The sequence below is a fragment of the Nansenia antarctica genome (genome assembly GCF_963989245.1).
Source record: "Nansenia antarctica genome assembly, chromosome: 7".
In the NCBI taxonomy this organism is placed as follows: Eukaryota; Metazoa; Chordata; class Actinopteri; order Argentiniformes; family Microstomatidae; genus Nansenia; species Nansenia antarctica.
This window is the reverse complement of record NC_137677.1, coordinates 438,086-509,761: the sequence shown is the minus strand read 5'-3', so window position 1 is coordinate 509,761 and position 71,676 is coordinate 438,086. Positions and strand designations below refer to the sequence as shown.

The following is a 71,676-nucleotide window of genomic DNA, read 5'->3' as shown; positions in this document are numbered from 1 at the left end:
TGGCCGTGTGCGTGTGTGAAGGCCTGGAGGCTCGTCAGAGGCCCAGTGCTCATCAGTGCAAACGTCTGCAGGTGTCAAAATAAAAGCAGTGGTGCTTCAGCCGGAGGGTGGCTGTCCTCCGCTGGTGAAACACTACTGTGGCCACGAGTCGTCACTTGTCCCGCAGCAGATAGAACACCATGGTCTTCAGGTAGTGTCCACAGGCGCAGGCCGCAGACACCAGCCAATGAGAGCGGAAGCTGGGATCAGTGTTCACCACACATTTAGTGATGTCAGCCTGTGAGGGAGGAGCGGAGGAGAGGAGAGGAGAGGAGGAGAGGAGGAGAGGAAGAGCGGAGGAGAGGAGAGGCAGCGTTTAGCGTTTAGAGACAACTTCAATTGAACTGACATGAACAGAGATCAATGTTTCAAATGTATTTGAGAGACATAAGGAGCCAATTGTTTCTCAAGTGAGAAATGACTGTGAGTCCCTCAAAATGAAGTCATTTTAAATTCAAGTGGAGATAGTTAACAACTTCAGTTTAGGAGCAGAAGGTGATGGGTGGTCAAACACAGAAGAGGAGATGCTGCCAGTGTTAGGTTGGTGTGTTGGGTCAGGTTGGGTTAGGTTGGGATGTTAGGGTCAGGTTGGGTTAGGTTGGGTCAGGTTGGTGTGTTAGGGTTAGGTTGGGTTAGGTTGGTATGTTAGGGTTAGGTTGGGTTAGGGTTAGGTTGGGTCAGGTTGGTGTGTTAGGGTTAGGTTGGGTTAGGTTGGGTTAGGTTGGTGTGTTAGGGTTAGGTTGGGTTAGGTTGGGTTAGGTTGGTGTGTTAGGGTCAGGTTGGGATGTTAGGGTTAGGTTGGGATGTTAGGGTTAGGTTGGGATGTTAGGGTTAGGTTTGCACTTACATCTACACCAATACACCACTTCTAACAATATAGGTCAAAGGTTTTAGAGACAATACAATCACAGTAAGTATATAGACATGACAACACTTTTGAATGATAAGGAAATTCAAAATAATACATTTATCAAGATCAAAAATAGACATGACTGTCGTAATAACGTTTATATTAAAATTAAGTATACTGGTATCTGATAGTTCAGCATTTCCCTCTCAGTGTTGTAGTAGTACATCTCTCTATCAGTGTTGTTGTAGTACATTTCTTTATCAGCTGCAAATTCCACATCAACATCTTGACCTTCATTTAAAGTAGGCTAGTAGGCTAATCCTCATGGTGATGGACTCTGGTCTGTAGCCTAACGTACTGTAACACAAATTCAAGTAAAATAAATAAATAAAAACAAATAGAAAGTAAAAAAAAGATTGAAATTGCAATAAATAATAACTAGGCCATTTGTTCCCTGAGGCTGGTTATACAATCATTGTCTCCCAGTTTGTGACGCCCCACTAATCTGGAAGAGCAAACTGACTTGGGAACGCTGGCAGCAACACAGGGAGGGAGGAGGAGGAGGAGGAGGCATAGTTATCTTTAATGATGTTCATATTCCTTCATATTGGCCGTTTGGGCCTTAGAGGAGAGGAGCTTTGTTCACTTTAAGCGTTGCCAGCAGAGCAGAACAGATCTAGACAGAGGCACCTCGCCAGGCCTCAAGCACCAATTCAGCACCACCAGGCTTTCAGCAGATTATTATCAGATGTTCCTTCACGAGACTATATAGAGACACATTCTTTTTACCCTTTTCCTCTTTGTGAAAGGGGCAATCTGGGATTCAAAAAATAAAGCTGTCTCTCCACCACTTATTTGGGTAAACAGCTAAGGGACGGGGCTGGAGAAATGTAACCACTCACATTCATAAACGCAGCTATAGATGCAACGACTGACAATGATCATTAAAAATTATCCCCTCCCCCCCAAACCACCATGATGGTATGATTCGGTTGTTAAGTCTGACGTCAAACGTGACGTTTAGCAATTTCCGGGTCCAAACCAGAAATTCCCAGAGTACCAGTGTACTACAGCGGTAGAATGACAGTTCAATCGTTTTTTAGACTGGGATCTATTCATACAACAAGGGACGCAGCACCTTCCCGTTTTCCCCATATTGTCAGGGTCTTTGAGCCTCGGAAAAGCGCTATACAAATATAATGAATTATTATTATTACTGCGGCATTTCGAAGAGAGCGCCTCAGCCAACGTTGGACCCGGAAACACGTCACGACTTAACAACCGAATAGAGTAGTGTTCCTCTTACCCAACCCCCTCTCCTCTTCAGCCAGGACACCAGGCTCTTCCGTACGAACTCCCCCATGCAGTCCACGATGGTGTGCACCATGGCTGGATGACCATGTCTCACGCAGTCCACCGCCAGAGCCCCCGCCACCGCGTACAGGGACACCACCTTCCCCCACGTCACACCTGGGGAGAGACAGAGAGAAGCTAAAGATGGCACGGGTACTATGGCCTGGTACGGCACGGGTACTATGGCCTGGTACGGCTCGGTGGGCAGTGGAGAAAGGAAAAAGAACCGGGTCGGCCCGGTAGTGGGAAAGCGCCATAACACTACAGCCACTCCTCCACCACAGCACACATACTGTAGCTTTACACACAAAGTATGAATGAATGAATGGACTTTATTGTCATTGCTACAGTACAGGTACCAAACAACGACATTTAGGAGGGGTGGCTCCCCTGGTGTTAGGAAGAAAAAAAAAATCACAAGAAGGGAAGGAGCTGGTTTACATAAATAAAGGCTATGTACACTATCCACTGTACTATACTGTACAGATAGTCGACTAGGGTTGTCATATTGCACAATAGTATTGTTTCACGTTATTTAAAGTGTCACAGTTTGCAGGCTTGAAATGTACATGTTTGTGCCTCAGCACTACACCTGATTTTTTCAGTCCAGCAGCTGCCATACAATATCTTACAGTGCAATATAGAAATGATATAGACATCATAATTTCCCAATCTAATCCTGCAGAGCTATTCATTACATAACAATCTACACGGGATTCTCAAGCAGGAGTGTGAATACAACTGCAAGTGTCTCGTGGTCCATTTTTGTAGTGAGTCTTTTGTAGTTTCTGTAATATGAATGTTTTTATTTCTAGCGTATTGTGTCTCATAACTTGAAATTAGTAATTATAATTAAGTAGTTAATAATTTAATTAAGTAGTGCATCTTTTCTTTGCACATTATGGCAATATTGTAATCTGTTTTTATTAAATGCACTTACGTACACTTACTGTGTATTCTGTATTTTGATCCTTTTGCAACTTGTAATTGATTGAAACATCCTGTATCTTACTTTTACTTGTTATGTTACTTGCTATGTTACTTCATTTATTGTTGTAAGCTTTTCTCTGACGACCTCCAAGCCTAATATAACGCTACAGCAAGGAGGCAAAATCACAAACACAGAAATAAGCTTAAGTCTCCAATGTGACTTAACACAAAGACATTGCTAAATGCAGTAAATACATGTCCATGTCCAATGGGCTCCAACTATTGACAGATTTCCACCAGTTGAACGGTGCCAAATAATTAAATTTTGCCATTTAGCAGACGCCTATAATCCAAAGCGATTTACAATTACAAATTACAGGGACATTCCCCCTGGAGTAACTGAGGGCTAAGTGCCTTACTCAAGGGCACACTAGTAGTGGTGTGGTTTCAGGCGGGATTTGAACTTAACAAACTTCAGATCACGTCCAACTCACTATCCACTAGACCACCACTACCCCCAAATGTGCCCCTAACCTCTTTCAATCTTTCAGAATCATTAATTTATAGCAAAGTCAGACTGGATAGCGTGTGCCAACGGAGACGTGCGTGACAAAGCCTACTAAGTGGAGCTCTGTGTGTCTGTGGGATCGGAGGGCTGGAGGGTCTGTATCTCCGTGTCAGCAGCTCATTTAAAGGGGAGCAGAGAGACAGAAGTTATATAACTGCAGAAGCAGCAGCCAGACATTCGGCGGCCGACATGCCTATCTGCCCACGAACAAGAACACACAGATACATCTGAAACAAGGCTGGCTCCAAAAGTGTTGCAATACTCCTTATTAGCTCAGACAGCAGTCATTTATCAAACTACAGTAAATATTCTTGTTTTAAGTACAAGGCCTTTATGTACCCTACCATGTATGGTCAGGTGTTCAGAGTCTAACCCACACTGAGACCCAATGGCCTCATTCCCAGTTGGCCTGTAGAAATATAAATATAAGCTTTATAGAAATATAAGCTTATACAACTGATATGTCATGTAGAAATATAAGCTTTATAGAACTGATATGTCATGGAAATGGTTGGACTGCGTCCAATGAAACTGTCAACTGTCATTCCCATAATACTATACTAGGGCCGTCTTAATATAGCTAGACTATGGTATGGTCACTCCTGTTCCACCTAAAAACAAAGAGATGCTTCAAGATTGAGGTCCCACATATCTTACTGTATACCTGCTTACATAAGGTTAAATAACCCTAACCCTTACTGTCTACCTGGTTACATAAGAGGTGGAGGAAACTCATAGCTAATGGGGACATGGTGAATGGGTGAGAGATCCCAGTAGAGCTGGACTCTTCATACCTTGTGGTTTTATTAAATAATAATAATAATAACTTTGATTTCTATAGCGCCTTTCAAAAACCCAAGGACGCTTTACAATTCTAAAGGGGAATGGTCAGACAGACAAAACAGAAAACAAACAAAGCAAAACAGAAACAGTGACTAGGGGCCAAATGGTAAACTACTGTTGCCCACTACTTCCTCTTCAAAACGCTGGGCAGAGTTACAGGTCTGTGTAACGTATATGATGTCTACCTCTGGTTTGCTCAGCTGTGAATCTCATTTTCTCCCTCAATCAAGTGATGAATATTCAACTGCGCTGAGACAAACACAGATCGTATTGAGACTTGTGCTGATGTAACGGGGTAATGGTCCAGTTCTGATTAACTGTTTCTGCTGAACTTGACGTCCACTTATGTCTACCACAAGGGAGAGTAAAGGAAGGCTTGTCTAAGAGAGAAAGCCCTCTGCTCTGCCTCTCTGCCAGCTAACAGGATGCCCAGATATGATCTTCTTTCACCATCCTGTTCTGGCCGCTGTTAAACTACAGTTAGGCTAGTTTACGGCGAAACAGTATAGACATTTCAGACAACCCTTAGGCCTGGTGTTTGCAATTGCCACTCCTTAATTGCCCTCGCTGTAGGATTGAGAACTGCTCTGCTGTTCCCTGAGGAGAAAGCCTGTTAAAGTTACTGGGTGAACTCCCTGGGTGGGGCCTTTCTTTAGAACCGTTTACAATCAACTCTCACATGGGGACGTTCTAGCCCAATATGGGTCATGAGAACTGGCCTCTACCGGTCCTGTTCTGAACGGTGTCCAGAGCCGCAGGAACCTAAAGGTAAAGGTCTTCACTCTGCTCCTGGATGTCCAGTGTGTTTACATTATAAACAAGTCCCTTATCTCTCTAAGATCAAGACCTCTCTCTCTCTCTCTCTCTCTCTCTCTCTCTCTCTCTCTCTCTCTCTCTCTCTCTCTCTCTCTCTCTCTCTCTCTCTCTCTCTCTCTCTCTCTCTCTCTCTCTCTCTCTCTCTCTCTCTCTCTCTCTCTCTCTCTCTCTCTCTCTCTCTCTCTCTCTCTCTCTCTCTCTCTCTCTCTCTAATCAGTTACACTTCTCCTCAAGTTTAAGTACTTTCATTGTGTTTGCCTAATGTTATGTCATGTAGTTCCTCCTTTTTAAAACACACCTGAAACGACAGAAATGAAAAGGCTACCCTGTTTGCTGCTACCTTGGTTCTCCATTTAACATCTCCACTCATATTTCCCAGAATAGAACTGTACAAATACTGCATCAACAAATTACCAAAATCACACGACAACCAATGTACGGTATTGTAACCATGGTAATTGTTCTTCAACATTGACCTACCAGTGGAGAATATCTCTGCAGCTACAGCCAGGAAGGCGTCGGACACCACGCTCTCAGACGCCACGGTGATGTTCAGCTGACGAGCGACATTACGGTAAATGTTGGGCCGTAGGTACTCCAACTCATCACCTACAGGAAACACAAAACAATTAATGATTTCACTTGTGGTCAGGTGCACAACTTAGACCTTGGCACACGGCACACGGTAGATGAGAGACATGTCTTCATAAAGTAGTGGACCTGTTCAATGTTCCTTAACCCTAACTGGAGATCCCTTATCAAAACATGTAACATTAGGGTAAAAACTGCATACAGTTGTAGTGAACAGATTGAAGAGTGAACAGTCAAACTGTAAGAAGACACTGTTGTTCTCCCACAGGTTACAGTACAGATCCCCCGTGTTAGGACTGGGCAGGACCTAACCCTGCACACTCTGATGTCGGATATTATAAGAGAAGAGCAGTCATGTATTCTACCCCTGCAGACACATTCAGACACTCTACTGTTGAAGTAGTGAATAACACACAACACCACCCTACTGGGAGTGTAGGCTAGAATGCAGACTCAAATAGACTCAAATAGTCTCAATAAATGCCTCCCTTACCTAACCAGAGGAGGACGGAGGACACCTCTCCCAGCGTGCCCCCTGATGCAGCCAGTCCGTGTTCGGGTTTGGACCAGCCTATCCCGGCCCGGTTCAGTCTGGAGTGGATGTAGTCTCTGCACAGCGCCTTGGCCTGGGACACCAGCTCCTTGTCGGTGGGCGAGCGGTCGAACACCTCCATCACCTCCGCTGCGAAGACTGAAGAGCGGCGCAGCATCTCCATCCTATCCTCTCTCTCCTCATAGGAGACCAGCCGAACCCAGGCAGCACCGTGTATGGGTGTCTGAACGCCCCCTGGTAGCACCGTGTATGGGTGTATGGGGTCTGACAGGTCTGACAGCTCAGCTAGGCTCCCCCCTCCTCCCTCCTCCCTCTGGGGGCGGTGCAGATGCAGAAAGGATTTCCCTGTTAAAAAGACAAACATCTCTTTAATTTCTCCTCGTCATGCAACTCCAAGTACAAATCCTCTCAATCCTCACATGGCTCTCTGGTTATTAATGTCAATGTTTTCAGAAGGGAAAATGTGCAATGATGCGCGTGCATGTGTGTGTGCATCCTTCCCTCTCGTGCATCCAGACTCTCCCAGGTCTGCAGAACCACAGAGAGACACACACACACACACACACACACACACACACACACACACACACACACACACACACACACACACACACAGACAGTCTATCAGCCTGGGTTAGTTACCGTGTCAAAACGCTCGAACGCAAATGAATGAATGAGAACGAAACGAAAGTGCGATGACAGTTGGTTTACGATATGCAATATGCATGAAATCAAATCATCATCAATCACAATTAAACACTGTGTCATAAGATAGATAGGAGATCCTCTACGAACCTGTGTGAAGCTCAACGACTCAGATCTCTCAGAAGCAGAAGCTCAGACACTTGCAGGATTCTCAGTTGGTTAACTTGCGCGCTGATGGTTTCCTAATTAATTGCATCAGGCGACTTCTAGATATGTAACTGCAAACCCATCAGTGTCCTCCGATAATAAATGACTGTACTAAATGTTTCCAGGCTCATGTATCTGTATGAATAAACTTGGAACTTGCAGTTCCTCGATAGCAAAAGGCGCAATCGCTCCCTTGATCAGTGAATGATGTGGAGTTGGCTGTTAGTCACGCTCAGAAACGCACCGAGCAAAGTCTCAAAGTCTCAGACCTTCTAAGGAAAGACTCTGGTTCTGTTTGGACCAAACGGCGCAGAGAGAATAACATTGGATCACCGTAAGCCCCGCCTCCTCTCAGAAACCACATTCTCTTAAAGCATGTATCCACATTCTCTCTCTGTCTCTCTGTTCTTTCCAAGGGGTTCCCTCCCTTCCTTCACTAACGGGATAAGGTGATGATCAATGGGTGAAATCTACCAGCTGTGAATTGTGCAATCACTCACCACACCTTGTCTGTCAACAAACAGCAGAAGAAATGGCCTAATCCTAATAATTAACTTAATTATTGCAGCTGGTGCCATGCTATTGTTATGAAACATTACATATTTTGGAGTGCATGGAGCATTTACTGACTAAATACACATCCCTTTCTCAACTATGCATGAGTGAGAAGTGTAGGATAGCCTACAGTAGGCTACTTACATCCACACTGGTAGATATTAGCTACAAAACTGGGATGCATTTCCAGAGAAATCCATGTGCAACTCAATACCAGCTCTTCCAAGAAACTCCTACTGGAAACCCATGTGCCTACAGTCCCCTGCCAAGACATGTCTGATAATTATATCAGAGCGTTGCTTAATGAAAAACAGTCCACTCTGTTTATCTTTATTAGACAATGTCTCTCAATGATAACATTGTGTTTGTATTCAAGTGTTCTCAGTCCCTGCAAGCTGCTCAATGTCAGTAAGAAATTAAGAGGAACATTTAAGAATACATTTACATGTGAGGTCTTATGCTCTTATCCAGAGGGACCTTTCCTAAAGTAACAACTATAGCCTCCATCACAACCATCTCAAGTAAGCCTTTCTATAATAATCAGTGCTAGAAAACTATGACTATAATACTACTAACAAGACAACACAACGTTGAGAACAGGTCCAAAATGACTCTAAAATGTCCCCAGTAGCTTCTATCTGCAGCAGTGTCTCTCTCTAGCCTCAGATACCACCACTGCCTCTTGGTTCTCTCGCCTGAAACTGAATGTTATCTTTAAATAGGAAGCCTCTCTGGAGGCTGAACACTATAGATAGCCTTTGTGGGTTTATCAAATATCAACACACACACACACATAGAACGTTCATCCCTAGTGAGTCTATCAGAACTAATAATAGTAGGTATTTTGAGTTCATGAATTTACTGGAAATGGTAATAAAGATGGCCTTGACTTACCGGTAGGCGTGAGGATGAGACAGAGCGCTACGTAACCTGTAGACATGTAGCCTGTCTATGTAACCTGTCTATGTAACCTGCTCTAACCATGTGTCTCCTGTAGAAATCCGGGGGGGAATATCAATCAACCAAGCACCTCAAACCTTCTGGGAACATAACACAAACATGCAGCTTTGGAGAGGACATATTGTACAAGGTATAGTTGATAGAATATACAGTAGAATATACAGTGGCCTATCTATCTATATTTGTACATGAACAGCTCTGTTCCTGCCCACACTTCCTCCACTCCTTACAGAGTCATCTCTGTGTTTCTGTGGAATGACTCTGTTGTGTTTGGGCTTGCCCACAAGAGTTCCCTCCCTTAGGATCCTCCTTTGTTGATGATTGTTTATGTTCAGGCCTTCATAAGAGTGTGTGTAGTTCAGGGCAGAGAATGATTCCTAAAATAATTTTTATTTTGCGTACCAGTGATATAATGTTCCATCCAACAGCACTGACCAGACACTGAGGTCTGCAGGCCCTGAATGAGAAGGTCTGTTCCCTGTCCACCGCTGGCCAACAGGCAATGCTGCCACCTACTGAACACGAGGATAGGAGGAGGATAATGGTCACAAGATCATCAGTCTGAAGTGAAGTTTCAGTTTATTTGTTCTATGATCAGGGTTTAGTTGATGATGACCTATACAGAAACTCTTTAAGAGACTTTAAAACAGGTCTCTGAATGCATGGTGTCTCCCTCTGAAGCACAACGAACACAAGGCAAGATCGGACTCATCATTTGAGAGTAATTAAATATGAACAGGCTCGGCTACACCCAGTAGAACATGTCTGTAATCTGCTGCTCTGATGGACGGAATTACACATGACCTGGCCCGATAGTAACCTGTTGTCATAGTAACCTGCTGTTGTGATAGTAACCTGTTGTCATAGTAACCTGTTGTGATAGTAACCTGCTGTGATAGTAACCTGTAGTGATAGTAACCTGTTGTGATAGTAACCTGTTGTGATAGTAACCTGTTGTGATAGTAACATGTTGTGATAGTAACCTGTCGTGATAGTAACCTGTTGTGATAGTAACCTGTTGTCATAGTAACCTGTTGTGATAGTAACCTGTTGTGATAGTAACCTGTTGTGATAGTAACCTGTTGTCATAGTAACCTGTTGTGATAGTAACCTGTTGTGATAGTAACCTGTTGTGATTGATAGTAACCTGTTGTGATAGTAACCTGTTGTGATAGTAACCTGTTGTCATAGTAACCTGTCGTGATAGCAACCTGTTGTCATAGTAACCTGTTGTGATAGTAACCTGTTGTGGTAGTAACCTGTTGTGATAGTAACCTGTTGTGATAGTAACCTGTTGTCATAGTAACCTGTCGTGATAGTAACCTGTTGTGATAGTAACCTGTTGTGATAGTAACCTGTTGTGATAGTAACCTGTTGTGATAGTAACCTGTTGTGATAGTAACATGTTGTGATAGTAACCTGTCGTGATAGTAACCTGTTGTGATAGTAACCTGTTGTCATAGTAACCTGTTGTGATAGTAACCTGTTGTGATAGTAACCTGTTGTCATAGTAACCTGTTGTGATAGTAACCTGTTGTGATTGATAGTAACCTGTTGTGATTGATAGTAACCTGTTGTGATAGTAACCTGTTGTGATAGTAACCTGTTGTGATAGTAACCTGTTGTGATAGTAACCTGTTGTCATAGTAACCTGTCGTGATAGCAACCTGTTGTCATAGTAACCTGTTGTGATAGTAACCTGTTGTGGTAGTAACCTGTTGTGATAGTAACCTGTCGTGATAGTAACCTGTTGTGATAGTAACCTGTTGTCATAGTAACCTGTTGTGATAGTAACATGTTGTGATAGTAACCTGTCGTGATAGTAACCTGTCGTGATAGCTGAATGTTCAAATCGGCGACTAATCTCCCGTCCGCAGACATGACGACAGTGACAGGAGGTTGGGTATTTTAGAACAATTCCAACGAAATTCTGCAAGAGAGTTCTGCAGCTGTCTTCCTACGACCATCGAGATGCACATCAATGGAACTGGCAGAACCAGGTAAAGTGGATAACTGTGGTAACTATTGTTCCCAGTCTGGGAGCGCCGCACTCCAGAAACAAGGCCACCTCTCCTCTTTGATGTGTGTTTGAGGAGACGGTCACGTGTGTTCCAGAGGTGCACCGTGCGCGGGCTAGGTCTAGGCGGGTCTGCGGTCTAGGCGGGTCTGCGGTGTTCAACAACTACTCACAAGCACATTCAATAGCTAAGTAGACCACAGTTCAAACAGAGCTGTTTGTAGCTTATAGGGCAGATTTGTCAAGATAATCGAGCCTAGTGCCTTTAATTGGCACAGTTGTTAAAATATTCAATCATTCCTGGGGTTATAGTCCATGCAAAATATGTGGGAACACGAATTCCTTTTTACCACTATCATTTTCACAACACAGAATCCAGCCTTCATTATAACATGCTCTAGTCATACTCTCAGTGACAACAATGTTCCCTACTACCCAGGCAGGGAGGGGAGGGGCTACTATTAGAATTAGGATTTTAGCGTTCATAGCTCTCTTAGATACGCTTTTTTCCTCACCTTGGAAGTGGGGTGAACACTGCCTGGTGTCTGTAGGCCTGTTATGACCCTGGGTTGGGCTAGCTGCTGTCTGATTGTCTATCTTGTTATACACACGGTCAAAGTCCAGAACCTTCTCTAAGGGACACACCCAAGCCGGGAATTTCCTGTAAGTTTTTTCCTGTAAAATCTTCCTTAACAGTGACAGGTCATCTTCTCTGAGGGCCTCTGGAACAGAAGGAGTGACAACTGGGGCAACATCTATGACGTCACATCGGACCACAGAAATAGCTGATTATGGTGACCCACTTTATGAAGTGCTCAAGCATTCTGAAGTCCACACAGGGAGGGGCCGAGACCATAATGTTTACAGTCAACTGTACAAGGTGAAACTGCGCTTTTCTCTGTAATAAAAATACTCCCTGTTTCAGCATTAGTGTGGTGGAACTGTGCCGCTGTCATGCCAGAGTTAGACTAGTAACTGAGCTGTCATTAGACTAGTAACTGAGCTGTCGAACTTCCCCACATTATATTTACACAAAATATTTAGACTTATTTTTTGTCTTTATGTAATGATGAAAGTTTTCAAGAAAAGAATAACCAAATGCTTTGTAAACATACACTTTAATCATATGAAGCACAGTAGCTTAATACAACAGACTGCAGACGTTATAATGGAGAGGCTGTCTGATGCAGACGTTAAGAAAAGAACACCTGGACCACGCGGTTGTTTGTACCTGTTCGATTTTATTTGTTAACCTTTCAATTTGACAACAGAAGAAAGACTATATGCAGGGGACACCGGAGCAAGGCCCCAACGACATGCTACTAAATAAATATCGGCCAGTGGGGCTGCTGGTCGTACCTCTCTCACAGAGCCCTGCAGCTCAGAGACGGTTCACCCTTGAACGATCTGGTTTCATTAGTCAAAGAAGGGGAGGTTGACAGGACTGCTGTCCCCTAGGAAGTTCAGAAGAGATTCCAGTCCTCAGAAGAAATGTACAAAATAATGAGACCATGGGCCCACGTAGTGCACTCAGTAAGGCCAGGGTCCTTTGGCGACAATTAGCCAAGACAGGAAGTCAGATCTCCAGTAGTCGCCTTACTCTCACGGTCTAACAGTCCTACAACACAGCAACGCAGCGTTACCAACGTTACCAACGTACAATAATACCATACAGCTCATCTCCACTCTTCAGCCATTAGAAAGGATTCTCCTACTCTCAAGACGCATCATCTCTATGCAGAAGTCATCATCTCTATGTAAAATAACAAAAACAGAAACATGTTTTTAGTCATTAATGTTGTAAGCCCTGCCTGCAAACCACACACATATTTGAGAGTGAGTGAATGTACACAGTCAACAAAAAAACAACCAACCAAACATTGTAGACCTGGCCTTTGCTGAAAGATAAGTCAGGAAACCAAAATACTGCATATTTGACAGACAGCTGCTCCACTCAAAGAAATTAAATAATGACTTGGTCCGCCCCCAGTGCCGTCCAGAGAGAGGGATGAGGGTCAACAGTTCAAACTGACCCACATGCATCACAATGCCCAGGTCTCTATGGTAACCACTGTAGTAGAAACAGACATAGGCTACCAATGGTTCCGACAGAGGAGAGGCACATCTCTCATTGTCTCTCCCCTTCTGGGTGATGGACAGAGCCCTTGATGTTCAGGACATGAGGCTTTAACAATGACGAGGTTATTACAGTGTGACCTATTTGGACAGCATCTTGTACATACTGTACAACACCTTAATAGACAGTACAGAACAATGTATCAATAGGAAAATTAACTCTACTGCCCTGATCAAACAAGTATTGGGTGAAAAATGATATCAGGGGTACAAGAACAATTTTTACACTTCGAATGGAGAAAAGTACCCTATAGAATGTGCGTTTATACACTTTTAGAAAACCCAACGGCCCACCTCAGTGTGAACAGTGACGACAAAGCAAATAAGAACTGTCTGTCTGTCTGTGTCGGTGATGGAGAAATGTATCACTGTCAGAATGATTATATATTCCTGACAAAAGCAAGTTAATTTAGAGAAAATGTTGGACAGTTACACAACCTGGCAGTGGAAGAAGCCTTTTAGTTTTTGTATTTCAGGATATGAGCATTTAACACCCAGTTAGTGAACACTATCTGGTAGTTTTCATTATTCTCTTAACGCTTCATGTTCATAAACGTATAGAATAGTCTAAAGCCCTAAAAACAGTCAGCCAGAAGTGATGAAAAACATCAATCTAGACCCTCTAACAACAATACTTCAAATCAGAGTGAAAACGTTCTACACGAACGCCAACCTTTCATGTAAGTCCTCAGACTTACAGACCTCGTAGAAAATGGGATTGGCTGTGTGTACTAAAACACATCTCAACATACAACTAACCCTCTGCTTTCATTTGTTTCTGCAATAACTTCAAGGATGTCATTTAACGGATACTTTCCTACCCCTCCTACATACCTCCAGACCCTCTACAGGGGATGAAGGTTACAGGGTGAGTCATTGTATCGGCCCAGAAACTGAACCCTCCCTAACCCATCACTTTGTCATCCCCTCTCATCTCACCCGTATCCACTTTCCAGTTCACTTCTACACTGCTGCCTTAGTATGGACACAAACACTACTACTGTCCCAATTCAACCTGAAAATAATATGTTCTGTTAGAGGCGGAGGTTGGTCCCTTTTCAGTTCCCCATCTCAGCTGATCGTTACCAGCCCTATGTGGAACTACCTGCTACATCAAGAGAGTTTGCTTGTGATCAATCATACATTCCTCTCTTTTTCTCTCGTACCTCAACTCATTTACTAAAATAAAATGTTATTCTGTTCGCCATTGCTTGAAAAAAAAATCAAAAACATTTGACAGATCCTCCCGATAGAACCCAAAGGGAGGGAAATCAGAAATGTAATGAACGGAAAACCGATCTGCCAGTCTAATCCAGTCTTGAGGCGCCTCTGAGCCGAGATCTGCCAAACCCAAGTCACATTAAAAAAGTCACGATGATAGGAGCCGAAGAGAAGGGAAACAATACAGTAATGTGCCTTTCTGAGAGTCTGCGAGGCCCAGCCCCTAGCTCCAGAACCTCAGCTTCAGTTGCCGTTGATCTCCGCCGGGCCCTTGGGGATGAGCAGGCTCATACGGCCCGTAGCGCTGGCTGCACTCTTGATCACCTCCATCCATCTGCAGAGACGAGAGAGGAGGGAGCCGCTGTATAAACACACAGCATCACTTCATATCCGCAGAGCTGCTCTGTGAGGAGACTGTGTGTGAGGACGTTCTCCAGAAGATTGTATAATGGTATTATGAACGACTTATGAGATTTCGTGAGCTTAGAATGATACGGTTCTATCTCCGTTTAGAATGATAAGGTTCTATCTCCGTTTAGAATGAGAAGGTTCTATCTCCGTTTAGGGCAGTTCAGAGATATTGAGCGTCAAAGTTTTTACATTCCATTATGTTTTGTGAGATGGAACCTTTGTATTTTATTAATTACTAACTCGAAAATGTCAACATTTTAAAAATAACACCACACAGGCATTAATAAACACCTAATGGATCAGATTATGTAAAAAAAAAAAAATGGAGATAGAACCTTATAATTCTAACGTCACGGTTTGTTACGTTACCTCTCAAAGGTGTACTCGCTCTCGGCCCGGAAGAAGTAAACATGGGACTTGAACTGCAGCTTGAAGACGTACTCCTTGTGAATGCTGTCAGACTCCCCCGGGGTGCTGACCGTGTAGCCTAGCAACGGCAGACTGGCTAGAGGGAAGTCATCCTGCACATAGACAGAGGTGGGACAACCAGCTTAGAGGCCTTGATGATGAACTGGCTGGATTATTCAGGATATTAGTATTCATAACAGTTTCTAAGTCTGTATTGCGAGAGCAAGCTTACAATAATTAGGCTGCTTCTGCTGTGCATATTTTGGAACAAGAAAACTCACACCACATCCTGACAGAATGTGACTGAACTGTGCGCCTGCTAACAGGTGAGGCAGGTACCCTACCTGGTGGGTCTTGTAGAAGAACAAGCAGAAGTTGGTGAAGACCACCCAGAGCTTCTGCCAGCCGTTGCTGTTCTTAAACTTCCTAAGGAGGTACCCTGAGAGCTGGTTCTGTGGAGGGGAGGAAGGGGAAACAAGAGTAAAATGTTGTTGGTGGATGTTGAACATCATGAAGCATGAATCATAATAGAAAATGGTTCAAGATGAGTCAGTGAGAAGATATATGTTTTTTTGTTTTTTTAAATTTCTGAGTGGGGCAGTCCCACTCATATTTATTTTTTCATTTTATTGGACAGATATAGTGAAGACAGACAGGAAAGTAAGGAGAAGAAGGGAGAGAGGGCATGTCAGCAGGGCATGGGCCGGATTCTAACCCATGCCGACATGGGCATATGTGTGTAACTGTAGACCACGGTGCTAGACCACTGGACCACCCCAGGCCACAAGATATGATATGTTTATGATATGTCTGTGAGACTCCATGTCTGTGAGTTGGTCAACTGAGTGTTCTAAGTTCTAAGAACTAAGTTCTCTGCCTGACGCTCCTGTCTGTTGGGAATGTGCTACATGACCTGGCCTCTCCCTGTGGCCCTGGGCCGTGGCTCTGGTACCTGGTTCATGTGCAGGTAATCAGTGAGAGAGAGGTTCTGGTTGCGGTACCAGCACACGTGTGTGATGGTGTTGGGTCTCTGGCCCTGACCCAGGAGGTACCGGGGGAGGAGCTCCGGGGACACGGCGGGAGAGCCCAACACTGAGGAGGCGCGGGCAGAGAGGCAGCGGAGAGGTGGAGGAGAAGAGAAGAGAAAGATACATAGAGAGGAGGGGAGAGGATAAGTTAGCATGTTAGCACCCAGTGGAAGAACGAAAGGGAAAGAGCATTTAGAAGAAGGAAGTCCCCGGGGCTGTGGAGGGGAGATGTTAGTGAGAGTGAAGATCATCAGAGATTAGCTCATGCTTCTGATAACGGTCTTACTGCAACTGCAGAAACACAGATCAGATTGAAGTTCTCACCAAAGCCAGACAGACACCAAGAGAATAGAACAGTAAAACGTTGAAGTGAAACACAAAAGACAGAATCACACGAGGGAGAGAGGAGAAGGTTAACCAGGGGAGAGAGTGGGACAGGGAAGTGTGGGTGAAGAAGGACTGGGAGAGGGGAAGGAAACACTGTGAGCGTCAGAGGCACGTTGCTTCATACTGCCGGTGGTAAAGTGGCACTGGCAGACTGTTGGCCAACCCAAGCCTGAGGGCTGGAGCACTGGCAGGCTGTTGGCCAACCCAACCCCGAGGGCTGGAGCAGGTAAACGCTACCAGGGCACCAGGAAAGAAGACAAACTGCCTCAACCATCTGATGGTTAACCCCTGAGTGTCTGTGAGTGTGTGTGTGTGAGTGTGAGTGAGAGTGTGTGTGAGTGTCTGTGAGTGTGAGAGTGTGTGTGTGTGTGTGAGAGTGTGTGTGTGTGAGAGTGTGTGTGTGTATGTGTGTGTGTGTGTGTGAGAGTGTGTGTGTGTGAGAGTGAGAGTGTCTGTGAGTGTGTGTGAGTGTGTGTGAGAGTGAGAGTGTCTGTGAGTGTGTGTGAGTGTGTGTGAGAGTGTGTGTGTGTGTGTGTGTGTGTGTGAGAGTGTGTGTGTGTGTGTGAGTGTGAGAGTGTGAGTGTGAGTGTGTGTGAGTGTGTGTGTGAGTGTGTGTGAGTGTGTGTGAGAGTGTGTGTGAGTGTGTGTGTGTGTGTGTGTGAGTGCGTGTGTGTGAGTGTGTGTGAGTGCGTGTGTGTGAGTGTGTGAGAGTGTGTGAGTGTGTGAGTGTGTGAGTGTGTGAGTGTGTGTGAGAGTGAGAGTGTGTGTGTGTGTGTGTGTGTGTGAGTGTGTGTGTGTGAGTGTCTGTGTGTGTGTGTGCGCGGCCGCTCTCTCCAGGTCATCAGGGGAGGAGGAGGAGGAGGAGGAGGAGGAGGGGTACCTCCACCGCCAGGCTGTGGTCAGACATGGACACGCTGGTGTTGCGGTGCCAGCACACATGCATGGTGGTGTTGGCCCGGTGGTGCGTCTGCTTGTCCAGGGAGCTACGGGAGGAGGTCAGGTCGTCCTCAGACTCCTGCTCCAGAGAAACCTCGTCTGACGACCCTGGGGGAGGGGGGGAGGAGGAGGAGGAGGAGGAGGAGGAGGAGGAGGAGGCGAGGGGGTTTGGTTGGAGAGGTGGGGAGGCTTTAGCTGCAGGTTTGACAGGGGATGGGTGTTTCTAAGGCAAGATCAAGCCACTCAGGCCTAGGCTACACGACGATAAACGATATCAGATCATCGCCGTTTCAGCCAAATCCGGTGCCGTGTAGCCTAGGCCTGAGAGAATCCTCTGGGACATCTCCATGACAACATCAGATCCACACATGAACAAAACAACAGCAAACATCACTGTGGTTTCACACCAATCTCAGTCCTATGGGATTTCACAATACAGCAAATCACAAGGCTGGTAACCACACAGACATTGAGAACTCAGTTAAATGTTAAAAACACAACTGGCATGAAGAACAGTGAAGCAGCAGTAAGTCCTAGTCACATTGAGGGTGTCAAGCTCTTACTGTTGGAGTGATCACAGAGTCCAGGGTCCAGGAAGATGTCTGATTTCTCCTGTGACTTCTTGGCCAAGTCGATCGCCATGTTCAGATCGTCAATCCACTTGGCCATCTCCACTTTGGAGCTGAAACCACAGGATGTGAACTTTACTGGTAAATGGGTTAGAAAAGTGTCTGTGAGAGAGAGAGAGAGAGAGAGAGAGAGAGGAGAGAGAGACAGAGACAGAGAGAGAGAGAGAGAGAGAGAGAGAGAGAGAGAGAGAGAGAGACAGAGAGACAGAGACAGAGACAGACAGAGAGAGAGACAGAGAGAGAGAGAGACAGAGAGAGAGAGAGAGAGAGAGACACACAGAGAGAGAGAGAGAGAGAGACAGAGAGAGAGAGAGAGAGAGAGACAGAGACAGAGAGAAAAAGAGGAACACAAGAGGAACATCTCTCTGCGTACCTGGCCGCCACCACTATGGTCCTCTGAGCAGAGTAGATGGTGAAGCAGTGAGGCACAGACCACTCGTTCTCACTCTCCTCCACCTGGGGACAGAGAGCATAGACACAGTAAGACGGGTTATGAACACAGTAAGACGGGTTATGAACACAGCAGCCGCCTCCCTCTGGCCAGGCCTCCTTCCCTCCACACAGCCAACGCTACGCAGGGAGCCACCTAAGGTTTACTCCTCCTGGGGATGAACAAGAACAAAAGGAGGACAGGAGAGTGAGACAGAACAGATCACAGGACGGCCTGCCAACAGCCTCTACTGGGGCATCTAGATCATCTGACACTATAAACCAACAAGGGGCTTCTTTCCCATCCACAGGCTCTCAAACTATCCTCTCTTGCCAATGCCCACATGTAAGCACTGTTTTGTCTACACAAGCAGAGGAGGGAGGAGGAGTAGAGTGGGGGTTGGGCGTTCCAAGTCGACCCAGCTCAGAGTACTCACCGGTGCGTCCAGCACTATGAGCTGCAGTCAGGAACCAAGCAGAGACACACAGGTTAGGACACCCAGGCAACCCTGAGGTTGTCTCTCTGTCTGCCAGAACCTCAGACAAGACAACCCCCTCACTTCACTCCTTACGCTACTGACTCTTTCTGCACCTAGTTTAACATTAGAACACCCTCATTTCGTGACGTTAGAATTATAAGGTTCTATCTCAATTTTTGTCAAAATTGAGTTGTTTTTTTTACATAATCTGATCCATTAGGTGTTTATAAATGCCTGTGTGGTGTTACTTTTAAAATGTTGCCATTTTTGAGTTAGTAATTAATAAAATACAAAGGTTCCATCTCACAGAACATAATGGAATGTAAAAACTTTGACGCTCAATATCTCTGAACTGCCCTAAACGGAGATAGAACCTTATCATTCTAAACGGAGATAGAACCTTATCATTCTAAGATCACGATTTACCAGAAAATGCCACAATGAGGAGCAGTCTTAGAGACAGAGGATGTCAGCAGGTCAACTGATACCAAACGTAGCTTCTACTTACAATCATGCCGTGCAGAGGCAACTGGCCGTGGACTTTGAACTGGTTGGTGGCTGTGACACCTTTGCTTGTGTATAACAGCATGTCTGAGAACTGAAAAAGAAGAGAGTGTAGGGCGTGAGTTACAAATGGACAAACTACCAGTGTGTGAGGCAGTTTCAGATAGGAGATTTTACACACTCGCCTGAAACATCACTCACCAGGAAAAACATTCTTTGCTGCAGTCCTTTTTTCGTAAGCTTGTATAAACAGCCTTCTCGGATGAACTCCTGAGAAACAGAGAGTTCACATTAGACACAAATCAAACCTTTACATCTGAAACGGTTTCACAGCGCCCCCTGTCAGCCAGCCTAGGGTACTGCGCTCACCCTGCCTGGTGTGGTCAGGTTCTCTATCCCGATCAGGTCCCTCTGCAGCTCTGTGAGCTTCTGGAAGTTCTCCAGCCGGATCAGGCTGCTCTGCAGCTGGGTGGCGATCTCAGCCACCTCCCTCAGAGCCTCTGTAGGGGCGCACACACATCGTGACGTTAGAATTATAAGGTTCTATCTCCATTTGTGTCAAAATTGAGTTTTTTACATAATCTGATCCATTAGGTGTTTATTAATGCCTGTGTGGTGTTATTTTTAAAATATATATATATATGTTAGTAATTCATAAAATACAAAGGTTCCATCTCACAAAACATAATGGAATGTAAAGACTTTGACGCTCAATATCTCTGAACTGCCCTAAACGGAGATAGAACCTTATGATTCTAAACTCACAACATTACAAATGAGGTCCCTGGTCCTAGTCAACTGATCAGGGTAGTGGTCCCTCTAGTCATTCTGAATAGATGGTAATGATGTGTTCAGATTATTAATGGCATCCACAGATACAACAGAAGCTGCAGTGGTCCAATAAGCTGCTTGGATAACTGGTGTCCAACTAGTATAACTAGTATAACTAGCATAACTAGTAACTGGTATCCTAGGGAGCGATAAGCAGGAACAGGCTTGTCCGAGTCTCACCCTGGCAGTCGTCGTGGTCGCTGTGGTCTGGGGAGTAGTGCCTGACCAGCCTCTCCAGGATGAGCTTGTAGTGCATCAGGCGCTGGATGGGCTTGAGCAGGAAGGTGTTGAGGGGCAGGTAGCACACCTTCTGCAGCTCAAACTCCTTGTAGACCGTCTCCAGCTTCTTCAGTCGCTTGGTGGCCTTCTCCAACTCCGTCAGCACCTCGTCGTGCTTCTGGAGGAAGCCGGTGAACTCCTGAGGACGGCAGCAGCAACAACAACAAGCTTCAGTCATCCCTAGAGCTCCAGTCATCCCTAGAGCTTCAGTCATCCCTAGAGCTTCAGTCATCCCTAGAGCTTCAGTCATCCCTAGAGCTTCAGTCATCCCTAGAGCTTCAGTCATCTCTAGAGCTTCAGTCATCTCTAGAGCTTCAGTCATGGCTAGAGCTTCAGTCATCTCTAGAGCTTCAGTCATCGCTAGAGCTTCAGTCATCTCTAGAGCTTCAGTCATCGCTAGAGCTTCAGTCATCGCTAGAGCTTCAGTCATCGCTAGAGCTTCAGTCATCCCTAGAGCTTCAGTCATCGCTAGAGCTTCAGTCATCTCTAGAGCTTCAGTCATCGCTAGAGCTTCAGTCATCTCTAGAGCTTCAGTCATCGCTAGAGCTTCAGTCATCCCTAGAGCTTCAGTCATCGCTAGAGCTTCAGTCATCGCTAGAGCTTCAGTCATCTCTAGAGCTTCAGTCATCTCTAGAGCTTCAGTCATCCCTAGAGCTTCAGTCATCCCTAGAGCTTCAGTCATCCCTAGAGCTCCAGTCACACCTAGAGCTTCAGTCATCCCTAGACGTTCAGTCATCCCTAGAGCTTCAGTCACACATATAGTAGTTACATACTAGTCAATGTAGTATGCTTACACAGGGAAACAAAGATTTATTCCATCTCCTTTGTGTACAGCAGCACAGCGTGATGTGGAGAGGTTTTTAGTGAGAAACAGTCTCACCTTCAGAGCCATCATGTTCCTCAGCATCACGTCACCAATCCTCTGGTAGTCCCCCTTGACGTGAGCGTTAGAGCGCCCCTCCCTGGTGGAACAAGGAGTCTGAGTGGACAGATCTACTTATGTAACAACCATGACTACAGCAGCAACCGTGTTTATGCAAACAATGGGAGCAGGACAACTCACCCTCACTCCTCACCACAAATGTCCCACCTCAAAACCTACCTGTTCTCCCATGCTTACAGCCTCCCCTACCCCTAGCCATCTCCCCCAACCCTGCCACCCCCCCCCCCCTCCCCCCTGACATGCATACAGCCTCCCCTACCCCTAACCATCTCCCCTGTCCCTACCACCCCCCCCTCCTCCCCGTTCGCTAACTCTGTGTTCTATGTGCCCATGTTATCTGTTGCTTGTTGTTTCTGTGTTTTCCGTTTCTCCCATATTGTCAGCGTCTTTGAGCCTCGGAAAAGCGCTATATACATTTAATGAATTATTATGAACTGACCAGAGCGCCAGGCGCTGGTCGATCTCCCTGAGGAACCCCCGGTGGAACTCGTAGATGGGGTCGATGTTGGAGAACAGCAGCGTCATCAGGCCCTCGGGCATGGCGTTCTCTTTGATCACGGCGCTGCGGAACCACTGAGGAACGTACAGGAAGAGAAACAACAACTTCAACCCATTGAAAGGCAAATGTGTGAGGATACGTAACAGCGTTTTGTGACAGAACTTTCACTTTCATTCATAAAATTCACCCTGTCTGTGTTACGAAGCACTTGACTTTTGGACCATTGGGACTGACTATAGTGTCATATACCATCAACGGGGGGAGATGCGACATGAAATATGTAAAAATGCAGCACTATCATGCACAGATCAGCCTTATAACATGTAATGTTACATATATATATATAACGTTAGACAGGGAGCGCATATTTATTTTTATGCCGTTTCCGAAATGAACGATATGAGGCTGGGAGGGAAAAATCACAGTATACCCACTATGTAGAAACAAACTAGACTACACCACTGCACACAAGCATATACAGTACATGAGTTGGGATGGGCGTCAGCTCACCACAGTGATGACCTCCAGGTCTTTCAGGTAGGTCCTCTCTGTGGTCAGGATCTCTTTGGCAATGAAGTAGGCCTTGTCGGTGGGATATCTCTGAGGAGGAAGAGAGTTACTCATGTCAGAATGGTGTGACAAGGTGTGAGGACGATATGGACCAGTCAAAGTTTTCAACCTGAGATGGACAAGCAGAACAGTAACAGTAACATGAGCCCCTCTCATACACACACACACACACACACACACACACACACACACACACACACACACAAGCCCCTTTCACACACAGTTCCCTGTAAATTACAAGGAATCCCAACCCGGGTCCGCCAGTGATTTCCGCCGTTCACACCTGAGCTAAATGCCCGAAGATTACCGGGTTACGCCTTTTCACACGTCAACGGCATTCTCGAGTTTGCACGAGCTACTTGAATCAGTGAATCACGCATTCAGTGGATGCAGAACTGGAACGTAGTAGACGTGGATACGAACGAGACAAAGTGCTTGAGCCTTATACCATATATATATATCTGCCATATATCATACCTCCGTTTTCTATGTATTCATCATCATATTTTTCACATTAATTTAACAGCGAGTCAACTCGTATTATGCTTACCATCACCAAGTTCGCTCGCCAACTAAAGCACTTGATTACCGTTGATACAAACATACTATATTAGTGTTGATATAAACATACTATACTAGTGTTGATATAAACATACTATACTAGTGTTGATATAAACATACTATACTAGTGTTGATACAAACATACTATATTAGTGTTGATATAAACATACTATACTAGTGTTGATATAAACATACTATACTAGTGTTGATACAAACATACTATACTAGTGTTGATATAAACATACTATACTAGTGTTGATATAAACATACTATACTAGTGTTGATATAAACATACTATACTAATGTTGATATAAACATACTATACTAGTCGAAAAGCACAGTATGGGAGAACTTGATGATAGTACCGGTAAGCTTAATACGAATTAACTCAATTAGACATATTGCTGACTGGAAGTGCCATTGGGGCGCACTGCGTAAACATATCACACATGTGCATTTGATAAGTAATTTAGCTGAGTAAGTAATCTAGCTAACTATGTGGCTGATGTGATGTGGGTTAACTAGCCAACTCCGTAACATCAGCGGAACAAACTAAAAGTACAAAGTGAGAAACTCCTCGCTGTGATTGGTTAACTTGTTCCATGTGAAAACGTCTTGCGTCAGACATACGTAACCGGACCAGGGAATGTTCAGGCTTCTGTTCACACCTAAGTAAATTCCATGAAATCACAAAAGGTCCTGACCAGAGAAATTGGCTGAGAGAATTTCCCTTCCCGCGTTCACACATGATCACACATCACACATTCCCTGGAATGTTCCGGGAGGCTCGTATGAGTGGACGGGGTTATGATGACGATCACAAACATCCTCATCAAAACAACATCAATGGAACACAATTATAATTGGAGGGAATACCACAGTGCTACTAGCCAATGACACACCAAACCACCATGCAGGAAAACATATCCACCCGTCCTCATTTTCATTTGTGCTGTGTTAATGTCTGACGTGTGTAGATATTTGGTTGTTAAGTCTGACGTCAAACGTGACGTTTAGCAATTTCCGGGTCCAAACCAGAAATTCCCTGTACCAGAGTACCAGTGTACTAAAGCACCAGAGTACCAGTGTACTAAAGCACCAGAGTACCAGTGTACTAAAGCGGTAGAATGACAGTTCAATCGTTTTTTAGACTGGGATCTATTCATACAACAAGGGACACACCACTTTCCCGCTTTCCCCATATTGTCAGCGTCTATAATGAATGATTATTATTACTGAGGCATTTCGAAGAGAGCGCCTCAGCCAACGTTGGACCCGGAAACAACCGAATAGAATGTGAGTGTTGGGTGTCAGGGTGGCATGTGAGCAGCGTACCTTCCTCCTGCCCTCCTCATCCTCGTCCAGCCGGGCCGTGTCCACCTCACTCAGGACGGGGCTCTGCAGGGGCGAGGGCGCCTGGCCCGGCAGGCTCAGCGTGGACATCTGGAAGGAGGGCGACAGGCAGAGGGGACTCTCTCTGGAGTTGAAGGGAGAGAGCTGAGGGCTGTCCATGGAGGAGCCTGGGGGGAGACAGGTTAAAGAAGGAGTGAGTGAGAGTGAGAATGACACACAACATTAACATGAGCTTCTACTTGCAGTGATTCCCAAAGGACAGCGTGCCCTAACCCTAACCCTTACAGAACAGGAGAAACATGCTCTGAATACCGTAATCACTGACATGCAGTCACACATCCCTTAGTTTAAACTTAGTTTATATATATATATATGTTACGGTACATGTGGGAAGACTAGGGTTAGGGTTAGGTGCTAGGGTGACTTGGCACATGCTGGCATGTCTAACCCTAACCCTACCCCTAATCCTATCCCTAACCCTACCCCTAACCCTAGCATCCTAGCACCTAACCCTAGTTTTCCCACATGTACCGTAACATATATATGTGTATTTGTTAGAATTCTTAGAATAAGAATGACATGAGAATCTTCATAAACACTTTCTATTGTTCATCCAAACCTCCCCATGTTCCCCCTTCCCTCTGAAAGACCCCTAATCCCACAGGCAACAGGCCCCTATGACAACTTCCTGTGTGTTTTAATAGAAACAAGATTAAGGATTCATCAAACAAATGTTTCATGCTCACACACACATCGGCTGACATGAAAGGAGCGACGGCAGGGCTGACCAAGGCAGATAATAGTTCCCACATTTTCTTTTCTTTTTTCTCTCCAGCCATTGTTTTCAGAGCTGTAGCCCGCGAGAAAGGGGCCAAATGATTTATCGCCAGCTCTTGTATGAAGCTGATTGTATGAAACATTACGTAGAGGTGTCTTAGGGCCTTTATGAAGGCTGCATGTGACACGCTATAGACTAGAGCGAAGTGGGGAGAAAGGAAAGCAGTGCTAGATAGAGTTAGGGGTTTGACTCCTCTCAGAGCCTTTGGGAAGCCACAGCTGTTCTTCCATTTCTCAGAGAGAGAAAAACAACAACGAATGGAAAGACAGGAGAGAGAGAGAGAGAGAGAGAGAGAGAGAGAGAGAGAGAGAGAGAGAGAGAGAGAGAGAGAGAGAGAGAAAAAAAAAAAGTTACTCTTCGACCCGGAAATAATTCCCTTAGTCGAAGCTTATCAGGAATGTGGTCTGTCTGTCGGCCGGCCCGTGGTTTACATTTTAACTGGAGCCCCGTGGGGGAAGACACAGAGAGAGAGGATGGACAGACAGACTCAACACAGGGGAGAGGGGGGTTGCTGTGGAATGACTTGGCTGGGAGCCTGTCTAAACAGGGAGCACACACACAGGGCTGGAATTAGGCTGTGGAATTCAGTATTTGAGGAGCAGCCCCCCCCCACACCCCTCACCCCTCACCCCCGGCACCATAACAGAGTCAGCCTGTTCACTTCAGGTCAGAGTCAATTAGTCATGTATCGATCTACTGGAACATCCTGTGTGCAAGTTTCACATTTCATGTTTTCTGAAACCACAGTGCACTTTATGGTAGTGCTCTAGACATTCGTCCGCTCTCAAAGCTCAGATGGACATCCCACAGATGGATATCCCATCTTTCTCCACGTAGCAGTTTGTCTTCAAAGCAGTTCACCACCAGTTTCCTTCTACATTCAATAGTTTCTTTAGGAGAATCATTTGAAAAAGAAAATATTTTTTACAACACAAGAAACAACAGTCAACTCTTATTGCCGTCCACTCCTACATCCGTGTCTCAGTTTAGTCTTCACTTCAGAGGAGCCAAAGTATTTAATCAACTCCCTTCTTTCATTTGTTTGTTTGTTTTTTTCCTTACTTTTGTTTATTTATTATTTTATTTGGGGGGGGGTATATTCTCTTTCTATTTCCTTAGATATTTCTTTTTTTCTTCTTATTAAAAAAAATGTGTTCCTTTATAGCACTTCTTTATTTTGTTCTGTCATTTTAATATTTGTCTTTATTGATTTATTTGACATTAACTGTGATCACGTTCTCTGACCAGGGAGACGCTCCATCACCCCTCAGGGTTTCTTGTCTAACTCTCCTACTCTCTCTGATGCATTATGGTTAAATGTGCTGTTTGTACTCAGGTTAGAGCTTCACTGAGGAGACCAAATGAAAACAAGTAACATGTGTAGCGTGTTAACATGGTTCAGCATTTCTGATACATATGAAAGCAGACAGCTGCTGTATGTAGGTGAACCATAAACAGCATGCACCACCCAGGTACAGTAGCTCAACAAAACCATGATTAAGAATGTGTATTAAGTGTTTGGTAACATTGGAAATGCAGAACATTGTAAAGAGCATCAACAGCTTTATTGACCTGGTGATTAACAGGGTTAGGGTTAGGGTTGGTGTTAGCACTGTTCTCCCATGTGTTAGAGTACGACAGTGTCTCCCCCCGCTCACCAGACTGCTGTGTGAACACTGATGACTGGGATGTTAGGGTTAGTGTGAGAGAGAAGACTAAATCAATCCAACTCAAACCTCTCTAAGCCTCTAACATGCACATTCTTCTACACTACTGGTCAAGTTGTGGGTGAGCATGTCTTCAACACTGAAGCCCCCGCCCCCATCCTCGGAGAAGGAAAGGGGGCGGGGCCGGGGAGAATGACGTTAATTTGAGGATGATTCAGAAAGCCGCAGAATGCGTCATCGAGCTTTAGGAGAGTCATTTGCACATCATTACATCGCTGATTAAAAATCTATTTGGTGGCTATAAAACAACCGTAAGTCTGACATACAGTAAAAGAAGGTACCCAAAAGTGATTACTTTATTCTTAAGAGAAAAGAACATACAAACAATAAGTACACTTTGTTGAAAATCTGTAACCATACAACTGTTCATTAGGAGTTATGTGTTACTATGTGTTGCGTTAAGTGCAGTTGCTTTAGCCAGCTGATATATTATGTTTCAGAACATCATTAGTAGATATAGAGAGGGGATGGATACAACTATACGTAAGAATAAAAGCAAGGTTGGTCTAATAGAACTTGTTTTTTCTGGTATTCGTTACATGAATCACCCAAGTCCATCCAAGAGTCATACATAGGTTACAGCTATGTAATTTCATTGTTCATTGCCAATCTTTCATATATGAAAATCTTTGTTGTTGCTCGGTATCTTTCACTCGAGTCACAAATAAACCTTTCTTTAAAAAGGTTTGTCAGGGTGGGGCCACTTTTATAGTTAGCTAACTATCAACACTTTAAGATAACCTTATAATATAACCTTAAGATAACCTTGCTTCAATTTCAGTACATCGTTTAGAAGGAGCTGTTTAAGGGTAACAGTTTCCAAGGAAAAGCATCATCAAAAACATCTAGCAAGCTAAGGATGAAAACACAGAACCCTGCCCACAGAACCAGAGTGGGGGGGTGTGTGAGGAGTCAATGGTGTCTGTCTGTCTGACCTAAAGGGCCCCTAGGACACCCAGGGACTGCTGTCCCCTAGGACACCCAGGGACTGCTGCGGTCCTCGCCTGTGATAGTAGAGAGGCTCCGCACGCCTCTGAGAATGAGATGGTTCTCAGATCGTTTTACGATTTGCCTTTTGATCAAAATGACAATGAGAACAGGCTACATCACAACAGAGCCGTTTCCAAACTAGACCACTTCATAATCATAACTGCTTAGTACACTTAACTCCCCCCCCCCACCCCCATTTCAACATTTGGCATTGAGAAGCACATATGGAAAAATCTCTACGATACTCAGAGATCCAACATAATGAGGTACCGAGAGCAATAAGTAGATAAACATTGCTGAAGGTCGTTACCGTTCAGAACCAGTACCAGAGCTACAGTACCGTGTCGAGAGATCCAGATAGATGCTATAATAAGTGCACGGAAAGAGAGGAAAGTTTGCTGTGCAGAAAAGCCGAGGCAAATCTGCCTCCAGGCAGATTAAAGCGTTGGTTCAAATGACAGGAAATTAAAACGGGACTTGGGGAGTCAAACGGTTATGAGAGGAAATGACATCAGAGTATCGGAGAAACACCACTGCCTGTTTATTCCAGAAGTCGATCAGGACTTCATGTACTCTGGCACACAGTCAGACGTTTCCCACACAGATTGAATGTTCCCCACTCAGAACCCAAATACTGTACATATCTGTGGTCTGGATGTCACACTGGAACACCAGGCTGATGTACTACGGACCAGAACATGTTACTGACCCACTACGGCTTCCACTGTGAACATTCTCAGCTATTAAGTGATACTGTATATAAAAACAAACTGGAATCTAATTCTGTCTAACATAAACATAACAAGAACCAAAGTGCCAAACGCCCTCCTGCTGTTTCTCTCTTTAAACGCCAACGAAACGACTTAAAGACAACTGAAAGTGGCTCCAATTATAGCAACTAGCAACAACTATAACTTTTAAGTAATTTGGCATACATGTTTAAAGTAAGGGACACCGTGTGGTAACTAATGAAACACTGAAGTGCATCTACTCTATATAATTAACAGCATGTGAATCACGGCGTAGCAAATTACAATGTTTGCCGAGATTAAGAGCTCCATCGACTCCCTGTTATTTTCACATAAGGGTTATAATCAAACTGAAACAAAATCCTAACGGTTTACTGAAGGTACTCTACTTAGCTTATAGAAGATGAAACATCTAAACAGTAATTACTGTTCTTATTGAATCAGGGAAACTTCATGTGTGTTACCAGGTACATTCACTTGTTGGCAGTGGCAACAGTCTGCTTATCGGCTCAGCAACGTTCTGTTTACATTCAACTGAACTCATGTGCTGGTGTCTGTTTAAAGGCACAGAACACACACGGCCTCTAGTTTGTTTTAAATTGAATAGCTTCATCCCGGTCTCACCAGACCCGGATATGGCCAGGGCACACAGGGAGCGGCATATTGAGCGGCCGCTCCCAAAGGGAGGTATAGGACTATTTCCGGACAAGGATCCGTCGCGCAACACCGCCCCCGGGGTGCCGGAATAACGGTGACGGGCTCGAGGAGCCAGTCAGCTAGTCTGCCTGGCGATCTCCTCTGGGGCTGCCGGCCACGGGGTCGTGCGGCGGATCCTACGCAATAGGCAGGGGATAATTGGATGCTAGGTTGGGTTCAATTGGCTACCAAATTGGGTGAAAAAGGGGATAAAATCTGAAAAACAAATTTAAAAAAAATAATAGCTTCATGACTATATGTCGTGTTTCTGCAATGTGAATAAACCAATTAAATTCCATAACTTCCTCAATTGTACAATCGCAGCCGTGGATAATCTAACATGATCAGAAGTCTGTCTGCAGTTGGGATGTGGAGGAAATGGACCAGCAGATGTCACCATGGCACACAATCTTCAAGACAGCAGCTGGATAAAAGCTCTACAGAGGCACGTCGTCATTTGTAAATTCAGCTCCGATCCACTAAGGCCCGGATGTTAAACAAACTAAGGAGAAGCATCGACTTCATAACTACCCCTGAGATCTGAGTGGTGAGAGAAAGAAACATGTCACATCTCTATGACTACTGAACACGTCACATCTCCATGACTACTGAGATGTCTAACTGAAGGACACAAACTCTAGTCAGAATATGAACACTACTATAGTATCAGTTATGAAAGTGCTGTAATATTGTAATATTGTGAAAATCCCATCGAAACTTTGCAAGGAACAAGTCAGAATGGATGACCTAACCTACAAGTCACTACAACAGCTAGAAGTTCTGTTCTTTCTATCTATCAACATCTATTGGGTCGCATTTGAAAAAGAACAAAGTGTATTAAGTACTGTTTGAACAATGAGACAATAAGAATAATGCAAAACCTTCACATAACTTGCCCTAGGATACTCAAACACAAACAATTCAGATATGCTAATAATTCCTAACATTTACAAAAGTGAAATGATGCATTCATAAGAATGCCAGAGCGAGACGTATTAGTCAAAAGAATACTCATCAGAAGGTCATAAAAAAAGTATTCCAAACAGAAAGTACCAGCTGTCATACTGTATCTGACAAAGTCAAAGCGCGACCAAAACCACAATAGTTTATGTTGTTCTGAGGATTGAAATGCAAGAACTGAACTGACTGAAATAGATCAACCCCCACAAAATCTCAATGGCTGTTTGAGGGCGAGTACGCAACCAAACTAACAAACACCTCTCTAATCATATTCCGTTACAGTTCCGTCTTGTCTTTCAAACATGTAAATCATATTCCTGTACACTGCAACATTGTGCCGTTGCTGGAACTCGTTCTGCAACATGAGCTCACAACATTAAGAGAGTGCTTCATCATGTTTCATTAGCCAAAACATGGCGCGCATCCAAACTCAAAGCTAGACAGGAGCGCAGGGAAAAGAAGGCAGAACCTGCCTATGAAACGAACAGCAAGGGCATCAGGTTAAGTGCTGTTTTGTGGCTCTATTTCTCTGCCTATGGCTGAGACAGACCCACATCACAAGGCAAATCTGGCAGCCTCTGAGTGAGGAGCTATATATGGGGGCTCCCAGGGAGGTCCCCAAGGGCCAGGGCTTGTAAATTGTGGCACTGAAGGAGGAAGCTCTCCACCCCTGTCCCCCCGGCCAACGGGTTACTGTAGAAGAGGTTCTGCTCGGGGGGCAGGCCGCTGTCGGAGCCCCAGTCCGAGTCGGAGTCGGAGCTGCCGTCAGCGGAGCCCTCGGTGGCCGTGGGGGGGTAGCTGAGCTGCTCCAGCTGTTCCACCAAGTCGCTGAACTGCACAGCGGAGCTGGTCTCAGAGCGCACCGAGCATGCTGGGAAGTTAACCATAGAACTGGCCTCTGAGGGGTTGTCAGAGCCGGGCAGGCGGAGAGAGGAGGAGTCGGGACCACCGAAGCCCAGGGACAGAGAGTCCCCCGCGGAGCTGAGGCCCAGGTTGTCCAGGGAGCTGCACTCTGATCGGTTGTTGACCAGAGAGCTGGTCTCAGAGCGACCGACCGTGCCGTCAAAGAGGTTGGCGTTTCCGTTCAGGTCCTCTAACCCCAACCCCAACCCTAGACTACTATACACCCTGGCCTTGCCCAGGTCAGCAACATCCCCATAACCACTGAACAACTGATCCCCTTTACCCTCGAACCTATACGCGTACGCCTCCGCGCCCCCGCCGTAAAAGGAGATCTCGGTCGGGTCGTCGTCTATGAACTCCTCAGTGACCTGCAGCTGGGCGTTGGCCAACGATAACAGGGGCTTCCGCCTTGCACGCAAGAGCTCTGCCTCGAACGCCTCGGGAGTCAGAAACGTCTGTCTCCCCCCCCCCTCCCCCCTCTCCCCCACGCACCCCGCCCCCCTCCTCCCCACCCCCACCTGCTCACTATCCTCATTGCCATTTTGGAAAGGCTGCGGCTGGTAAGGGAAGCTCTCTACACACACACACGCGGGGCTGCAGTCTCCTGCTGCCCGAACACAAGGGGCACCTTGGAAGGCGTAGTGAGACGGAGGGGCAGCGGCCTTGACAGGGTCTTCCTTCGGGGGGCTGGGGGGCCTGGCGGGCTGCTGCTGGGCAGGCGGGGCAGGCGGGGGAGGCTGGCTGCTCTGGGGAGGCGGTGGGGTCTGGAAGTCTGTCCGCGGAGGAGAGCTGGACAATTGCAGGGAGTGGAAGGACACGGTGGCGGAGGAGGGGGAGCCGGGGAGCCGCAGGGTGTCGTTGAACGACAAACTCTGAAACGACACGATGGAGACAGAGAAGGAGGGTTGGGGGGGGGGGGGAGGGGTACATGAGTTTTATCATGACTATGCAGCTACTTGTGAAAAGGTTTGTGCCTGTCACAGAGATGCAGTAACCCTCTCATCCTACTGACCTGCTTTGCCAGATCGGGAAGCAGGGAGCGACCGGACATCCTGACTTTACTGTTCCTCCTGACAGAGACACAAACACAGATACAGCACAGGTGAAGCACAGAGGACACAGGAGAAATGTATGATGCCATCACTAACATTGTAGTTGAAGGCAGAATGACACACACACACACACACACACACACACACACACACCCACATACACACCTCTGGTATGGTGTCCTCCGTGCGCCGCTGTCCCTGACGTACTCCACTAGCTGCTTCTGGGTCCTTCCGCTAACACACACAGTTAACACACACAGACAGAGTTAACACACACACACAGTTAACACAGACACAGACACACACACAGACAGAGTTTGAGTCACAATGCAGAAATCACCAAACACACATCAGTCTTTGAGACATGGTTGTTGCTGTTTACTAAATAGCACATTGGACAGCAAACCAATAAATCATACCTTGTGATATAGATATCTACCACAGTATAACCCAGGTAAGTATGAACATATATATATTTATATACAGTATAACCCAGGTAAGTGTGAGCACCTGTATCTGAAGGAGGATCCTCTGCTGAACAGAATGGCTTTGGTCTTGGGCTGCGGCTGGTCGAACAGGCGGAAGAAAGAGTGGTGCTCCACACAGTTCTTCCAGAACACTTTACACTGGTCCCGGCTGGCCATCATGAACTCCAGGGTGTCCTGATGAGGGCCCTGAAATAAAACACAGATTTTGTGCAAAACCTTCAATCACATGGGACATATTTGCTTTTGATTGCTGTTAAAATGTAGTTAAAACTACCTGTGAATGGACTCATTTAGATAGCGCCTTATTCCAAAGTGCTTTACAACAGCCTCTCATTCACACATTCACACACCAATGGTGGCCAAGCTACCATGCAAGTTGCCGGCCCGCTCATTGGAAGCAATTTGGGGTTCAGTGTCTTGCCCTAGGACACCTCGACATGTGGCCAGCCGGGGCTCGAACCGCTGATATGCCGACCTTGAGATCATTAGACAGCGGCTCTACCTCCTGAGACACAGCCGCTCACGTGTACTAAACAATGCTGTTTTATACAGGAATGGTTTAGACTCTGTGAGTGTATTAAGAACACTATACTAATACTATACTAATACTTGATTCCACAAGATGTTGGAAACATTCCGTTGACATTCTGGTCTATGACGACATGACTGCATCACGCAATTCCTGCAGGTTTTTCAGTTGTGAATCTCCCGTTCTACCACATCCCAAAGGTGTTCTATTGGATTCAGATCCGGTGACTGGGAAGGCCACTGAAGAACACTGAACTCATTGTCATGTTCATGAAACCAGTTTGAGACGACGTTAGCTTTGTGACATGGTGCATTATCATGCTGGAAGTAGCCATTACAGGTACATAGTGGCCATGAAGGGAGGCACATGGTCAGCAACAACACTCAAATAGGCTGTGGCATTCAAGCGATGATAGATTGGTATTAATGGACCCAAAGTGTGCCAAGAAAACAATCCCCACACCATTACACCCTTACACCTCCACCTGTTTGGACTTTGTCCAGTTGCTAATGCAGTGTTAGTGAGTCTATATGCAGTGTGTGTGTGTGAGTCTACACGCCTCTGAGATAAGAAACACCTACATGGACCTCTGGGTGCAGCTTGATCAGGAAACGTTTTCTCTTGAAGCTCAGCTTGCGGATCTTGGACCAGTTGAAGGTGTTTATCTTGGTGTTGCCCTAGAAGAAGACATTTAAAAAAATTAATTAAAAAAACATTACAACCTTTGGTACATTCTCAAAGCTGGAGGCATAATAATAATAATAATAATAATGCATTTAATTTGTATTGCACTTCTAATTCAAAAAGAATTGCAGAGTGCTAACAACCTAAGTAAAAACATAAGTTAAAACAAAAACAACCTAAAAACATAATTGGCCGGTTTCACAGACAAGGCTTAAGCCATATCCTAGACTAAAAAACATCTTCAATGGAGATTTTACATTGAAAGTGTGATTTAGTCCAGGACTAGGCTTAAGCCTCGTCTCTGAAACCGGCCCAATAAGTTAAAAACATAGTAAGAAAACTAACAAAATAAATCACAAGAATGAACACAGGTTCAGCAGTCAAAGGCCTTTTTGAATAAAAAGGTTTTTAGGCCTGTCTTAAAAGAGACAGAGGCATGTGTGGGAGAGTGGCGGTCAGAGAGGCGGTCAGAGAGGCAGTCAGAGAGGCAGTCAGCGTCACCTGGAACACCTGCAGGCCTATATGAGCCACGGCCAGGTTGATCTTGGTCCCCTCGCGGTCTGCGGCCGCGTGGAAGCGCACGCCATACATCTCCAGCTTACGGGCGATCTCCAGAACCTGGAAGTCTGATTCTGCTGGAGTCTGACCCCTGCAGAAGAGAATCGTGACGTTAGAATTATAAGGTTCTATCTCCATTTTTGTCAAAATTTAGTTTTTTACATAATCTGATCCATTAGGTGTTTATTAATGCCTGTGTGGTGTTATTTTTAAAATGTTGACATTTTTGAGTTAGTAATTCATAAAATACAAAGGTTCCATCTCACAAAACATAACGGAATGTAAAAACTTTGACGCTCAATATCTCTGAACTGCCCTAAACGGAGATAGAACCGTTTCATTCTAAGCTCACGATGGGTAACGTTCACAGTATAGAGATGATTCACCCCCCCCCCCTGAATACAAGACAACACTACAACCCTAAATCCCCTAAACCCGTCTCCAAACCCTTCCAGGACTTTAAGGAAACCTCCTAAACTCTGTGATTACATCATCACCTATCAATCATGTCAATGTTTTCTAGTAAGTCCAAAACAACATGGTGCTTGGGCTCGCTACATGCCGGATCATCATCACATTCTAATTCTGCTCATCCTTTAAGCAGTCAGATCTCCTCTGGGCCCTCCCCTCCCCTGGCCTGCCCTCCCCTCCCTGCCCTGCTGGCCGTATGGCTAATAACCAGGCCTGAGCTGGGGGGATTAGAACAGGGTGCTAGGAGCCATGCACTTCCTCACTGAGAGCCAGGGGGGAGAGATCTGTCCCCCCACTGGCCCTGTCTGCTACGTCAGGTCCCTGCCTTGGGGTCTAAGGGTGTATGAGCGCTCATGCATGCGCGTGTGTGTGTGTGTGTGTGTGTGCTACGTCAGGTTGAGGAGGGACGGTCTATCCAGACGGAGAGGCAGGAGAAGCCACAGGACGATACGGTGAGAACAGGGAGAACAGGCCATGTGGGAAAGTGCAGTAAGCGCTTCTGCTAAATCACCAGATTACTGTGAAGAGCAAACAACCTTGAACTGCTGCCAAACTCCTCAATACAAGTCGGAGAGACGATCACAGTTAAATCTGTTAGATCTCTGAATGCCAATGCAAGTTTATGGTAGACATTTATTTAAAAGAATACAAGTTCAGTAGTGGAAAAGCACCAACAACCAACTGCTCAGGAATGTATACTATCTCATGTTCTGCTTCATTGTACGTCATTCAGAGCAGCACTGAAACGGTCCATCACGCTACAGCAGCAGAACATGGTGACGTGAGAATTATAAGGTCTCCATTTTTGTCAATTTAGTTTTTTACATAATCTGATCCATTAGGTGTTTATTAATGCCTGTGTGGTGTTATTTTTAAAATGTTGACATTTTTTAGTTAGTAATTAATAAAATACAAAGGTTCCATCTCACAAAACATAATGGAATGTAAAAACTGACGCTCATTATCTCTGAACTGCCCTAAACGGAGATAGAACCTTAGAATTCTAAGCTCACGACATAGTGTTAAACTGAACCAAATTCGGATACGACATTCACGGTTCATCCAACAACATCCAGTGGAAAATTCCAGCAAACAGAACAGTGGCATTAAATCACAGCACGCTCCCCCCGAAACCAAACCACAGACAGATACTGAGGCCACTGAGGAGCATTGGCATGCTCCCATTATGACGCTGGGAAGAAGAAAACTGTAACAAACATGTCACTTCTACCATGAAGAGGTTTGCAGGGTCGTGTACAGGAGGAAACTCCTGTCTTGCTGCATCTTCTGGGAAATGTAGTAAAATATATATCTTCATTTCCACTCCAAACACATGAGAGAAACACCAAAACACATCTGAGAGGTGGACAAGAGGTGGACAATGTAGGACTGGGAATGACCGGGTTCCCACACCTTCTGAAACATCAGATTCAAGCACCTTTCAAGGACTTTCAAGACTCAATTCCCTCAAATTCAAGGACCCAACACGGCATAGTTTGAGACAGATCTGGATGAGAGTTTATATAATAGGAACTATCGGCTCACAGACAACAATTAAAAAGAGAGGCTTTTGAATGTAGAGGCTTGAACACTAGATGGTCTCTATAATTATTTATTTTTTTAGAGAGAGAGGGGAATTCAAGCACTTTCAATGACCCATGTCTATTTTCCAAAACGTTCAAGGCCTTGATTTTTTTTTCTCAAATTCACAAACTTTCAAGGATTTCAAGGACCCGTGGGAACCCTGGAATGACAACAGCAGTAAGAGAACCTCAGGTCATCTATGTGAGGACCAGAGAGGCAGCAACTCACAGGTGTCTGTGGTGGAGGTCCATGATCTTCTCCTGGACCCTGTCCTGATAGGGCAGCAGCTTGTTCAGCTTCAGGAAGTCTCTGTCTGCCACATCGTCATAGTCACCAATCTCCGCTGTGATTGGTGCAGGACCAAGGAGGGGGGGGGGGGGGGGGGGGGTGTTATTCATGTTGTAGCAACAGGGTATACTAAAAACACACAAAAAGTAAAGTACTAAAAACGATTGTCCTGAGGTAATCATACTAATCATTACCTGTCATACATATGCATTAATAAGACGTTGTAGTTTTTTTTTTTTTAAACGGCACTATTAATATCTTGTGACTTTAGAATGATAAGGTTCTATCTCCGTTTAGGGCAGTTCAGAGATATTGAGCGTCAACGTTTTTACATTCCATTATGTTTTGTGAGACGGAACCTTTGTATTTTATGAATTACTAACTAAAACATTTCAACATTTTAAAAATAACACCACACAGGCATTAATAAACACCTAATGGATCAGATTATGTAAAAAACTCAATTTTGACCAAAAATGGAGATAGAACCTTATAATTCTAACGTCACAATATGATCAAATAATGCAACTGTAACACTTTGTTCAATATACTGAGGAAGGTAGGAAAGGAAGGAAAGGTAGGAACGGTAGGATAGGCAGGCAGATGAGAGGCAGGCAGAGGGACGTACATTGGACGAGATGAGACGCCAGCAGGGCAGCAGTGTTCTCTGTGCAGGTCAACCTGCCCTCCACCAGGTCTCTCTTCATCTGCAGGGAAAACAAGTACCTGTGCAACACAGGAGGGAGTTCACTTACGCTGCCATCTGTTAATGTTTACCCAGCAGTCAGACTCAGCCATGTTTGTTAGAGGTCAGTGGGACACTGGGACAGGTTCATCATCAGGTTATCAACATAATTACTTAATAATTTCACTTGAAGCCAATAAATAAAAACCTGCGTCACTCATTCAAAGCATTTCATGTGTCGTGTATCTGGTCACAATACCTGGTGTGTTCCTCGTGTAGCTGGCCTGGGTCTGGGGGGAAGAACTTCACTGACAGTCTGAACAGCGTGTTCATGGGTCCTGAAAGGTACAAAAGCAGAACTTGGCACAGAGACAGACTGTAGCACTCCACCATCTCATCTCACTACTCTCATGTGTTTATAATGGAAATGAAAGGTGCAGACTTACTCCTCACTTGTTTCACAATGGGCTTTGTGGCTTCCAACCAAACCTGAAAACACAAAAGTGAATTCAGAGGAGTTATGAACGGTCTTACCGACTGTATGCATCAAGCATGATCACATGACAACTCAGGCATGATCACATCAGCACATCTGGCCCTGATTTAGAGAGGAATGCACCTTCTATCACCTTCTATCACCTTCTATCACCTTCTATCACCACACCATCAGAGTTCAGCTCATCTCTCTTCCTGTCTCTGTGACCAGGCCAGTGTCACATTACAAGCACCTGAATGAAACCTAACCTTTTACTTTACTAAGAAAATCTATTGTGTATAACTCACTTAATACAACTGCCCACATCAATTCCATTTCAACTTGTTGTTTGAACTATGGCCTAACCATGTTGTAGTAGATTTGTCACAGCTGATAGATCTTCACATATAGGGCTGTTACGATTATTCGACGTCGTCGACGTCACCGACTACGTCAATACGTCGGTTAGCGTAATATGCGTCGGTTAGTCGCATTTTTATTTTTTTTTTACCTTTATTTTACCAGGCGAGACAATTAAGTGTATGAGTGAAAATGGATAGCTACTAGCTAATGTTACACAAGCAATGTAGCTCACCACAGTTCGTATGTCTTGTCTTCTGGTGTTAGTAACGTTAGCTATGTAGCTGGCTAGCTACGGTAGCCTATTGTCATTGTGGTGCGAGCACCTACTGTACGTTATCTAGCTCGTAGCTCGCATGCTACGTTAGCATCAATTTAGCTAATCATAACATAGCAGCGAGAGTAACGTTAGCTAGCTATGTGTTGTGGTGATGGACAGACTTCTAAATGGCCATGTTGGCATTCAAGTTGGCTAAACATAGCAGTGAGGTGGAGACAAAAAAGTATTATTATATATATATTATTTTTTTTTACAGTACAAAAATTATCGTTAGACTTATCGATAAATTAGTCGTTAGACTAATCGAATAACCGATAAAATAATCGCTAGATTAATCGTTAGAAAAATAGTCGTTTGGGACAGCACTATTCACATATTCTTTGACTACACACTTTGTATGACAGAGCAAGGGAAATCAACAGAAGAATAACAAACAAATTCATGACTTGTCATGTTTCTGTGTATTGCTGTCTGAAGTACAAGCATTTACAAAGGGTCTTCATATAATCAAAACAATACTAATTTGGCAAATCAGATATTTCAAAATATAATAGGATAATGGTCTTCCATTAGGCATGTTGTTTTTAGATGCTATGCTTTCCATGGGAAGCAACTGAACCTCAAAATGTCTCCTGGAATGGCTGCTGCACCATAAACCTCTCTGACATCTGAAATCTTTTTGGCTTGAAATGGTCACTGGCTCCGTCCTCTCTGATCCATTGTAAATGTTTTTCACAGCTCTTCCTTTCCATACAGCTCATGTTCCATTATGACGGTCTGACCATCTCTAGGTATGTTTCAAGAACATCAACTTCTTACATTTTTATTTGACCGCTTGTGCCAGACAAGTTAAAACCAAAACTTAACCCAATACTTAATACTTAACTTAACCCTAACCCATAACTCTGACATCCAGAGAGCAGCTGGGAAAATACTAACTTATTAGACAACTGATCTTTCCATCATCGTCAATCATCAGTGAGCTGGTTGTCCAGTTCACTGAGGACACCCCAGCAAACTGCACAGCTAGTTGAGTACCGACCCAGTTCATCTGCATGTTCTGGAACTCCAGGCCAAAGTAATCACTCTCCATCAGGTTGCATCTCCGGAACACCTCAGACAGCAGAACCTGTCCCTCCGCCTTGGACTGCAGGAGAGGAGAGGAGAGGAGAGGAGAGGAGAGGAGAGGAGAGGAGAGGAGAGGAGAGGAGAGGAGAGGAGAGGGGAGGGGAGGGGAGGGGAGGAGAGGAGAGGAGAGGAGAGGAGAGGAGAGGAGAGGAGAGGAGAGGAGAGGAGAGGAGAGGAGAGGAGAGGAGAGGAGAGGAGAGGAGAGGAGAGGAGAGGAGAGGAGAGGAGAGGAGAGGAGAGGAGAGGAGAGGAGAGGAGAGGAGAGGAGAGGAGAGGAGAGGAGAGGAGAGGAGAGGAGAGGAGAGGAGAGGAGAGGAGAGGAGCATCAGTGAGTTTTGCTGCCAGAGTCAAACCAGTGAGAAGAATCTGAAATGACAACATTAAGTGCTAGGGCAAGGGGGACCAGTGTATATGTATCATACATTTTATTTGAGGCTTTTAAAATAACTTTACTGAACAGATTGAATTTCTTGTTTGTTCCAATAACTTTCACTTTCATCTACTGTATACTCTTATATCATTCCAAATTGAATACACCTTCTATACAACTACTTCAAAGACATTGTAGTTACATAGGCCTAGTTAGAACATGACAATATGACAGGGTTACACAATAGGTCATTCACATTTCATGAGACAGGTTTAATCCTTTAAAACATAAGTCATTAACATAGCTGAGGTGAGTGGGGTCAGGGAGAAAATGTCTGTGGTCTCTGTAAATGATCCACTTCACTGAATTTGCAATATTGTCTGTCCGATACCAGTGTCCCATACCAGTGTCTGATACCAGTGTCCGATAGAGAGGGTTGTGCCTGTGTCTGCCAGCAAGGCCCTGGTTACAGAGGCCAAAAAAAGATTGTCCGAAGTTTACCTTCGCAACGCTACAGGGTTTGTTTTCACTGAACGAAGGGCTAATTACCATGTGCCAGGAACACAGCACTTGGGGTTTGGAATCATAGCCTGTGACTTTTTGAGAAAATTATAGAGAAGAGACATCTGGTTGTAATGTAAAAATCGTATTTTTAAAAACCTTATAAAAAGGTCCGGTTTGCGTTTGGAGCAAAATCCAAGAAATACAGTTCTGTTAAAAGACTAAAGGAGAGACGGAGCCATAGGGCCTTTGTTTAAGGTGGATACCGTCACACATGGAGACACAGACTCAGGATCCTTTTAACTAAATTGGTATTTAGTCTCCTCCAGATGTTACAAAACGAGCACTACATCCAGGAACTCAAACACATTTACATGTGAACGGGGGAACGGCCTGTTTCTCTGTTCTCTCACACATGGGCAGAGATGTGATTTAGGTTAATCCCAAACAAAACCAGGGTGCCTCCGTTAAACAGTGTCTGTCAGAGGACCTCCCCGGCCTGCTGGTGTTAATCATTAACCGTGTAGAGGAATGTGGTGCCGTTGAGAAAAGCTTTGGTTGTAAATAAACTCCTCCAGGCCTCTGGGATATTCAGCATTAGGCCGATCTTCCACAATCAACTGTCTGAGGCTACCACATCGTGAGCTTAGAATTCTAAGGTTCTATCTCCGTTTAGGGCAGTTCAGAGATATTGAGCGTCAAAATGTTTACATTCCGTTATGTTTTGTGAGATGGAACCTTTGTATTTTATTAATTACTAACTCAAAAATGTCAACATTTAAAAAATAACACCACACAGGCATTAATAAACACCCAATGGATCAGATTATGTAAAAAACTAAATTTTTACAAAAATGGAGATAGAACCTTATAATTCTAACGTCACCACATGTCTGAGTCTAACACATGTCTGAGTCTTCCAGGGCTCAAACTGCTCCCAGACGCCTAGAACGAGGACAAGGTGTGCCGCTGTTAGACTGTCTTGAACACCCAACAGTTTTTGTTTAGCAACTGTAGACACACAGAACTGTAGACACACAGAACTGTAGACACAGATCTGCTGCACTCCTACCATCTTACACCTCATTTCATATAAAGCATCATTTCATATAAAGCATCATTTCATATGAAGCATCATTTCTAACCAGACTGTCACCACAGTGCTGTACTGTGCAGATCATTTCACTCCAAATGGCTTCCTCCTCCACTAGCCAACTGGTACAAGCAGTGGGTACAATCAGTCAGCTGTTTCTGTAGTGTGCATAGCAGGTCTAGACCGTTTCTGCCAAACTTGGCAGGGAGCAGCCAGGTGAACAAGACTTCACAGGTGTGTTTAACAATGACGATGTTTACAGAACATGAACATAAAGGAAGGTGTTGATGTTGAACAACCACAATCAATGAATAACTCCTGTGTGGAATTGAGTTACTCACACAAAACAGAAAACAAAACAGCTTTTTATTATTGTTGTATACCTCCTACATGCACTGTGGTGACGTATCGTCCCTGCCTAAGTACGGCAGCGTGAACCAGAGTAGTATGGCAGCGTGAACCAGAGTTGGACTTTGACTTTCTGCGCCTCGTCTCTGCGGTCGGCCCAGAAGGGCAGGTTAGTGGGTCACACAATCACGCCCGGGGATTAGAGCAGAGCAGATGTTGCTCTGGCTGGGAGATCTTCCCTCGTGTTTACACAGAGGAGGGGTATGTGCCAGGCTTTCACAAGAAAAACTCTAACCGTGATCCTCTACCCTAGCACGGAGGAGAAGCATAGACAGAGAGAGAGAGTAGGAGACAACAGGTTTCTGTTTAACTGAAGGCCGTTCTTAGGCCTGGTCAAACCAGAGGGCAGCTCAATGTTCCACAACAGTGAGTGAAGAGCACGAAGAACACTCTATATAACATCTATATAACATCTATATAACGTCCTGCTGGCAGCAGGGTTGTGTTGGGGCTTGTTTCTGGCACAGTGGGAGGTGCATTGTCTACTCTAGCTCTTAACACTGGGCTGAGATTTCCCACGAACACGTACACACCTTTTACAACTCCTACACATGTAGTCATGTTCACCAAGAGGGACCAAGAGTCCTGAAAGCAAAGTTCTTAAGGTTAAGGGTCATTGCTTTCTTTTATTTAGACAATACCACTTTTAACTTGGAGTTGTGTTTAGTTCTTGTACACCTAGTCGCCAAAACATTCTAGTATTAAAAAGAAACTCACAAAGCCCGCTAATGCTTGTATCCCCTAAAGGTTGAAAAATAAGGTGTGTTACAATCTTACCCTCTTCAAGTGAGGAAGCCAAGTCAACTATACAATATTCTCAATTTTGTTTGCTTTCCACCACCCGTGTGTGAGACACGCCCTACGTAAACAGCTGGCTGGAGAGAGTTTGTCCACAGATAACGTGATGGCAACCGGTAATCAAGGGAAGGGCTTAAATGTACGTGCCTCCTGCTGCTGTCTGCTGTCACCCTAACGGTCCTGTACCATCAGCCTGCTACCACACCACACTGCACAATGACACCAGCATGTCTAGAAGCAGAGGATCATGGGGCATTTTCTGTGCCAGCCAACACTTTCTACAAATCGCCATGGAAGGACAATTACCAACGGCTTAGACTAGCGTGACTGGAGGCAGATGGGTTTGGAAGTGTTTTGTTTTTAAAGCCTCGTTTCAAAGAAAAATGTAAGAACAACCAAAATGTAGAACAGGTTTGCCATCTTTTTAGTCGCAGTCACATTTACATCCCTTTAGTCATTCAGCACACACTCATACCCAGAGTGTCTTACAATATCTGTCTAGAGTGTAACAGCTAGACATCATAGCAGGGCTCGACATTAAGGCTTGTCCGCCACAAGTGTTCGGACAAGTGGACTTCCTTCTGCAGTTGTCCGACCGACAAGTCAAAACAAAACAAAAAATCAATAGGCCTATGTGTTAATATCTGCAAAAAATGTATTCCTCCTTCCGATCTGAATAGTAAAGAAAATATGCCTCATTCTCGCTGCCTATGACTCTATTTAAGTGCTCTCGTAGTTCAGTATCGTGGATGTTATAGTGTACATTGCAGGTCGCCTATCACTAGTGCTTCTTATTTTCAAGTAATTCGTTGCGATTGTACTGTATATTTTTGGTTTGAAGTTTTAAGACAAACACATCGCAATGGAACTTCAGAATGGCACTAGTGACAGGCAGCCAACAATGTAGCTACAACATTACTTGTAATAGTTTACGTTAAGTAATACGGAGTCGGAAAATGGCACAACACCGGCAAAGGCAAAGGCTTTATCTGAAGCTACGAGGGTGAGACAGGTCCGTAGGTGGAGGACCACCGGTCAGAGAGACTGTCAGCCAGGATTCACCCCGTGGGAGTTTAGGAGATTAGGAGGCGGCTGCAGAACTGCCTTCATTCTTCGTGGCAGAGATTCAACAAGGTGCTGGAAACATTCCTCAGAGATTTTGGTCCATATTGACATTATAGCATCACACAGTTGCTGCAGATTTGTGCCATTTTTCACCCAGAGAACTGCTGCTCACTGGATATGTTTGTCTTTTTCTAACCATTCTCTGTAAACACTAGAGATGGTTGTGCGGGATAGAAGATTAGCATTTTCTGAACTCACATAGTATGGATGTGCTCAGCTTGTTGCCATGGGGAGCTGTGGACTCCACACATCACACACTACCCCCTACCCCCTACACCCTCCTCACTACCCCCTCCACACCTTACACACTACCCCCTACACCCTCCACTACCCCCTACACGCTCCACACCTTACACACTACCCCCTCCACCCTCCACACCTTACACACTACCCCCTCCACCCTCCACACCTTACACACTACCCCCTACACCCTCCACACCTTACACACTACCCCCTACACCCTCCACACCTTACACACTACCCCCTACACACTACCCCCTACACGCTCCACACATTACACACTACCCCCTACACCCTCCACACCTTACACACTACCCCCTACACCCTCCACACCTTACACACTACCCCCTACACACTACCCCCTACACCCTCCACACCTTACACACTACCCCCTACACCCTCCACACATTACACACTACCCCCTCCACCCTCCACTACCCCCTCCCCTCCACACACTACCCCCTCCACCCTCCACACACTACCCCCTACACCCTCCACTACCCCCTCCACTACCCCCTACACTACCCCCTCCACTACCCCTACACCCACCACACACTACCCCTACACCCTCCACACCCTCCACACACTCCACCCTCCACACATCACACAACTCTGCCAAACCTTACGTCCATGGGGCACCAGTTCTGTTTACTGTTGTGTTCATTCTTATGCTGAATGTGAATAGCCTACATTTACTTTGTAAGTAATTCAGGAACTTATTTCTGCTTTCCTTCATACTTGTTTTTTTTTTATGAAGACATTTTGTAGTAAAAAACAAAAACAAAAAACAATATGTAACTACCCATGGCATTTCTAGTGAATCCCGAAGAAATAAACAACAAATTCATAGGTAATTACATTATAATATATATATAATTTAATGATGCAATTAATTAGTTATGTACCACGAAATAAGTTGCAACTCAAAAGACTCATGAAATACTGGACAACTCTCTGGAACTGCTCACTTAAAGGGTTAAAAGTTTAAAGGCCAGTCATTGAAATTCCTCGGCCAAAACCTCCTTCAGGGCTTCTCAACTCCACTACCGAGTGCGTCCCCTCCCCCCCCTGGTCATGCCCAAACTCAACATCAGACAGACAGACTGCTCGTTTAACACCAGTGGCTGCCCCTCTGTGTCCCCCTCTGTGTCCCCCACTTGGTCACCAACCTATTTATGTGCTTGTTTGCTAATGCTGAGCGAGGCCTGCCCCCCCCCCCCCCCCCCCCCCGCCTGTCCCCGCCTGTCCCAGACTGCACTGCTTTCTCACCCTGCTAGGCTTCCCCCCCCCCCCCCCCTGCCTCCTGCCTTGTGCCTGGTGAGCTGAGAGCCGTGGTGAAGCCAGCAGAGGGGCCGGCGGCGCTGGATAAAGGAAGCCTGTGTTCCCTGCCCTGCCTCCCCATCCCCACACCACAAGGCTGGGCTTTCTCCTGCGTTGGGAGTGGGAGGGGCTTGGTGGGTGTGGGCAGGGCCTGGTTGGGTGTGGGCGTGGCCTGGTGGCCATGGACAAGACAAGAAGCTCTACAGGCAAATGTCTGTGCTGATGTTGACCATGCAGCAAGAACAGGGTCAGCACATCAAAGCATATAATTGTATGTTTTAGTTGGATTTGTTCTCCATATCTATGCTTTCAGATATGGGCAAATGTTTTCCTAACGCCACTACGTGTTCTCAGAGAAGAGACCCCGTCATCTGTCGAAGGTCACGGGAATTTGAAAAATCAAACAATGTCTCTATTCTTGCACACAGGGGAATAGATAAAGATGGCAAAAACACAAACTAGGTCTGCAACAAAACAACAAAACAGATGATGTCACAAAGAGATCTGAATTCAGCTACAATAATGGATGACATCATAGATGAAAGACGAATTCCTAAATATGGAATGGTGATGTTTTAAACAGTCAATTAATTAGCTGTCTAGCTTCAAAGTTTCAAGAGCTGAGGAAACTAAACAGAGGACTTCATGGCACTACAGAGCTGTGTTTGTCCAACCAGCATGACTGAGCAGATAGACACTATTCTCTGGTCTGGGCTGCAGCTCTTCAGAGTGAATTAACACAGACGCTTAGCAGCAGGACAGCCAGCTGTAAACAGGACCTCATTTGGATGCCGACTTGCTCTTGGCAACACTGCATTCTGCTTAAATAAGGGACTCTCGTCACCCTCCTTTTGCTGTGAAGAGACTCAGACCCCAACCATAACCCTAACTCCTATTACAACTACTTATTCTCGTCTGTCTCGTGCATCAATAGCATGAGCAACTGTTCATGTTAACTCCAGAGGTCAGTGCATATGTTATGGTACATGTGGGAAAACTAGGGTTAGGGTTAGGTGCTACGTCGATTTGGTACATGCTGGCATGTCTAACCCTAACCCTAACCCTAACCTTAACCGTAGCACCCTAGCACCCAACCCTAACCCTAGTTTCCCCACATGTACCGTAACATATATACAGAGGTCAGTCATATTCACTGTAACAGAATCTAAAGGACTCCTTGGAGGTTTCATTCAATAATGACCTGCCATGCAAATTGAACTTGGACTGTCTGTATGATTATTTTAGTTTTATGCTGGGAGACATAAACATAAACATATGGCGCATAACATTCTGAACTGTCTGCCTCAGCGGTGGGCCCAACTACAGCTGGCAGAGCTCTGGTCGTTGTTGTGGCTGCAGACAGATTAAGGTCAGGGCCGTTATGACAAGCACACTTACACACCAGGAACTGTTGTTATAAACAAATCAAATTCTATTACTGTTCTATTACTGTGCAGAAACTCAACAGTGAGTCAACCATGAACATGAACATAGGCATGTTGGTTAATGACTCATCCTGTGTTTCATTTGTTGTGGAAACTATATATGGACGTGTTTCCTCACTCCAGAAAAAGCAGGAAACCTCTTCTGGTGTAGCGACTTCCTCATGACTTCCGATTAGCCTAGTGAATGATGTCCCTAACCCTAACCCTAGTGAATGATGTCCCTAACCCTAACCCTGGTGAATGATGTCCTCTAGCCTAGTGAATGATGTCCTCTAGCCTAGTGAATGATGTGTGTGCGTGTGTGGGTGTGTGTGTGTGTGTGTGTGTGTGTGTGTGTGTGTGAATGATGTCCTGCAGCCTAGTGAATGCTGCTCAGCAGGCAGACAGACAGGCAGGCAGACAGACAGACAGACAGACAGACAGACAGGCAGACAGGCAGGCAGACAGGCAGGCAGGCAGGCAGGCAGACAGGCAGACAGGCAGGCAGGCAGGCAGGCAGACAGGCAGGCAGACCACCAGCGCGAGTCTAAAAATGTAGCCTATGCAAGAGAGTAATAAAATATGTGCTATACAACTATGATTTTGTTCTTAAGATCCTCCCATTCCCAAAAATATGACCATTGTGTTAGCCAACGTTTTTTTACATTTTTTTTATAAGGAACCAATATATATCTTTGCCACCTGACCAAGTAAATCATGTACCATGTGGAAAAGTAGTAGTAGTAGTAGTAGTAGTAGTAGTAGTAGTAGTAGTAGTAGTAGTAGTAGTAGTAGTAGTAGTAGTAGTAGTAGTAGTAGGAGTAGGAGTAGGAGTAGGAGTAGGAGTAGGAGTAGGAGTAGGAGTAGGAGTAGGAGTAGGAGTAGGAGTAGGAGTAGGAGTAGCAGTAGCAGTAGCAGTAGCAGTAGCAGTAGCAGTAGCAGTAGCAGTAGCAGTAGCAGTAGCAGTAGCAGTAGCAGCAGCAGCAGCAGCAGCAGCAGCAGCAGCAGCAGCAGTAGCAGTAGCAGTAGCAGTAGCAGTAGCAGTAGCAGTAGCAGTAGCAGTAGCAGTAGCAGTAGTAGTATTTCACTCTCAAGGTTAATCATAAGACTGGCAGCCTGAGTAAGAGGCACCAGAGGGTGGACAGGGTGTATTGGGTTTCTGTGGTGGCGATGATGATGACAGGGCTGGAGCCCTGGGGACAATGTGACTGTCCACCCACACTCACACAACTCACTCTGCCCTCAGGACCACTGGGGTGACACAGGGTTACACTGGGGTTACAAAGGCTATACAATGATCCAGGGAGCTGACATCAAATGTGGCTCCTTCCATTAACCAAACGGATGTTGTTCAGTAGGATGGCTCGTCAACGTTCAGTCACAGACAGAGTTGTTGCAGCGAGGTCACTTGAAAAGAATAGCTGTGCTGCTGTGTCGCTATCTCCTTCAGTGGGAGAGTTGACACCAGACAGATATGCTGTTTCACAAAAGAGGGAATAACCCAAAACCTGAGCATATACTGTACAACACCCAGCCTGCCGAACAGGCAGATGTTAGAGCGTTTAAGACTTTCCTCCCTAGGCAGTAAATCCTCTGTTTTTCCGGTTGGTCCAACCTCCCCCGTACAGCAGGGGGCTAGAATAGAGTCCTGCCACTCCACTGTACACCCACACTGGGGGCGCACACACACACACACACACACACACACACGCCACAGCCACAGTAAGACATACAGTGCCCTGGTGACTGGGTAACAGCTAGGTTGGCCCATGTAAGCGGTCTTAGAGGAGGAGAAGGGATTTCAAGTCCAAAGCCATGAGGCAGCTGTCACCAACCACAGCCACACGCAGACAGGGTGGGCTCAGGGGCCTGGGGTAGACTGAGGGACCTGGGGGGGGCTCAGTGGCCTGGGGTCTGCTCAGGGGTCTGGGGGGGGTCTGGGGTGGAGTCAGGGGTCTGGGGTAGACTGAGGGGTCTGGGCTCAGAGGCCTGGGGTGGGGTGGTCTCAGGGGTCTGGAGTGGTCTCCTCTCTCTGCCTCAGATTTCGTATTTTTTTCCTCTCAAAGAAATGACCCCACCCCACAAAAGTTTACATTTGATTTCTTTGACCAACTCATTCATCACGTCCAGTAGTTTGACTACTACACAACATGATTCTGTGAGGAGACATTGAAGCTTCTTCAACAACCACTGGTTCAGGATACTGGAAGGAAGCAGGTAGGATCTCTGAGAGGAAACTCACCTCCATGTCGTAGAACTCCTGGGACTCATCCAGGCCCTGGACGCGGATCTGCAGCCCCCTCCCGGGCCCTCTGCCCCCCGCGCCCAGGGCAGTGCTCAGACTCTGCCCCGGCTCCAGGGTGCTGATCCCAGCGTTGAACTGGGCTCCCAGCCGCGTGCCGGGGGTCTGCATGACCCTGTAGGAGCCTTCCATCTCCCCCATGGCGGCTCACACGTCACACCCAGTCCACCCAGACTCTCTCACTCCTGCAAACACAACCAGGACCGCTCCAGTCAGAGTTCTGTGCCGAATCCGATAATAGTTTACTTTATAGGACGTTATAGGATCTTATCCCAGTCAATTTAAAAAAGGAGATTCTATCCTGTATGTAAATGAAATAACAGATTGACCAAATACAAGGAAAGTTATTTAACTAGAACCAGTGACTTGACAGAGACTTGTGTGTGAGTGTGTTGGTTGTTGTGGTGGTTTAGTTGCATTCTATTCCTGACTTAATTATTTCCGTTGGTGCATTTTTGTGGCACGCCAAGCCTGGTACTCTGAACCAGCCCACAGTCTAACCCTAACCATGTCTTTACTTCTGCCTAAATGAGATGGGTTAAATGAATATTCTCATTTTAATGATTAGCTGATTATATAAATAACAAATAGTTCATGAATTCAAGGTTCAGCTCTCCAGAGGTCTGCTGCGTCTGAACCTCCAACACCCGCAAGAGCCGCATGTCCCGCCTGGGTTAACACACCTGGCCTGCACTGATTTGGTGAATTTAGTCTAAAGGTCTAATGGACATGTTGAGTTGAAATAAAAGGAAAATAGGACACACATGACATTTCTCCGGACAATTAACGACAAGAAGTAATACGTGAGAGTCAACATCCAACATCCAACATCCAACATCCAACAGTGACGCGCAACAAGTTTGGCGACTTGTTGTGACATTGTAACATGTTGTTAGTTTAGTTTAACAATCAAAGCAAAATTAAAGGAATACAACCTTAGTTATAACAACAACAACAACTTTAACTAACAGCAAGTTACAATGTTGCAATGAAAAGAAAAAACTGTTTGAGAATCATACCGACAACAAGAAAGAAGAAGCTTACCTTGAAAGTATATTCCCCACTGATCAACGAATAACATTAAAGTGCATTTTGAGAAAGATGTAGGCTACTGCAATAGTGAAGCTTTATCCATGCATGTTTCATTAAACAGATCTTAGTACCTTCTCTCTTTCGTCTTGAAACACTGGAACCTCAGAAATAGGATAAATGGTCGTCGTAAAAAAGAGCTCAACACAAGCTACTCTGTCATTGGCCAGAGAAATCTAATTCGCCCTCCTATTGGTTCAGATTGCGTCGGGTAATTACCTGGCAGGATGCTGGTTGGTTGATAGATAACCAATAGCAGTACGACTCTTCATGGCTGTGTTATTGGTCAACCTCGGTCCTGTTTAAATACTATGAAGATCTGTCCTTCATTGAAGAAATCACAGATCCATCCAGACCTGATTGGTGAAAGCACTTTGACCATTATCATCATCACATGACATACTGTTTGATGGCAGCTACTAGATTGTAATCAAGTGCAATACTGAAATACAACTGTGAACATTTCAAACCTGCAAACTGCGACACTTTAAATGAATGTGCAATAACACTGTGCAATATGACAACCCTCGGGTACATAAGGTTCAGAGATAGGAAATGTTAGGATAGGTATAGCATAGCATAGAGTACAGCACTCGTTGTTTTATTTGTATAGTATAGTATAGTGGATAGTGTACATAGCCTTTATTTATGTAAACCAGCTCCTTTCCCTTCTTGTTTTTTTAGTTTTTTTTTCTTTCCTAACACCAGGGGAGCCCCCCCTCCTAAATTTCGTTGTTTGGTACCAGTACTATATCAATGACAATAAAGACCATTCATTCATTCATTCATTCATTCATTCATTCATTCATTCATTCATTCATTCATGTCCTGGATGGAGGGGACACACAGCCACTGTAGATGTCCTGGATGGGGGGGGACACACAGCCACTAATCTTTTCGGCTGTCAGCACTACCCTGCAGCACTTTGCGGTTTTGGGCCGTGCAGTTCCCATACCAGGCAGTGATGCAGCCTGTCAGGATGTCTCTGATGTACCAGGCAGTGAAGCAGCCTGTCAGGATGTCTCTGATGTACCAGGCAGTGAAGCAGCCTGCCAGGATGTCTCTGATGTACCAGGCAGTGAAGCAGCCTGTCAGGATGTCTCTGATGTACCAGGCAGTGAAGCAGCCTGCCAGGATGTCTCTGATGTACCAGGCAGTGAAGCAGCCTGTCAGGATGTCTCTGATGTACCAGGCAGTGAAGCAGCCTGTCAGGATGTCTCTGATGTACCAGGCAGTGAAGCAGCCTGTCAGGATGTCTCTGATGTACCAGGCAGTGAAGCAGCCTGTCAGGATGTCTCTGATGTACCAGGCAGTGAAGCAGCCTGTCAGGATGTCTCTGATGTACCAGGCAGTGAAGCAGCCTGTCAGGATGTCTCTGATGTACCAGGCAGTGAAGCAGCCTGCCAGGATGTCTCTGATGTACCAGGCAGTGAAGCAGCCTGTCAGGATGTCTCTGATGTACCAGGCAGTGAAGCAGCCTGTCAGGATGTCTCTGATGTACCAGGCAGTGAAGCAGCCTGTCAGGATGTCTCTGATGTACCAGGCAGTGATGCAGCCTGTCAGGATGTCTCTGATGTACCAGGCAGTGAAGCAGTCTGTCAGGATGTCTCTGATGTACCAGGCAGTGAAGCAGCCTGTCAGGATGTCTCTGATGTACCAGGCAGTGAAGCAGCCTGTCAGGATGTCTCTGATGTACCAGGCAGTGAAGCAGCCTGTCAGGATGTCTCTGATGTACCAGGCAGTGATGCAGCCTGTCAGGATGTCTCTGATGTACCAGGCAGTGAAGCAGTCTGTCAGGATGTCTCTGATGTACCAGGCAGTGAAGCAGCCTGTCAGGATGTCTCTGATGTACCAGGCAGTGAAGCAGTCTGTCAGGATGTCTCTGATGTACCAGGCAGTGAAGCAGCCTGTCAGGATGTCTCTGATGTACCAGGCAGTGAAGCAGTCTGTCAGGATGTCTCTGATGTACCAGGCAGTGAAGCAGCCTGTCAGGATGTCTCTGATGTACCAGGCAGTGAAGCAGCCTGTCAGGATGTCTCTGATGTACCAGGCAGTGAAGCAGCCTGTCAGGATGTCTCTGATGTACCAGGCAGTGAAGCAGTCTGTCAGGATGTCTCTGATGTACCAGGCAGTGAAGCAGTCTGTCAGGATGTCTCTGATGTACCAGGCAGTGAAGCAGTCTGTCAGGATGTCTCTGATATACCAGGCAGGGATGCAGCCTATCAGGAGGCTCTCTGATGTACCAGGCAGTGAAGCAGTCTGTCAGGATGTCTCTGATGTACCAGGCAGTGAAGCAGTCTGTCAGGATGTCTCTGATATACCAGGCAGGGATGCAGCCTATCAGGAGGCTCTCTGATGTACCAGGCAGTGAAGCAGCCTGTCAGGATGTCTCTGATGTACCAGGCAGTGAAGCAGCCTGTCAGGATGTCTCTGATGTACCAGGCAGTGATGCAGTCTGTCAGGATGTCTCTGATGTACCAGGCAGTGAAGCAGCCTGTCAGGATGTCTCTGATGTACCAGGCAGTGATGCAGTCTGTCAGGATGTCTCTGATGTACCAGGCAGTGAAGCAGCCTGTCAGGATGTCTCTGATGTACCAGGCAGTGATGCAGTCTGTCAGGATGTCTCTGATGTACCAGGCAGTGAAGCAGCCTGTCAGGATGTCTCTGATGTACCAGGCAGTGAAGCAGCCTGTCAGGATGTCTCTGATGTACCAGGCAGTGAAGCAGCCTGTCAGGATGTCTCTGATGTACCAGGCAGTGATGCAGTCTGTCAGGATGTCTCTGATGTACCAGGCAGTGATGCAGTCTGTCAGGATGTCTCTGATGTGCCTCTGAAGAAGGAAGGCCCCCAGTATCCTGGGCCCTCATCCCAGGCGAGGTCGTTGGTGATGTGATCCCCCAGGAACTTGATGCTGTTAACCCTCTCTACAGCAGGCCCGTTGATGGTGATGGGGTCTTGTGTCTGCCTCTTTTTCCTGAAGTCCACTACCAGCTCTTTGGTCTTGTCGGCGTTGGCAGCGAGGTTATCGGCCTAGCTGTACTGGGTACCATGAGGCTACTTGTGTTCATGGCAATCTTAGGGACATTCACAATTCCATTTTTGAAATGAGAGAACCAACTGTGAGCCTCAACAGTCCCTAACCCCTACAATTATCTGAGCAATCAAGTTCATATTGTCAAACAAATGAAGTTCATCTACATGATGATCCACATATGTTTGGTGCAAGTAGTGAACACTGGTTGAATGAGTTTTGTTTAAACATATATTATATATTTGTCATATATACAGTATATATTACAGCTGATGGCGGTGGACAAGGTCATCTCAGCATTTACCAGTTTTATAATTCTGACATCTGCTTTGGATTTAGAATCAAACCGTTTCCTTGTTAGGCAACAGTCAGATAGATAGGATCTCAACATGGTGTTTTGGTTATTATACATATATATACATAATAATATAATAATATATATATATAACATTGATATTTGAGAGCATTATGTGTTCATTTCACTTGACAATTTGAAAAAAGCAGCCTGACATGTTGGTATTATGAATCATTATTATTATTATTATTATTATTATTATTATTATTATTATTATTATTATTATTATACTTTTGAATTCCTTTGTAAACATGTGCAGCTTAGATCTCCTTATTTCTGTGTAGAAGGAAGCAGGACTTAGAAAACTGAATACAAATCTCCATATCATTGAGTAGTCTGCCCTCTAGTGGCACAAGGATGAACACGTGGGATACTCAGGATGCCCATAGGACTGTACTGTGTGCAGTTGTAGTTTTCGGCCGGTTTCACAGACAAGGCTTAAGCCTAGTCCTAGACTAAAAAACAGCTTCAATGGAGATTTTACATTGAAAGTGTGATTTAGTCCAGGACTAGGCTTAAGCCTTGTCCGTGAAACCGGCCCTTAGAGAAAGACCCTAACCCTAGATCTCAGGTCCATGTTGAATGCCAAAACAGATCTCCCATCATGACCAAGTGCAAAACATAACTTTACTTTTTAACTTTATTATTTCAATTGCTTGATAAAACAGGGAGGGACAATTATGATTATGATGACAGATAGCCTTTATCCTTATATGTATCTATATTTGGATCCCCATTAGCAGCAACTATTCTTCCTGGGATCCACATGTCTTGTCTAATCGATATACACAGTCGGTATATAGGTATATAGGTATATATGTATATAGGTATATACTGAAGACTGAAGAACTGCTTCTACCACAGGGCCGTCAAGGCCCTGAACACAGCAAAGGCCTAAGTTCTGGGCCCAGGACAGTCCGGACGGATTGTATGGCAGCTAGTGCTGAGGCACAAACATGTACATTTTCAAGCCTGCAAACTGTGACACTTTAAAATAACGTGAAAAAAATACTTTTGTGCAATATGACAACCCTAGTTGACTATCTGTGCAGTATAGTACAGTGGATTGTGTACATAGCCTTTATTTATGTAAACCAGCTCCTTACCTTCTTGTGATTTTATTCTTTTTCTAAAAGTGTTTTTTTTCCCCCTTTCCTAACACCAGGGGAGCCACCCCTCCTAAATTTCGTTGTTTGGTACCTGTACTGTAGCAATGACAAATAAAGTCCATTACATTCATTCCATAGGTATATAGGTATAAGTATTTAGGTAGCCTGAAAGTGAATAGGAAAAGAAGGACACGGTATCTATTTGAGAGCTCAGTCACAACATGCAATGCTGTTGTCAGTTTGTGAATGAAAGTATATGCATATATATGTATATATATATATATATATGCATCCACACAACTCGACATGTATAGAGAAAGAGGCCAATAACCAGTTCAGTTACATTAGCAGCAATGCCCATGGAGATACAGTCGTACTACGTCAATGAACCAAGTGAAAGCATCTGTTTGCAGAGCTGCATCTGTCATGGACATGAAGGAAGCGGAGGAGGTTGTTTCAAAAGATAAGATAAGAAGAGTTATGTGAGGTTAATGCTCACATACACATAATGTGTTCTCAGTTCATTACACTTCTTTTATTTTTATTTTTTTAAAGTTATTTTTCTGAGTGGGGCAGTCCCACTCATAATTTTCATTTTATTGGACAGATACAGTGAAGACAGACAGGAAAGTAAGGGAGAGAGGTCATGTCAGCAGGGCATGGACCGGATTCGAACCCATGCCGACATGGGCATGTGTGTGTAACTGTAGACCGCGGTGCTAGACCACTGGACCACCCCAGGCCATGGTGCTAGACCACTGGACCACCCCAGGACATGGTGCTAGACCACTGGACCACCCCAGGCCATGGTGCTAGACCACTGGACCACCCCAGGCCACAGTTCATCACATTTCTGTCATTCAAAAGTTTGTTTGGGATTTCAGAGGATCTTCTATTTGCAAATAACCTCAGATAACAAGATCAGTAAAGTTGATGAGCATTTGTCTTAGCTCGCTCTCAAATAAAACATCTAAAAACAAACTGAATGAAAATTTGATTTAATTAAACATGTATCAGATTGCATAATAACCTTCAAGAACAACTGTTCGTCGAACCTTTCTTTCTTACCCTCCCTCCCTCATCTCTTTCCCTCTCTTATTCCTTCTGCACCACTGTCTCTTCTTTCTTGCCCTCCCTCCATCACTCTCTCTCCCTCACTACCCACCCCACCCTCTCTCTCTTCCTCTCTCTCTCTTTCTCTCTCTCCCTCTCCCTCTTTCTTCCCCTCTCTCTCTCTCCCTCTTTCTCTCTCTCTCCCTCTCCCTCTTTCTTCCCCTCTCTCTCTCTCCCTCTTTCTCTCTCTTGTCCCCCCCTCAATGAACAACAGTCCGTATCTGATGCAGAGTAGCCGATCCCACTGTAAACATGTTCCCCAGGGTGCTCCGTGCTGGGATTACACATAAACCACAACACAGTTTGCACGCCACTTTTACTCAAGTGCAATAAAATGAAATGGTCAACAGCATCCGTATCTCCTCTTCTCTGTGATTGATTTACTAACCTTGAAAGAATCAGTTTAAGCCTCCTGTGCTGCTGTTCTGACTAGGAATCCTGCTTCTGTTTCTAATATTTGAGATGGACAGTATTACTGTATTGTTGCAATGGCTCAGATTACTGTACGTTGTTTCTGCTGAAATGTAATAATGTACAGTATGATGTGAAAAACACTCAGCAAGTCAGTTTATATTCACTCCAAAGTTTTAGTTTTTTGGGTTTTCATCAGCATTTCCCCAAAATGACAAAATCAGAAAAAATGCAAAAAAAATAATCTGTTTTTATAATGCTATTTTCTGTAAAGTCCCATAGCAAACTTTACGTTTATATGAATGAATGAATGAATGAATGAATGAATGAATGGACTTTATTGTCATTGCTACAGTACAGGTACCAAACAACGAAATTTAGGAGGGGTGGCTCCCCTGGTGTTAGGAAAGGGGAAAAAACACTTTTAGAAAAAAAAAATCACAAGAAGGGAAGGAGCTGGTTTACATAAATAAAGGCTATGTACACAATCCACTGTACTATACTGTACAGACAGATGACTAGGGTTGTCATATTGCACAATAGTATTATTTCACATTTATTTAAAGTGTCGCAGTTTGCAGGCTTGAAATGTACATGTTTGTGCCTCAGCACTACACCTGATTTTTTTTTCTTCCAGTCCAGCAGCTGCCATCAATCCGTCCAGACTGTCCAGGGCCCAGAACCTAGGTCTTTGCTGTGTTCAGGGCCTGGACGGCCCTGTGGTAGAAGCTGTTCTTCAGTCTGTTTGTCCTTGCGGCCAGGGTCCTGAACCGCCTTTTCGAGGGCAGCCTGGCAAAGTGTTCGTACCCAGGGTGGGTCGGGTCCCTGGAGTCCCTGGAGATCGTACCCAGGGTGGGTCGGGTCCCTGGAGATCTTGGAGGCCTTCCTGAGACAGCGTGTGTTGTACAGCTCTTCCAGAGAGGGGAGGGGGTATAGAGTTGATTTGTGGCATCATCATTGTGCTATTCGATGGCAGGACACTGGGCTACAGGACTCCAGTAGAGAAATGTATTGGAGGATTATCTGCTACAATATATGAATGAATGAATGAATGAATGAATGGTCTTTATTGTCATTAATACAGTACAGGTACCATACAACGAAATTTGGGAGGGGGCTCTCCCCTGGTGCTTGGGAAAAAAACTAAAAACAAGAAGGGAAAAGAGCTGGTTTACATAAATAAAGGCTATGTACACTATCTACTATACTATACTACTATACTATACAATAAAACACTGTGCTGTACTCTATGCTATAAATATCCTAACATTTCCTATCTCTGAACCTACAGTAACAGTAGGCCTGGCTACATGTTGCAACCTCAGTGAACACGTCAGCCATAGCCCTGTTACTGTCTACAATTCTACCATGCTTAGAACAACAGGTCTAGCAAATGTACCAATTAACCTGACATGTTTATGCAACGTGTCTCTTGGTCAAAGGCTTCAGCAGATTCACCTCTAGTAGCAGCAAATAGCAATGCTGAAATGAACAATGCACATGAACAAAACAGTGTGTGCATATGTGAAACAGACTGTACTTGTTGCATTGCACAACATATAGTTATTTACAATAATGTCAGTTAGTTAATGCAAAAATCTGTGATTTGTACTCGGCTCGGCTGTGACATGACGTCAGAGGCCAGGATTGGAGGGCTGCATCTCTGGTATATGTGTGTCAGAGGCCAGGATTGGAGGGCTGTGTCTCTGGTATATGTGTGTCAGAGGCCAGGATTGGAGGGCTGTGTCTCTGGTATATGTGTGTCAGAGGCCAGGATTGGAGGGCTGCGTCTCTGGTATATGTGTGTCAGAGGCCAGGATTGGAGGGCTGTGTCTCTGTCAGAGGCCAGGATTGGAGGGCTGTGTCTCTGTTATATGTGTGTCAGAGGCCAGGATTGGAGGGCTGGTGTGTGACGTATACGTATGTCAGGCTGGCCTCGCCTCTTCTCGCCAGTGGAGTTTCATCACAGCTTCTTTCTGCACCACCCAGGGCGGACGAGAACAGAAACACAAGTAAGTCCCTTTAAAAACCATCTCTTAACGTAAGAATCTATCAATGTGCGTTAAAGACAACCTCTGCATGGTGATCTATCGTTCGTTCGGGCTGTTAGTGGCTGAGAATGGTGTTTATTTCCATATTTCCTCTGTGCATACGGCGTCTGGCCCTGGTCCATGTCTCTCTGTCTGTCTGCAGCTCTTATGCCTACGTGGACTTTGTCTGGAGAATAATGTGTTCCAACCTTCCTGCGTATCTGCTCAAACATGCAAAAACGTAACATGCTTTATTGAAACACGCTGTTTAAAACGTAAGAAGGCAATGCACTGATCGTTGATTGAACCCTGTTTTAATTCAATTGTCGTAATTAAAGTTTTTCGGTGCTAGCTGGCTAGGCTCGCGCAGTTAGCGGCTACGTGTCACAGGCGCGCGGGTCAAAGTTGATGTCAGTTTATTAGCCTGTTAGCTTAGCGTAGCGTGCTAATGCTAGTCAGCGAAAGTTTGAGTGTTCACATTGACAGGACCGATCTCGCAAACCCCAAAACTCTTAAATCTTAAACTTAGCTTATAGGGGTTTATCTGAATGCCTTGCGATGCGATAACATGTTCAGCTAACGTGGCTAACGTTTGAGTTTAGCTCAGAGGTTTCATGTCGCTAGCAGCACTTCAGTCTCCAGTCAGACCAGCTTAGGTTAGTCTGGTCTTTTCCTAATCAATGTCTTTAATACTCTGAATGTGTTTAATACTCTGTTAGTACATGGACCAGCCAGGCAGCTCCTCGATCGCAGTGAAACCCGTAATAATAATGATGTGATTGTGTTTCTCCACCTAGTTTAGTGAAGCTAGGAGACCATGGAGCTGTACTAGGCCAGGGTTAGATGGTTAGATGCTGCTCCTGTGCTGTTCTGACTAGGAATATCTGAGATGGACTATATTGCAATGGCTCAGATTACTGTACGTTGTTCCTGCTGAAATGTAATAATGTACAGTATGATGTAAAAAAAAAACACTCAGCAAGTCAGGTTAACCTGACATGTTTATGCAACGTGTCTCTTGGTCAAAGGCGTGATTCACCTCTGATATGAGTTTGATTTTGATCAGCTAAGTCAGGGTTCTGATTCTGATCCTCTGGGTTCTGTTCAGCGTCTCTGTTCTATGTGATTCTGTTCTATGTAACAGGCGTTCTGGTTCGATCGCAGTGAAACCCTTTAATGATGATCTGATTGTGTTTTTTCCACCTTAGTTAGTGAAGCTAGGAGACCCTGAAGCTAGATGCAGAGATGCTCCTTTACATTGACATTTACATGTTTGGCATTTAGCAGACACCTTATTCCAATGCGAGTAATCCAGCTCAGGCCCGGGGCCACTGATAGAAGGAAAAACCTTCTCCTATCACCTTCTTCTAAAACCTTTTTTTTGCTGCTAGCTCGCTGACCACTAATCTGTTTATCAGCTGATTGACTGGCTGGTCTGGTCAGGGTTAGGGCTGGTCTGGTCAGGGTTAGGGCTGGTCTGGTCGCTTTGCCTAACTGATCTCATGTATCTGGCCTGCAGAGTGTTGGAGTCACTCAGGGTTCTGATTCTGAGTGTTGGAGTCAGGGTTCTGATCCTGATCGTCTGGGTTCTGTTGAGCGTCTCTGTTCTATGTGCAGGCGTTCTGGTTCTGGTTCTAGAACAACACAACCAGCGTATCAGCGAGTATTACTGTTTGATCCCCTACTATTCTATATAACCATCATAACCTTGAGAGAAACTTAAACAAATATAAAAATACTGCTTGGAATATGCACAAATGACCTAAGTTTTGTCTTGATTTGTTTGTCACACAACAACCCTCATTTCAACATCACACCAGAGCAGAGCACTGTCTGAATGTGTTTTTGAAACCACCAAATGTTTGTGTTTGATTTGTGTTTTCAGGCAAAAGCTGGCAGGCTGACACGAACGGCAGCTTTACAGGACGGATTATCTGGTAACTGACCATTTAGCTGGTAAGATCTGACACTACTCTAAGCTCCTAATTATAGCCACGCCGCAGTTCCAAACTGCTAGTTTGATACAAGTCTGTAATAGTTAGACCATATACATTGGCTATGTAATTGCAGATTGGGCTAAAAGGCAGACATTTTACTGCGTATGTATGCACATATAAACAAGTGGGCCTATTCTCTCTCTTTGTCCAATCACAAAACAAGAAGCCTGTTAAATCAAATGTATCCACATTCCTTAACAACGCTGTCTTTTCCTTTATTGACATTTAAAATGTACATACTCAAAAATACTCGTGAGTCTTTTTTTTCTGAAAACCTTAAAGCCTTTACAATGTGCGGAAGGCTGTGCTTCTCCGTGGTAAATGCATGAGAAGCTAGCTCGTTGTGGCTACAGTGTCTGTGAATGCGCGGCACTGCTGTGGTCTTGGGACTTCAGGAGGTCTGCGGAGGAAAGAGGCCCCTGAAAGGGTGCTAACAGCCCACGTGAAGTAGCCCACCTCCATTGTAGTGTGTGCCTCTCAATGTAATGTCTATGGCCACGTCCCTGCCTGCGAGCAGTACAACTGATAACTGATAATGGATATGGTTAATTTGGCAAATATTAGCCTATGCTTAATGATGTTAACGCCCAGTCACATTTAAAGGCACACATCCTTGCACGGTGAACACCACCTCAGCTCAGCTCCCTTCTGCTTCCCCTGGGTGAACCGTGGGGTCAGTGGGGAAATCCTCTTATCCTTGGAGCTTGTTCACGCAGCAGCTCCCAGGCTTAGAATAGCAGAGCTATAGCTCCTCACAGCAGACAGACAGACAGGCCTTCCTACAGGCAGACAGACAGGCCTTCCTCACAGGCAGCAGACAGACAGGCCTTCCACACAGCAGACAGACAGGCCTTCCACACCGCAGACAGACAGGCCTTCCTACAGACAGCAGACAGACAGGCCTTCCACACAGGCAGACAGACAGACAGGCCTTCCTACAGGCAGCAGACAGACAGGCCTTCCACACAGCAGACAGACAGACCTTCCACACGGCAGACAGACAGACAGGCCTTCCACACGGCAGACAGACAGACAGGCCTTCCACACAGCAGACAGACAGACAGGTCTTCCACACAGCAGACAGACAGACAGACCTTCCTACAGGCAGCAGACAGACAGGCCTTCCACACAGCAGACAGACAGACAGGCCTTCCACACAGCAGACAGACAGACAGGCCTTCCACACAGCAGACAGACAGACAGGCCTTCCACACAGCAGACAGACAGACAGCCTTCCACACAGCAGACAGACAGACAGGCCTTCCTCACAGCAGACAGACAGACAGACAGACAGGCCTTCCACACAGCAGACAGACAGACAGGCCTTCCACACAGCAGACAGACAGGCCTTCATCACAGCAGACAGACAGACAGGCCTTCCTACAGGCAGCAGACAGACAGGCCTTCCTCACAGCAGACAGACAGACAGGCCTTCCTACAGGCAGCAGACAGGCCTTCCTACAGGCAGCAGACAGACAGACCTTCCACACAGCAGACAGACAGACAGGCCTTCCACACAGCAGACAGACAGACAGGCCTTCCTACAGGCAGACAGACAGACAGACAGGCCTTCCTACAGGCAGCAGACAGACAGGCCTTCCTACAGCAGACAGACAGACAGGCCTTCCACGCAGCAGACAGACAGACAGACCTTCCACACAGCAGACAGACAGACAGGCCTTCCTCACAGCAGACAGACAGACAGGCCTTCCTACAGACAGACAGACAGACAGACAGGCCTTCCTACAGGCAGCAGACAGACAGGCCTTCCACACAGCAGACAGACAGACAGGCCTTCCTACAGGCAGACAGACAGACAGACAGACCTTCCACACAGCAGACAGACAGACAGACCTTCCACACAGCAGACAGACAGACAGACCTTCCACACAGCAGACAGGCCACTCAGTCCGTTTATTACATTTAAAACAGTCACCTCCACATCCACGGCACCACGGCAGTCTGTCCTCGTAATCACGCTTAAGTTTGTTTTTGTTATACCATTTTTAAAAAATGCTGTCACAAGATATGGAAAAACTGGTTAGAACTTAGGAGGTTATTCCTTGAAAAGCATATCTCATTTTGATAGCTGAGATAATGACTAAGCACTCAAAGTCCATTCAAATTGATAAGCTTGAGCGCCAGACCTATACTTAACTTGGGAGTATTCTTCTACTTTTAGGGTTAGGGTTAAGGTTTCATGACATGGGTGTATTTTGTGTTTTCTGACCTTTGTTCATTTCTTCTGCTTCCTAGTGGCACACTCGGACTCCGTGTAAACGTGGGATTTCGACCATGAGCTCAGTCGCTGTACTTACGCAGGAAAGCTTTAATGAGCACCGCAGCGGGCTCCAACCGGAGCAGGGTGCTGGTAAGACTGGTAATTGACTCAGATTGATAAATGTGATGAGGGACTTCTGTCCTCATATCGGCAACCAATCAAACTATTCAGAATTTTCTATTGAAACATGGAACTACGTTTCAACATTGTTGAGAAAGCGCTTTGAGTTGCATCCGTGTACGAAAGGCGCTATATAAATAAAGCTTCACTTCACTTCACAGAATCACAGCACACACTCTCTAGTCAAGCCAACATACTGCAGCAACATAATGGATTGGGTGAGTAATCTCCACTGCTACCTAGTTAACTACGACACTAATTGACATTGTTAGCAGGCTCGCAACATTTTTCAAAAGAAAAGTCTGATCATTACATCGGATCCCGATATGAGAACCAAAGCATTAGAACGGGTGGTCACAAATGTGGCCGTGAAATCCACCAGTATCAATCAGCATTTCAAGCATGCAAACCAACAACTGCTTAAAGGGTTAGGGTTTAAAAACCAAAAAGACAACAAAGACCAATAATAACTTGAGCTGTTGAGACGTGGCGACGATCTGTGACAATTTCCTTTCACATGAAACTTCTTCGGTTCCAGTTGCATTTTCTGGCTTAACGTGCCCTCCTTCTCTTTATTGTCTCGTTCAGCTCCGGGGGTGGCGCCTGTTGTTGTAGGGCCTAGTGGAGGCGCGGGGGGGGAGGAGGAGGCCCTGCCCACCTACAAGGATGCCTTCCCCCCGCTGCCTGAGAAGGCATCTTCACCTGAGGGGGCCCAGGAACCGGCCAACGCCTGGACATCCAAGATCCGCCCTCTCAAGTCCTCTGTCATCACCCAGGTCTGTAGGCAGAGATGTAGAATAATCACCCAGGTCTGTAGGCAGAGGGGTAGAATAATCACCCAGGTCTGTAGACAGAGATGTAGAATAACCACCCAGGTCTGTAGGCAGAGGAGTAGAATAACCACCCAGGTCCGTAGGCAGAGATGTAGAATAACCACCCAGGTCTGTAGGCAGAGATGTAGAATAATCACCCAGGTCTGTAGGCAGAGACGTAGAATAATCACCCAGGTCTGTAGGCAGAGATGTAGAATAACCACCCAGGTCTGTAGGCAGAGGGGTGGAATAACCACCCAGGTCTGTAGGCAGAGATGTAGAATAACCACCCAGGTCTGTAGGCAGAGATGTAGAATAACCACCCAGGTCTGTAGGCAGAGGGGTGGAATAATGACCCAGGTGTGTAGGCAGAGGGGTAGAATAATGACCCAGGTGTGTAGGCAGAGGGGTAGAATAATGACCCAGGTGTGTAGGCAGAGGGGTAGAATAATGACCCAGGTGTGTAGGCAGAGACGTAGAATAATCACCCAGGTCTGTAGGCAGAGGGGTGGAATAATCACCCAGGTCTGTAGGCAGAGGGGTAGAATAATGACCCAGGTGTGTAGGCAGAGGGGTAGAATAATGACCCAGGTGTGTAGGCAGAGGGGTAGAATAATGACCCAGGTGTGTAGGCAGAGATGTAGAATAACCACCCAGGTGTGTAGGCAGAGGGGTAGAATAATCACCCAGGTCTGTTCCGTTGTTAAGTCTGACGTCAAACGTGACGTTTAGCAATTTCCGGGTCCAAACCAGAAATTCCCTCCACCAGAGTACCAGTGTACTAAAGCACCAGAGTACCAGTGTACTAAAGCACCAGAGTACCAGTGTACTACAGCGGTAGAATGACAATTCAATAGTTTTTTAGACTGGGATCTATTCGTACAACAAGGGACACAGCAGCACTTTCCCGTTTTTCCCATATTTGTCAGCGTCTTTGAGCCTCAGAAAAGCGCTATACAAATATAATGAATTATTATTATTACTGAGGCATTTCGAAGACAGCGCCTCAGCCAACGTTGGACCCGGAAACATGTCACGACTTAACAACCGAATAGACAGAGGTGTAGAATAATGAGGAAGGGAATAGTTTGCTTTGGTACCTTTCTGCTTCTCTTTGAATATGCCAGCTTTGCCAACATGTGACGTTTGTGTCTTATGACCTAGGTTTTCCATGTGCCTCTTGAGGAGCGCAAGTACAAGGACATCAACCAGTTCGGGGAAGGAGACCAGGCGAAGGTCTGTGTGGACATCATGCACAAGACCGGAGCCCATCTGGAACTCTCCATGGCCAAAGACCAGGGCCTCTCCATCATGGTCTCCGGGAAGCTGGACGCCGTGATGAAGGCCCGCAAGGAGATTGTGTCCCGACTGCAGACTCAGGTCAGCCTAGCCTACCTTCCTGTATACAGTCCTGTACAGTACATTGTTTTCAAAACCCCACGCACAGCTAGTTACAAAGACAAGTCAATCCTTCCTGTAGATTGAAAGGTTTACAGTAGATGTTTTGTTGGGGCGGCTGTGTCTCAGGAGGTAGAGTCGCCGTCTAATGATCACAAGGTTGGCAGATGGGCGGTTCGAGCCCCGGCTGGCCACATGTTGAAGTGTCCTTGGGCAAGACACTGAACCCCAAATTGCTCCCAGTGAGCGGGCCGGCGCCTTGCATGGTAGCTTGCCTACCATTGGTGTGTGAATGTGTGTGTGAATGGGTCGTGAATGGGTGTGAGAGGCCGTTGTAAAGCGCTTTGGAGCAGCAAAAAAGGCGCTATATAAGTGCAGTCCATTTACCATTTACCATGTTTTCCCCAACAGGCTTCAGCTACTGTGGCCATCCCTAAAGAGCACCATCGCTTTGTCATCGGCAAAAACGGGGAGAAGCTGCAGGAGCTCGAGCTCAAGACCGCCACCAAGATCCAGATCCCTCGACCCGACGACCCCAGCAACCACATCAAGATCTCTGGCACCAAGGAGGGCCTGGAGAAGGCCAAGCATGAGATCCTTCTCATCTCTGCTGAGCAGGTAACTCGTTTCTTCTTCTGTCGTCTCGTGTTACGTTGTTGTTTTAATGAGTCAATGATCTTTGTGAATGTTGGCCGTCGTTGGAAAGTGTTTGACAAGTGATTATACCTTGCATTGTATAGTATAGTAGTATAGTATAGTAGATAGTGTACATAGCCTTATTTATGTCAACCAGCTCTTTTCTCTTTTTTGTTTTATCCTTGGCTCTCTTGTTTTTAGTCTTTTTTCCTAGCACCAGGGGAGCCCCCCTCCTAAATTTCGTTGTATGGTACCTGTACTGTATTAATGACAATAAAGACCATTCATTCATTCATTCATTCATTCATTCATTGTGGTCATGATCTCTCTCTCTCCTCTCAGGACAAGCGTGCCGTGGAGAGGGTCAACATTGACAAGGTGTACCACCCCTTCCTCACCGGGCCCTACAACAAGCTGGTGGGGGAGATGATGCAGGAGACTGGTGCCCGCGTCAACGTCCCTCCTCCGAGTGTCAACAAGACGGAGATCGTCATCACTGGGGAAAAGGAGCAGGTCGCCCTCGCTGTGGCTTTGATCAAGAAGATCTACGAAGAGAAGGTATGTGGTTATGTGGTGCTAGAATATCTATGAAGAGAAGGTATGTGTGGTGCTAGAATATCTATGAAGAGAAGGTATGTGTTGGTGCTAGACTATCTATGAAGAGAAGGTATGTGTTGGTGCTAGACTATCTATGAAGAGAAGGTATGTGTTGGTGCTAGACTATCTATGAAGAGAAGGTATGTGTTGGTGCTAGACTATCTATGAAGAGAAGGTATGTATGGTGCTAGAATATCTATGAAGAGAAGGTATGTGGTTATGTGGTGCTGGACTGGTGCACCGAGTATTCAAATCTGCATCGCTGAGACTGTTACGCTCCTGAAATCCTTTTCGGTCCAGCCCGAGGGGACATACCTGAATGTTGCATTGCCTCAAGTTACGGAAGCCTCATCCAGATTAACGCTGGGTTCCCTGGCACACTGCAGCCACTGGAATTTGGTAGACTTTGTCTACAGATGTGCTTAGTATATTGTGAGCTTAGAATGATATGGTTCTATCTCCGTCTAGGGTAGTTCAGAGATATTGAGCGTCAAAGTTTTTACATTCTATTATGTTTCGTGAGATGGAACCTTTGTATTTTATTAATTACTAACTCAAAAATGTCAACATTTAAAAAAAATAACACCACACAGGCATTAATAAACACCTAATGGATCGGATTATGTAAAGAACTCAATTTTGACAAAAATGGAGATAGAACCTTATAATTCTAACGTCACGATGTCTCTCTGATCCGTTGCAGAAGAAGAACACCACCACCATCGCGGTGGAGGTGAAGAAGTCTCAGCACAAGTACGTGATCGGCCCCAAGGGGAACACCCTGCAGGAGATCCTGGAGAGGACTGGCGTGTCGGTCGAGATCCCACCCTCCGACAGCAGCTCAGAAACTGTCATTCTGCGCGGGGAACCAGACAGGCTGGGCCAGGCACTCACCGAGGTCTATGCCAAGGTACTGCAGCGTCCTCCAGGGCTTAAGTAGTAGAGACTCCTCCTTCTTATCGCCCAGCAACACTTCTGAGTCAGACTCTTACAGGGTATCCGCGGTGTCTGTGTGTCTGTGTGTCTGTCTGTGTCTGTGTGTCTGTCTGTGTCTGTGCTTCTCTCTCTCAGCAGGGTATCCGCGGTGTCTTGAAAAGTATTAAAAGTTGATAAATCAATTTTGGGAAAATCAAGATAATAAGTATTAAAAAGTCTCATCACGATTTTTTATGAGGTCTTGAATTTTGTAGATATTTTTCTGAATTAGACTCTGTCCAAAGAGTTTGAGTCCTAAAAACTATTAGTAAAAGATCGTGAATTTATTCGTTTTATTAAAAAAACAAAGATGAACCGGAAATTGTGTTGTATGACAGTGGTCTAGTCTATCGCAAACTAAAACTGTTAAGTTAAAGGTGTCACTGATGTAAACGGTTACAGCTCGAAGTGTCGGTGAGGTCTGGAAAAATATTGACAAGGTCTTTAAAAAGTCTTAGAAAGGTATTGAAATTAACCTCCAGATTCCTGTATACACCCTGAGTAGGTAACATAGACACGGCTGTTCTAGTGTCAACTGTCACTTAGATCCAACTGTCACTTTCAAATTAACCTCAAGATTCCTGTATATACCCTGTCTTAACTTAATGTATAACCCTTTGTTTTCACAGGCCAACAGCTACACTGTGTCCTCCGTCTCAGCTCCTTCTTGGCTTCATCGCTTCATTATTGGAAAGAAAGGGCAGAACCTGGCCAAGATCACCCAGCAAATGCCCAAGGTTTGTTTGTGTGACGTTCTCTAATCTGTTTCATTCTGCATATTTCTGCTCAGTTTCTCTTGAGGGTTACTAGGTAGGGTTAAACTAGGTAGTTCCGTGGCTGACTTTGTCTCTGTGTGCAGGTGCACATTGAGTTCACCGAGGGAGAGGATAAGATCACCCTGGAGGGTCCCACCAAAGACATGCAGATGGTGCAGAGTCAGATGGAGGCCATCGTCACCGATCTGGTAAGGATAAGATCCCCACAACCCATTCATTTATGTTCATTCTCTAAAGGAGGTTGTTACCCAAACCATTCAGCTTTTTTGTTTTAATACGTAACATTAGGCTCAATGTACATATTCTTCTTTGGCGTATGGGTTGTTGTTTTCCTCTCCACTCCACCAGGCTCGGGGCCGAGGGGCTGCCCTTTTACCACCCCGAGACCTGGTTGAGTAGCTCACCCGGGCTATATTTCTGGACACCCCTCCAGAAGCCACGGCATCGTAGATATAATCTTTAATGTTTTATCTTTCAGGTTAACCGTATGGATTATACCGAGATCAGTGTGGATCCCAAATTCCACAGACACCTTATTGGGAAAGGTGGTGCCAACAGTAAGTAGCTTTTGTTTTGTAAACTTTTTTGTTTACCAGTGTTTGATGGCGCTTGGCAGCACTATGTACTGAATTGTGCACAAAACAAATCTGAATATAATTTCCCCACCTATTCAGTAAATCGCATCAAAGATCTGCATAAGGTGTCTGTCCGCATCCCCCCCGACAACGAGAAGAGCAACCTGATCCGCATCGAGGGGGATCCCCAGGGGGTGCAGGAGGCCAAGAAGGAGCTGCTTGAGCTGGCGTCGCGCATGGTCAGTACCAGCTCTCATCTGCTCTCCTCTGCTCTCCTCTGCTCTCCTCTGCTCTCCTCGGCTCTCCTCTGCTCTCCTCTGCTCTCCTCTGCTCTCCTGTGCTCTCCTCTGCTCTCCTGGGCTCTCCTGGGCTCTCCTGGGCTCTCCTGGGCTCTCCTGTGCTCTCATCTGCTCTCATCTGCTCTCATCTGCTCTCATCTGCTCTCACCGGTTACATATCGAGGTGGCTCAGTGGTGACTTGTCTGTAGGTAATGCTAACTGGTTTCATTCATCTTCTTGTAATCGCTTGCTTGCAGGAGAATGAGCGTACAAAGGACCTGATCATTGAACAGCGTTTTCACAGAGCCATCATTGGCCAAAAGGGGGAGAACATCAAGGAAGTCCGTGACAAGTTCCCAGAGGTGAGTAGAGTTGCCAGGAAACAAACCACACGATGTAACGATGCATCCCACAGATGCACGATGTAACGATGCATCCCACAGATACACGATGTAACGATGCATCCCACAGATACACGATGTAACGATGCATCCCACAGATACACGATGTAACGATGCATCCCACAGATACACGATGTAACGGTGCATCCCACAGATACACGATGTAACGATGCGTCCCACAGATACACGATGTAACGATGCATCCCACAGATACACCATGTAACGATGCATCCCACAGATACACGATGTATCCCACGGCCTGTTCAATAGGACCAGTTCAATTCAGCCCTTCAGCCCTCGTATAGATCTGAGAGGACAGGATAATCTGTGGCCACTTAAACTGGAGAAGCACCGTTGCACGTTGAAGGATTAGGTTCTGTTGAATGTTTCAAGGCTGTTCTACAGGGTATCCGCGGTGTCTTGAAAAGTATTAAAAGTTGATAAATAATTTTGTGGGAAATCAAGACCCTTAAAAAGTATTAAAAAGTCTTATCACGATTTTATGAGGTCTTGAATTTTGTAGGTATTTTTCTGAATTAGACTCTGTCCAAAGAGTTTGAGTCCTAAAAACTTTTAGTAAAAGTTCGTGAATTTTAGTTAAATTAAAAAACAAAAGATGAACCGGAAATTGTGTTGTATGATAGTGGTCTAGTCTATCGCAAACTAAAACTGTTAAGTTAAAGGTGTCACTGATGTAAACGGTTACAGCTCAAAGTGGCGGTGAGGTCTGGAAAAATATTGACAAGGTCTTTAAAAAGTCTTAGAAAGGTATTGAAATTAACCCCAAGATTCCTGTATATACCCTGAGTAGGTAACATAGACGCGGCTGTTCTAGTGTCAACTGTCACTTAGATCCAACTGTCACTTTCGAATTAACCTCAACATTCCTGTATATACCCTGAGGCTGTTCTAACACAATTATTGTTATCGGGGTTAAAGGTCATCATCAACTTCCCTGACCCGGCCATGAAGAGCGACATTGTGCAGCTGCGTGGGCCGCGGACTGAGGTCGAGAAATGCGCCAAATTCATGCAGAAGATGGTGGCTGAGATGGTACATATCATATCTGTTGTTTTATATTTAGACATTCTTATGCACACATCCAACAAAAGTTTCTGTCAACATTGTCCTAATAAACTACACATTTCTCTCTAAACTACACTGCTCTCTCTATGGCAGTGATGTAGCTATTACAACATTGTATAAGATACAATTATCTAAGAGATATATATATATATGAAAAAATTGGGTCTTGACATTTTCTCTATTTTAAGTGTTGTTGTTTTTATGTGATTCTTATTTTCAGACGGAGAATAGCTTCTGTGTCTCAGTCCCCATCTTCAAGCAATTCCACAAGAACATTATTGGAAAAGGAGGAGCAAATATTAAGAAGGTTCGATATGAATGGAAAATTGTTGGGACACAATTCTATTCTCACAGCCTGTGGAACATCACCAGACCTTTTTAATCTCTCTTAATATTTTTTTCAGATTCGTGAAGAAACTAACACAAAGATTGATCTGCCTGCCGAGAACAGTAACTCTGAGATGATCGTCATCACCGGCAAGAAGGCGAACTGCGAGTTAGCAAGGGTCAGAATCCTGGCTATCCAGAAAGAGCTGGTACGTTACTGGCCTAACCCTAACCTAAAGGGTTACCTTACCTTAACCCTAACCCTAACCTAAAGGGTTACCTTACCTTACCCTTAACCCTAACCTAAAGGGTTACCTTACCTTACCTTAACCCTAACCTAAAGGGTTACCTTACCTTAACCCTAACCTAAAGGGTTACCTTACCTTAACCCTAACCTAAAGGGTTACCTTACCTTAACCCTAACCTAAAGGGTTACCCTACCTTAACCCTAACCTAAAGGCTTACCTTACCTTAACCCTAACCTAAAGGCTTACCTTACCTTAACCCTAACCCTATCCTAGGCTGGTAAGTTACTGGCTTAACCCTAACCTAAAGGGTTACCTTACCTTACCCCTAACCCTATCCTAGGCTGGTAAGTTACCGGCTTTCCTTAAGGTGTCAAGATGCATTCTGGGAGAAATTATTATTCAAGTTAGCCAGTGAAATGAACTGGAAACGCAACCGTCCCCACTAACTAAACTAACCCTGTCCCCGTTCTGT

The 71,676-nt window shown here is 45.3% G+C and overlaps 3 protein-coding genes across 6 annotated transcripts in view; 1 reads left to right on the top strand and 2 right to left on the bottom strand.

The window, feature by feature from the left end:
* Positions 1–151: 151 nt before the first annotated feature.
* boka (BCL2 family apoptosis regulator BOK a) lies at positions 152–6,706 on the bottom strand (the record flags this gene model as incomplete). Its single annotated transcript, XM_080537303.1, has 4 exons — positions 152–277; positions 2,196–2,398; positions 5,880–6,008; positions 6,484–6,706. 4 exons carry the CDS (start codon positions 6,704–6,706, stop codon positions 152–154), a joined length of 681 nt encoding a protein of 226 aa, XP_080393429.1.
* Positions 6,707–12,061: 5,355 nt separating this feature from the next.
* On the bottom strand, positions 12,062–50,733 carry farp2 (FERM, RhoGEF and pleckstrin domain protein 2). The gene is made up of 27 exons (XM_080536497.1): positions 50,602–50,733; positions 49,498–49,742; positions 39,891–39,995; positions 38,180–38,222; positions 37,993–38,071; positions 37,677–37,774; positions 36,989–37,103; positions 34,649–34,796; positions 34,045–34,140; positions 32,957–33,120; positions 32,612–32,680; positions 32,407–32,464; positions 32,023–32,266; positions 24,514–24,698; positions 22,558–22,647; positions 21,988–22,121; positions 21,486–21,567; positions 20,507–20,744; positions 19,865–19,995; positions 19,697–19,765; positions 19,500–19,589; positions 18,457–18,539; positions 18,018–18,136; positions 17,399–17,562; positions 15,448–15,555; positions 15,065–15,216; positions 12,062–14,618 (listed from the first exon to the last, which is right to left on the bottom strand). The coding sequence occupies exons 2-27, from the start codon at positions 49,696–49,698 to the stop codon at positions 14,528–14,530; spliced, it is 3,156 nt and encodes a 1,051-aa protein (XP_080392623.1). The 5' UTR covers positions 49,699–49,742; positions 50,602–50,733; the 3' UTR covers positions 12,062–14,527.
* Positions 50,734–58,623: 7,890 nt separating this feature from the next.
* The window catches only part of hdlbpa (high density lipoprotein binding protein a), a 27,797-nt gene continuing 14,744 nt past the window's right edge, over positions 58,624–71,676 (top strand). The window contains exons 1-17 of one of the 4 annotated variants that reach the window (XM_080537126.1): positions 58,624–58,678; positions 60,582–60,652; positions 62,950–63,064; positions 63,256–63,312; positions 63,683–63,870; positions 65,071–65,286; positions 65,716–65,922; positions 66,283–66,498; positions 67,241–67,447; positions 68,142–68,249; positions 68,372–68,476; positions 68,767–68,845; positions 68,963–69,102; positions 69,400–69,504; positions 70,483–70,596; positions 70,850–70,936; positions 71,034–71,165. In XM_080537126.1, the coding sequence (XP_080393252.1) occupies positions 62,989–63,064; positions 63,256–63,312; positions 63,683–63,870; positions 65,071–65,286; positions 65,716–65,922; positions 66,283–66,498; positions 67,241–67,447; positions 68,142–68,249; positions 68,372–68,476; positions 68,767–68,845; positions 68,963–69,102; positions 69,400–69,504; positions 70,483–70,596; positions 70,850–70,936; positions 71,034–71,165 (2,037 nt within the window). In that variant the 5' untranslated portion in view covers positions 58,624–58,678; positions 60,582–60,652; positions 62,950–62,988. Of the gene's footprint in view, positions 58,679–60,581; positions 60,653–62,949; positions 63,074–63,255; positions 63,313–63,682; positions 63,871–65,070; positions 65,287–65,715; positions 65,923–66,282; positions 66,499–67,240; positions 67,448–68,141; positions 68,250–68,371; positions 68,477–68,766; positions 68,846–68,962; positions 69,103–69,399; positions 69,505–70,482; positions 70,597–70,849; positions 70,937–71,033; positions 71,166–71,676 lie in introns of all 4 variants that reach the window. The other 3 variants (XM_080537125.1, XM_080537128.1, XM_080537127.1) reach the window with 3 other exon arrangements.

Excerpts from the sequence above, each read along its gene's own strand:
- farp2 (XM_080536497.1), bottom strand. The coding sequence starts at position 49,698 with ATGGGGGAGATGGAAGGCTCCTACAGGGTCATGCAGACCCCCGGCACG. Across the intron at positions 34,797-36,988 it reads GACCTCCACCACAGACACCT|GGGTCAGACTCCAGCAGAAT; the intron begins GTGAGTTGCTGC and ends TCTCTTCTGCAG. Across the intron at positions 32,267-32,406 it reads TTCCCGATCTGGCAAAGCAG|AGTTTGTCGTTCAACGACAC; the intron begins GTCAGTAGGATG and ends GTGTCGTTTCAG.